At 37.9% G+C, this 72089-nt stretch overlaps 2 protein-coding genes across 3 annotated transcripts; one reads left to right on the forward strand and one right to left on the reverse strand.

Moving 5' to 3' along the window:
• Nucleotides 1-14604: 14604 nt before the first annotated feature.
• Nucleotides 14605-20636, reverse strand: ATP23 (ATP23 metallopeptidase and ATP synthase assembly factor homolog). The gene is made up of 6 exons (XM_053977303.1): nucleotides 20384-20636; nucleotides 19100-19145; nucleotides 18908-18989; nucleotides 18498-18635; nucleotides 16099-16182; nucleotides 14605-15155 (listed from the first exon to the last, which is right to left on the reverse strand). The coding sequence occupies exons 1-6, from the start codon at nucleotides 20565-20567 to the stop codon at nucleotides 14952-14954; spliced, it is 738 nt and encodes a 245-aa protein (XP_053833278.1). The 5' UTR covers nucleotides 20568-20636; the 3' UTR covers nucleotides 14605-14951.
• Nucleotides 20637-20706: 70 nt separating this feature from the next.
• RPAP3 (RNA polymerase II associated protein 3) lies at nucleotides 20707-39452 on the forward strand. 2 transcript variants are annotated; one of them, XM_053977302.1, is made up of 17 exons: nucleotides 20707-20772; nucleotides 22659-22817; nucleotides 23406-23546; nucleotides 23964-24086; nucleotides 25276-25403; nucleotides 25982-26103; nucleotides 26436-26506; nucleotides 27388-27519; nucleotides 28888-29015; nucleotides 30615-30736; nucleotides 32156-32226; nucleotides 32390-32506; nucleotides 34158-34366; nucleotides 35495-35690; nucleotides 36280-36377; nucleotides 37764-37864; nucleotides 38962-39452. In XM_053977302.1, exons 2-17 carry the CDS (start codon nucleotides 22662-22664, stop codon nucleotides 39051-39053), a joined length of 2007 nt encoding a protein of 668 aa, XP_053833277.1. In that variant the 5' UTR covers nucleotides 20707-20772; nucleotides 22659-22661; the 3' UTR covers nucleotides 39054-39452. The 2 variants fall into 2 exon arrangements, with proteins under 2 accessions (XP_053833277.1, XP_053833276.1); XM_053977301.1 differs by lacking the exon at nucleotides 20707-20772 and adding an exon at nucleotides 21085-21375.
• Nucleotides 39453-72089: the final 32637 nt, after the last annotated feature.

Genomic DNA, 72089 nt, shown 5'->3' on the forward strand with positions numbered 1-72089 from the left:
TTCTTGTTTTCACATAAATATAGCATACAAAACATTTCTTCTTCTGTTTCTGTCTCATTTATCTGAAAATGCTAAAGTGAATGTGTCCCTTTTACAGTGTTTCAAAGATATCCTAAGGCTCATATTGAAGAATTTCCTGCAGTTGTGTTAGTCTGTAGTCATTTTCTAGCTGAGAGCCACCACACACTTGAGACATTTACTCTGTAACAAAAAAGACAAAATGCTTCTTTCCTAGGAGTATGAATAACCTGAGATCATATAATAGGCCTGATTTTAAGAAACCTAAAGTCAGGCAATTTCCTTTGATTTCAGGTGTTGACATGAGTATGATTTTGAAGGAAGATATATGGTCCCAGTGAAGTTATGGTTGATTGATAGAGTATAGGTTAATGACAATATAGTGTTCCACAGCAAATCATAGAATCATGGAATGGTTTGGGTTGGAAGAGACCTTAGAGAACACCTAGTTCCAGCCCTCTGGCATAAGCAGGGACACCTTGCATTAGACTAGGTTGCTCAAAGTCTTATCCAACCTGTCATTCAGCACTTCCAGGGATGGGACATGACATCTTCAGGCAATCAGTTCCAGTGACCAGCCCACAGAAAAAAACCCTGTCCTTCCACTTGAAGCCGGTCTGTGGACTGGCTTCTGACAGTTTAGCAAGCTACAGAAATAAGGAGACAAAATCTCTTTACTTCCTTGGATTCTGCCTATGGTCTTTTTCCATTCCCAGCAATTACTCTTGCTATGTTCCAGATTTTGTCAACAAGCAAAGGGAAAATATATCTGGTATGAAAGTCATGAATTTGCTCAAAACTACAACAGTGTGATCCAAGAAAAAAATTCCAGTTTAGATCTAATTATTACTTTTTTATGGGGAAAAGTCTCTGTTCTAATAATAGTAACAAGATTAATAAATAATAACAATCTTGTCATGTGCTTGGTTTCTACCCCTTTTCCTAGTGTTACACACACCCTCTCCTCACTCATGCAGATCCTGCAGTCAGTGGCTTCAACCTGGCAGCAGTGATGGGTAATATGATTAGTGTCAGTATCTGGAGCATTTCACCGTTAGGAATATGATGTTCATATTGGTGGTATCTTCTTTCTTAATAAGTGATGTACCTGAGAACATTTTTATATGTTTGCTAACATGTTTTTACCCTTTCTTTTTTCTCCAGTGATTTGAAACTCCACATTAAAACCAAATTAACTATATACAGTGCCTTTTACCTGTATAATGTACTACTTTATCTGTTCTCTTTGTTATCCCTAAAACATGGGGATACCCCTAAAAGCAGTTCCAGATGTTGCTTCCTTTACTTGACCACTGGTGAGTTGTTTACAGCCCTGTGTCATAAGCAGCCCCAGTGTCAGCCTGTGCTGACAGGCACATCTGCCCTCCTCTGTTCTGCATTCTGCGTTTCCAATTCTTGATGCCTTTGCTATCTTACCAGGCCAGTATTTCTGTATACTACATATTCATGGTAGCCATATATGTGTAATTCTACATGGAAGAACTGCTTATTATTGCTATCTGAATAAAACTATGATTTAATACTTTACAACGTTAAAGTAGAATGAATTAGTGGCAACCATCTAGTCAATAGAAAAATTTAAAAGTGTTAAAGCCAACCCAAGTAAAACAACAACAGTTCAGAGAGGGCAAGCATGACTCACCTCTGTTCTGGGCCTTGCAAACTCATTTCAAAGTCTGTAGCCAGATACAAACAATGCCAATACTGTATTGTATAGGTCTATAAAGTCACAAAGTGTATGTTTTGTAACTATACCATATCTCATGAGAACCCCCCAGAACTTATTTTCATTTTGTGAGGTAATGGTCACTCCAGAACACTCTGCATTGCATCAAATTCCCCTACTGACTTATTGTCTGGCAAAATTTCAGAGTCTGGATTTTTACAGAGCTCTTCTGATCAGTGTGCAGAACACATCCTGACCTAACACACCCAGTTGCTTCCTGGAGTCCTCTTCTGTCTCCGATATGAGTCTGTGAGAGACCTGCCTCCCTGCTGCTACATCAACTGGGACTAGAAATTTGCACAGTAAAGGAAAGACACATAATCCAGGCAGCCTTGGGAAAGAATTAAAAAGAAACTGATGTGAGGCAGAAATAGGACAGGAAATGGAATTAAGCATGTTTTAGGAATGGGATAGTGGGAAGAACAGGAGGTGTCAAAGAGTCTGAGCCCTCAGGAGAGAAAAAGACATGATCAGCAAGAAAGCTCTGTGTGTATTCCATGTGAGGCAGAGAACTTACAAATGTAAAATTAGCAGCATGTTCACCATCGGCTTCACAAACCACATCACTGTGAGAAGTATAGAAAAACTTCAAATACCTGATAAGTAATCATCTTCATTAAATTGCTAGATAAAATGTAAGATATATCACCTAAACTAAATGCAAAAAAATCTCTACAGATACACAAACACCTAAAATGTGATACATTTCTTCTGTCTAGCACTAAACCACTCTTTATATTTCTCAGCACTGGTTAATTAAAAAAAGTATTTACTTTCAATCTTAAAACAGTTGGGCAATTAAAATTCTAATCTAAATTTACACAGATCAAGTAATTATTTATGGAAAGTGTTCTATAGGTGTTGCAAAAAACATTTATGGTTTACAAAGGTCCAACAAATGCAAAAAGAGGCTATGCTTACAGACCATGAAAAAGAAGCCAAAAACTTAAGATTGTTACTATGAATTTGAAATATTGAAATAAAGTCAATCTTTAACCTAAAATCATCTAGAAAAGTGATTGTAACATTTTTGTTAAAAGTCTAGATATAGGAAAAGGTTTGTAATCTCTGAAGTCTGATATCTAAAAATGAAACAATAATTATTTAATTTACTTTGAAAAATACTTTTTTATTTTCCATCAAAAACTGCATGAAACGTGCAAGAATTTATCTGCCTTTAAAAGTCACTTTGAGAAACAGCAGTAATCCCTTCTTAGATGGAGAACACTGAAGCTACCTGTAAACTAAATTGCATTTTCCACAGATGACAAGGCAGCTCAGTGTAATGAAACCCAGGTGTTAGACTAATTTCTAATTTAACCATAAATGAAGAAAAGAAAAATATAATCCTCAATGCAAGTTGTTGTGATATTACAGAATCCATCATAATGAAGAAATGCCCCCACTTTGCACAAAGGTTAACTGTACAAATGGTATTGCATCAACGGAAATGTTAATGAGTTTGTGTGGCAGCAGGTAAGCAAGAGCTGGCAGAAGGAAGCTGTTGTGGTAGGCAGATAATTGCAATGGAAGTCATGTCTTTGGTAATGACTGGGATTCACATCACATATCTTTTCAGTCACAAGACAATTTCACTAGCTCTCTTTATGGTAATCTATGGGATTATTTGACAGCAAGGTGACACTTTGACTTTGGAACAAATTTCTTTCATAGACAGCACAATTACTAATATTGTGACATTCAATTAGACATATCACTGATGTATAATTTTGATTTTAGAAAATAGACAAACAAGGTATATTTTTTCATTAGTACATGAAGTTCTTTTGGTTCTCAATTTGTTTTTCATCATGCTATTGCTTTGATCTTACTAATGTGTAGGAGTTGGGAGAAATTTAAAAGCTATGAGTTTTTAACCATTCAGATGCAGGATCAGTAAAGAAAAAGGAAAAATTATGCAAACATGCAATTGTCTTAATGAGAAGGAAAATAGATTTCCAGGTAATTTTTATCTGTTTATTATAAACTCTACTACATAACAACAAATCTGTAATGTGCTTTTCAGGAGGGAATTCTGACAGTAGCTACACGTTTTATCATATTGTAGGCTAAATCCTCAGCTAACATTTATCTCAATCTCACAAAACAGTTAAAAATAGGAAAATATTCAGGTGAAGAATCAAATCTCTGTGGCCCATTCTTCCCTTTATGGAAGGAATGTGAAATTACGGGGAAAGGACAACTTTGACAACAAATGTGGTGAGTACCTCCTGAAGTCCCACCCTGTCCTTGGTCTATGGCAGTAAGAGGGGTGTCACTCTGAGTATTTCATTGCAAGATCAGAGAATGCAACACCCCACCAATACTTGCTAAGTGTTCTATACTTACAAGTGATAAAATATGTACTTTGGTAAGCAGAAAGTAGTTTTCTGTTTGAGATTCTTCAATAAATGCTTTGCGCAAATGAAGTTTGGCTTCTGGGATACAATGTGTCTAGTCACCTAAAGCGCCTTTTATTGCTTCAGTTCTCTGAGTAGCTCACCTAATTTTACACAACTGCCTCATCTAAAATCTCTCTTGTTTCATAAAATTACACCTTCACAAATACAGCATTGTAAATATTAAAATTATGGGGAGAAAGAAAACAAGAAAGGAGGATACAAGGAGGAGTATGAATATATCAGAAGCAAAACTTTCATTAGAAGACAAAAGCATTTCTGCAAATACATTACCTTACTGTAAGCATGGCTGTTGCCCTACTAGTGATCTCCCTTCTGCCCTTGATATAGGTTTTACAGTTTAAAGTTACATATCTGCCTTCTTTGTAGCTTTGAATCTGTGTGAAATGTTTGTTATTATAAGTTATGGGATCTAAGTATTAATTAAAGAACAGTTATAAAGAACAATAGTCATTCTGCATCATTCTTCTATTGAACTTAGCTGCAAACTTTTATACAGAAATTGGATTAGAAAAGTTGGCTTAGGCAACTTATTTATAGTCATGATGTGGAAAAAAACATTTTGCCATCAGTATCCTATTATTTCCACTTCCATTGAGAAATTTGTGACTTGAACAGAACCTCAGGCCTTAATAGGATGTTGCTAGGATTTTTTAGACTAGTCATGTTTTTCTCTTTTCAAGGAGACAAGTCACAGTCATAATGATCTTACATTTGTAGAGTAGTTCTCATGCCAAAGAATACATAAATGCTTCAAAACTTGACTAATTACACACATGAATCTTACCATTCACCATTGAATACCAGCAGCCTCTGTTTGAAAGGTTTTTAACAATACACTGTAAAGTTCACTTTAGTACAAGATATGGCTGCTATAAAGCAGGAAGAGTCTCAGCAGGCAGACAATAACACTTTAAATGGAAATGCAAAGACACCACTGAAATTAACATACTACTTAGGAAGTGTGTCACATCAATTTAATGACCTTCCTTTTGTGTTTTGAGAGGACCATACATGCAATAGCTCACTGAGCAAGTTCAAGTGTACTTAATGCACTTGAGGCACTGTTCTCCAAGGTGCTGAGTACTGTAGTTCACAAGGCAACAAATAGTAAGTCTGTAAAAATGACAGGATTAAATGTAAGTTCTTAAGTGCTTTACTGATCAGAACTTCCAGAGCTGCGTAAAAGAGTCGGTGTCCCGAGAGTCTGACATTCACATTTTGAAAGTAGGATTCCTGAAGAAGAGAAATAGAGGCAGTGAAAAGGTTTGGGCTTTTTCACTGGCACAGTCTACAAGGCCAGAAATAAGTAATTTAGTCCCTTCTCTCACCCATTCCTTTAGAGTTTTCTTTATGAAGCTACAGCTGAAGAGGACAAGGGTTCTGTTAAAAAAAAAAAAAAAACAAAAAAAACAAAAACAAACAAATAAAACCCCACAAAAAACAGACAAAAAACCCCACAAACAAATGGAAAAAAAAAAAAAACCCAAAACAGAACAAACAAACAGAGAAAAACAGCACCAAAAACCCCACTTAAAACATATCAGAAGAAATTTAGACAAAACCTAGATCTCTAAAAGACTTCTACACAGCTGTTAACATAACTATAGAGATGCTGGTTTCCACAGACATCTCCAGTGTTGCAAAAAAGATTGCACAAGAGGGAGGTTTACTCTAAACACTACTTCAAGAATTTCTCAGGTGGAAGCAAATATGCCTGAAGATGGATAACTGCCACAGCCACTGCTGCTGAAGGGAATGGAGAGAGTGGACAGTAGTTTGATGAGACTCTCAGGAGATAAGGAGCATGTCCAAGAGTCTTGAAGAAGCAAGAAAGACGGTCATCACAGGGAAGGGTGATTTTGAATAGGAAAATCTATTATCCTAATGTTTTCCTAAAGTTCATCACAGGTTCTTCAGTCACTCTCAGACAACAAGGGACCATCTATTCTCAGATACCTCTGGGACCAGATCTGTTGCCTTTTATGTCAGCATTTGGATTGGAGTTAGATTGCTTACATTAAGCATGTCATGAATGGTGACAGTTATGTGTCTCAAAAAAGGTCTACAAAGGCCAATGTGCCAAGACAAAAAGTAACTAAACTAATACTAATATTTACTAAACATAATACTTTCTAAGATGAAATCTAAAAGAAATGTTAAAGAAAGTGTTAAAATTTACTTTTTTTTCCCTCCCTATTAAGACTGTAGCACTGCACATACAGTAGATGCCTTACTTCATGGTGATATATGCAGTGTAGAAGTTACATGCTCTGCCTTCACTGCATGGGGTTAGCAGATTTCTAGAAAATATCTTCAGAAAAGTGCATTTTCTATGAGATAGGCATTTGAAAAGGCCTGTGAACAGTAAGATTTCTAAAAGCCTAACTGCATCAAAGACTCAGCTATACAAGGTTCAGTGACTGAACTCAGGAAGACTTCCTGAGCCCGTGTATCTGAAACACAGAGCATCTCTTTATTTCTGAGCAGAAGTCTTAAAGGTTTAAACATAGACTTGTCACCTCTTGGGGAATATTATGTCAGAGTATGGGTATTGTAAAGAGAAGGAAGAGGACATCCTTGGTATCTTTTATTTGCATGGAGTAAGTAGAAATATGTAGGAACCAGAAAGAGTTGACATAATATCCAGTCCACTTCAGTTAGTGGCTGGCAGAAAAATTCACTCTACTGTAGGAATCCAAAGAGCAGGAAAGGATTGTTATATTAAAGTTGTCCTTTTAAGTCTGCTTTTACTCAGCAGTCAGAAAATGCATCAAGATGGAAATATGTACCTGTGACCTTCTTTTCTTGTATTCCCAGTCCTACAGGTAATTAGTCTCCTACTCCTCATACCAGAAGGTCTAAGGCAGAAGGCGTGAAACCTGAGGGTAATATATATTCTGTGATACCAAGGAATGCTCCAGTTCCCATGAATGAATATTCAGCCCTGACAGAAATTCAATTCAGTATCAGCATGAGGTCTGACAGGTAATCCCCATCCCCTGCCATGGTTCCTATGGTAAAGAAACATATTCCCCAATGGTTTCCCAAGTGCATTCCAGTAAAGTGTCAAATCAAGAGACTAAAATATGGTAAGACACCAGCTGGCACCAACAACAGTTCGGCATGGATGTAGGAATTGTGAGGGCAGCTGAGGAGCAGAGGAGGTCAGTAGCAGGAGCTGGGGCACAGGAGGAGTGGGAGAGATACAGTCAAGATGCCTACAGGTATCCAAGTTTATTCATGGGCATATGACCAGAGGTGAAAAAGAAGCTCTGTAAAATAGGACCTGGGGAAGGGGATTCAACTACTCACTCACAGTCTGATCCTGGGAACTCCCAGCTGGCTCCCACCAGACCACATTGAAGCTATCAGAGTAAAATCTAGTGCTGTGGCATTAGGAGGTAGAAATTAAAAGAGGACTCTTGGAAGAAATACCCCTTGTTCTCACGCATGTAACAGCAGATTCATTCCCCAGATAAAATTTAATTTATCCTCTCCCTTGTGTATGTTGGAGATAAACAGCAGAACAAGGAGGAGGTAGCTAGTAATGAAAGGAAAAGAAGAAAGGCCATCCTTTACTTGCACATGCAAAGTGTGGTGGTGCATCCCTCCAGCTCCAGGCCTCAATATGTTCTGAGAAATGCTTGTCAAGCCTTGGCCCTGACCGACAGCACCTGAGCTGAGCAACTGTTGAGCCTATCAGAAATACCATCTGCTCCCAGGAACTTGTGCTGCCTAATGAGCTCCCCTCCCTCATTTTTTAACAACCTTGGAAGCTTCTTTTGCCTGAATAACAGCTCAAGTGGAATGATATTTTTGTTCTCATACTTTCAAAGAAAGTTTCCGATCTGAAGTGCGGCCAAGATGAAACATTGCTACGACTGAAGCTGACTGTCTTGCAGCCCTATAAACAGTGGTTTAATATGAGACCCTTTGAGCTGTCCTGGACCAGCAGGCTATGACCAGCAACCTCCCTCTGAGCAGAACACCTCTCAGAGCCAGCAAACTCTCAGGTACTTGAAGGATTGCCAAATGACAGTAGATCTGATACCCTTACTCCCCAAGGCTCAACCCCTTTACCTATTGACAGGATGAAAAGGCATCTTAAATGAGTATTCCACTACCTTCACGGGTAATTTTTCATAGTTACCTTGTACAGACTTTATGCCTATGTGCATGCAAGCATGCATATTAAATGTGGGAGAAATGCTGCTCTCCTTGATTCTTAAGTACTTTAGATTTGTAGGGAAGGTAGGCCTGTAAGTAAATTACTGTTGTGATATAGTAAATCCTATATTAATTCTTTGCCAATTTGTTTAAGTTATGAAGTAAATTAGGTGAAATGTTGTTAAGTTTAAGTACTATCAAATTTAAATGCTGTTAAGTGCTATTGGGCCCTTAGGGTTTGGATTGATTGCCTCTGGATATTTTTGGTTGCTTTTCATCAGTGTGCCTTAACCATCTAGTAAGTAGTAGATTAAACCTTGTCAACAAATTTTGTCACGCTGTCACTTTTATATTAAACCTGTTCTTACTGATGCCTTTGCTGGTAATTCTTTAAGCAATCTTTAAATACTCTTTCATTATATACATGCATAGGAAGAATTTGAGTAGGAAAGAGGAACTGGTGTAATGTTCATGGAGAAGTAATTCCCTCAAACAAGGAGAAAACAGCAGGACAAAAATGGAGATGAAAGAAAATCATTCAACTGTGAAACACTCTGGGAATAGGAAAGGTGCCCCTGAGGACTTCACTTTGCACTTGGAAGGAGTGAGGGGAATTGACCAAAGTGCCTGGATACCAGAGGCTTCCCGTTGGCCCTGCTGCCAGCATGCTGCCCAGCTGCTACACAGCCTGCCTTGTTTGCAGCCGTTTCCCCAGCAGATCTCTGTGAGTGGAGAACATGGGTGTAAAACCAGCAAGTACTTCAGAATTTTATGTTTAGAACTGGGGCTCAAACCAAGATCTCTCTTCATATATTGGTTCCTTACTCAGCAGCACAGAGTGCTTAGTGTGTGCCCTTCTTCTCCTTTTCCCTACTTTCATCTTCTCCTTTTCCCTACTTTCATCTTCTCCTTTTTCCTCCTTTCATCTTTATCTTGAGAAAAGTGAAAGTAATGGTTTAATTCTCTCCTAAGCTCTAAATTATTTTCCCATGACCCATTAAAGAGCTACAACTACAACAATATCAAAAAACCTCTCAAAAAAAAAAAAAAAAAAAACAAACCCAAAAACCAAAATCAAACAAACAAAAAAACCCCATCCAAACTAATTAAACAAACAAACAAAAAAATCCCAGTAAATCTTAGTTTTCTTTTTAATCAGGCATACAGGCAGGCTAAAGGATGAATGTTTATTAGGTAATTTGGGTGGATTTCCATAGGATAATAACCTCTTGGTGCTGAATTCTTCAAATCTAGCACACAATAAGACTCCCTGACCACACCCTGAGAATTTCTGAACTTTTCCATATTTCAGAGTTGTATTTCACTGTTTACTGATGATTTTTGTTGTTTTGACTTATAATTGCTACAGTCTCTAAAACAGTTTTAAAAAACTACAATCAATATATGAAGGCTCCTGTGGTAACTGATATACATCCATGCATCTGAGAGCTAGGTGCTCCAAACTTTAAAAGAATTCTACTAAGCAGCTATTCAGTGAGGTATGTCACAGCTAGCACTTCCTCTCTAACAGAAATAAAATAACTGAAAACTCTTTATTAAACTACTCTTCTATGTAAAATTATGTATCTTTACTATATTTGGACAATGATGCTCTTTTCTTTTGGTCAAAACTTGAAAATCTTTCAGATTTAAGAGAAAAATTATAATATTCTGAAAATTCAGGCATGAAGAATAAGGAATTAAGCTAATATAATTTGCATAATTGTGATTACCAATTGGGTAACACAATGGGTCTTTACAGCTTAACGTTTTGGTCTCCCACATGCATCCCAGCATTTATCTAAGTGTCCCTGTGAACACAATCACACTCCAAAACAGCATAGATGGCAAAATACATGTTTTGTGGCATAATACATGTTTTGAAGTGTTCTTCTAAAGGAAGCAAATATTCTTCAGAAACAGAAAAAAAAAAAGTAATTGAAATATAGTTTAATTTTGAACTTCTTTTAATATTAAAGTTATGCAAGTTTGATTAAAACAGAAATTTTAACCAAGAGTGAATTGCTCACTGAAGAACAGCTGTGTATGGTCTGCAGCTAATTTTCCACAGCAGCATGCTGTTCCACAGTCCTTCAGCTCCCTCTGCTGCTTAATCGATTCACAAATTTTTCATATTTGTATGGAGTTCTTACTTGGTTTTTTTAACCTCTGTTTCAATGAGAAAAAAGGATGCAGTTTTAAATTGCACCTGAAGCAATGAAATGATTGCTCAAATTGATAAACAGTGTGTGCAAAGTTCCATGTAATTACTGTCCCTCCTTTTCTCAGGGAATGAGAAGAAGCCCATTAGACTGTCCTGAATACTTTCAGGTGACTTGCTGTGCATATATTCTGCCATTATAATTTGACTTGGTATAACTGAAAAGTATCTGTTGCTTAAACTGACTTTTTCTGGATATGCAATTTTATTTCATAGAAATTATTACATAGAATCAATCATTCAGGTTGGAAAGATCAATGAGTCTGACTGTTAACCTAATGATGCCAAGTCCACCACTAAACCTACACCTACATGTCATCTAAATACTTTCAGAGATGGTGACTCAACTGTTGTTCCAGTACATGATAATCCTTTCCATGAAGAAGTATCTCCTGATATCCAATCCAAACCTCTCCTGGCACAACTTGAGGTTATTTCCTCTTGTCCTGTCACTTGTTGTTTGGGAAAAGAGACCAAGCCCCACCTGGCCACTACCTTTCAGGTAGTCATAGAGAGAGATAAAGTTTCCCCCAGGCCCCTTTTCTTCATAATAAAGGACCCAAATTTCTTCAACTGCTTTTTATATGACTTGTGCTCTAGATGCTTCATCAGCCCTATTTCCCTTTTCTGAACATGCTCCAGCACTTGAAGTAAGGGGCTCAAAACTGAGCACAGGATTCAAGGTGTTGCCTCACCAGTGCTGAGTATAAGGGAATGATCATTGCCCTGGTCCTCCTGATGCACGCCAGGATGCCATTGACCTTCTTGGACACCTGGGCACACACTGGCTCATGTGCAGACAACTGTCAACCAACACCCCCAGGAGCACCTTTCCAGACACTCTCCCTCCAGCCTATAGTGCTGCACAGGGTTATTGTGACCCAAGAGCAGGACCTAGCTCTTTGCCTTGATGAACCTCATACCATTGACCTTGACCCATCAATCCAGCCTGACCAGATCCCTCTGCAGAGCCTTTTTACCCTCCAGTAAATCAACACTCCCACCCAGCTTGGTGTTATCTGCAAACTTGCAGAGGGTGCACTTGATCCCCTCATCCAGATCATCAATAAAGATATTACACAGGACTGGCTCCAATACTGAACCTTGGGGAACATCACGAATGACCCACAGCCAACTGGATGTAGCACCATTCACACCACTCTCCGAGTCCAGCCACCGAGCCAGTTTTTAACCCACTGAACAGTGCACCTATCCAAGCCAAGAGCAGCCAGTTTCTCCAGGAGAATGTTGTGAGACAGTGTCAGAGGCTTTACCAAAGACCAGATAGACTGCATCCACTAGGTCACCTTGTCACAGAAGCAGATCAGGGTGGTCAAGAGGGACCTGCCTTTCATAAACCATGCTGGCTGGGCCTGATCCCCTGTATGTGCCACATTATGGCACTCAAGATGATCTGCTCCATGACCTTTCCCACCCCAAAGGCAAGGTTGACAGGCCTCTAGTTCTCTGGATCCTTTCGACCCTACTGGTAACAGGGCATCGCATTTGCTAACCTCCAGTCAACTGTGACCTTCCCATTAGGCCATGACTCCTGATAAATGATGGAAGATAGTTCAGTGAGCACTTCTGCCAGCTCCCTAAGTACCCATGGTTGGCCCCATCCAGTCCCAGGGACTTGTGTCTGTTTAAGTGGTGTAGCAGGTCACTGACTGTTTCCCCTTGGATTATGAGGGCTTCATTCTGCTCCCTGCCCGTCTCCCACCCCAGTGGGCTGGGTTCTCACAGAACAACTGGTCTTACTACTAAAGACTGAGGCAAAAAAGGCATTGAGTACCTCAGCTTTTTCCTCATAGTTACTGTGTTTCCCCTGCCATCCAATAAAGCATAAAGACTCTCCTTAGCCCTCCTTTTGTCACAAAGGCATTGATTGAAACACTTTTGCTGGTTATTTTACGCAATAGCCAGATTAATTTCTAGCTGGGCTTTGGCCCTTCTAATTTGGTCACTGCAAAACCTCATGACATCCTTGTAGTCCTCCTGAGAGGCCTGGACCTTCTTCCAACTCTTCTGTTTTCCCTGAGCTCCAGCCAAAGCTCTCTGTTCTCTCGGTCTGGCCTGCTCCAGCCCCTTGACAATTTCCTTCTTGAAGCATGGCCAGCTTTCTTGACTCCTTTGCCCTTCACGACTGCCTCCTAAGGTACCCTGCCAACCAAGCTCCTAAACAGGATGAAATCTGCTCTCTGGAAGTCCAAGGCAGCAGCTCCAATGAGTCCTCTCCTTACTCCTCCAAGAATTGCAAAATCAAACATTTTGTGATTACAGTGCCCAACATGGTCTCCAACTGTTTCACAGTGGTATAAATATATATGTTAAGAATTGTGTCTTTCTATAGCCCAATGTCCTCTTTATTAGCAATATTTCTTACAGATTATCTCTGCTTTCTTTCCAAGATTTTTATCATGTTCACATATCAAAAATGTTAAAGGAAAAAAAAAGCAATTTGTATGCTTGCATTTTCTAGTTTTTATTGCTATATTTTTCATTTCTAAGCTTCATAAAGCTTATCCCAGATAGAAGAGAAATGTATATATTCAAACTATGTATTGGTCAAAATACAATATAAATGCAAACACACACACATTAAAGCAGAACTTTGGTTACTAAGGTAAAATGAAGGGAAGGTATTATCTGCCAGAATATGTCAGAACTATAAAAAACCCAGCATCATACATCATACTGACTAAAACGGTGACTTGAAGAACACTAAGGGTTAAGGGAATATTAACACATACTATTATGCAGATTTCAAGGCATCTCTAATCCTCAGAGGATTTTGGAACCTGCAGGTCTATAGAGACTACATGGAAAATGGGAAGCCTAGAATTCAACGTATAATTTTCTCATAGGTATCTAGGTTATTATACCCATTTTTTTCTGTTCAGATATTCAGCCATGAGATTATGTCAGTCACTGATGAATTACCCCAGGAAAATAAGATTATGAAATCTCCATTTGAAATTCTGTAAAACTACTGAAAGCACAGGTTTAAAGAATCTTAGTCAAGACCTAACTTCCTCCAGTACAACGGGGATGACTTTCAGTGCTACAGGGATCTACATCAATGCTTAGCCCCAGAAGCAATGGTTCCTGTAGGTATGAATATGCTACAACTGGAAATAAATGCAACCCACACATAGTCCAACACAAACAGAACTCAGGTAATTTAGGCTTGATCAGCTCTCTCAGGCACTTTGTGTGTTCTGCTTTGTCCTTTGTGAGGACTGTGCTTAGGTTTTAATCTTCTCAAAGTGTTTGCTGCTGATCAAGAAAAGGCAACACACTGTTGTCATCTTCAGGCATCTTGTTCCTGAAAGTCACCTTCAAAGCAGGACCACTGGGCTGGAGACTTATCACATGACTGAATACTTCCCAGGAGGAAATTACAGAATGATGGTCAGATCCAAAACATTGTAGGCACGTGAAATAAATAGGTGGATTGCGGGACCCAAGTCTACAGTCAAACAAGGACCCTGTCAAAGACTGCCAAATTCTGGAGGTACTTGGGATTACCTCCCCCTTTTAGCTGTAGCATGTCAGGCTCTTGAAATTGGTGCAAGTGCTGACATTTCCCTTCCTGAGCAGTTCAGTGCCTCACTGCAGCTCAAATCTCACCAGAGTCTGCTGCCCCACCAGAGTCAAATTATGTATTGCCCAAAAAAGCTTCATACGTTGACAGTTCTGTTATCACAAAACATTTTGGAACACAGAACTGGAGAAGGTAACAATGATCATCCTACACAGCCCTCCAACACCAAAGACAATGAGGACATGAGCAGCATGTTCAGGGCATAAAGGACTCAAGTCACAAAAGCTTTCCCACCACTGGAAATGTTAGACCACCCAAGAATTTCAGGAGGTGCTCAAAAGCAAACGTGGCAGTTACTAATTTTTGGGTTTAGCCATAGTTATTAAATCTAGAGCACAGAGCTGTAGTTCAGGTGCCCATCTATTAAAATAAAATGATGAAGATTATCAAGTTCATTACTGTGTATTGAAGACAGGGAAAATGATTTTATGGAAAGATTTATTCAGTGACAACAAAATTTTCAGAAACCAAGTCCTAGTCAGTCAGAGTGAAAAAATTAAAAGCACACTGAATTGTATTTGACAAGTTATTTGGCATACTAAATTATCTTTCTGGAATAACAGGTGAGGAAGCACTGTTTTTAGTCTTGTTCATTTACCCCATTTACTTCCACAGAAGTTGACTCATGAAAAATGTCGAAAAAAATCATTTATATGTGTGACAGATCTGCTGTTTCCACGAGCACTGTGGGCATAGACTATAACTCCAGATGTTACTGAACAATCAGGTATTAATTCAATTTCTCACAAGGCTTTTCGTCCCCCTCCCTTACAAATTAGCAGTATAGCGATCTCTGTTCTGAAAGTCTCTGTAAGCACGTTTTGCATCTGCCTTGCTGTGTGGGATTCTTCCAAAAGGCTCCAGATCATTGAAGCAGGCATCAAAAACTTCATCCACAGCTTTTTCTGCTGTTTCTTTGCTAACTTTTCTAACAGCCAGAATGGAACGAATTGCTCTGTCTCGTACACAAGTCTAAATTGGAAAAAAAAAAAAAAAATCTGTCATTATTAGTGTAATGTTTCCAGATTTTGTCAAGTATTAACTCCTATTATACAGGCAACAATTTTGTATGAAAGAAGAGTCAAATAGTAGCTGTAGTAAGCATTAAAGTACATTTTAGTTCCATCCTGTGTAAACTATGTCCTTTAGTTTTCCATGTACAGATAAACCATGAAATAATGAAAAGACATTCCTTACAACAGGAATTAAAATACAATTTGGCTTTTTTTTTTGTAGGCTTTTATTTGTAAAATTTGACCTGGACACAAAAAAAAAGTCAGAAAGAAACAGACACAAATATCAGTTAGGTTCTTTACAAACTGAAATGCTGTAAAACAAAGGAATGACTTTTCTACTGGCCTTCATTTTGATACTTCTCTTTATGGTAACTTTTTCTTACAGTTTGTTTACCAAAAGACCAAAAAATATGTAAGCATCATCTACAAGCTAACTGCCACTCTAACATGAGCAATTACTTGGGTCTTAATCTGTAGATTATTACTATTTCATTACTATTCACAAAAATAATTCCTGCAAGACTTAATACACATGATTATTTAGAAATCTTCTCATTTTGCTTCCTTCCATTTTCAAAGACTTTTTAAGAGTGTCACCCACTTTAAATGGATAACATATTTCCACTACATTTCCTGCAAGCCCTGCTTTTTGTTTGGTTTTATTAGCCATCCATTGTCAGTGGTAATGCTTTAAAACATGACTAAATGTTCAGGGACTTCACTCCAATAAAAATAACAAGGTGGGAAAAAAACCCTAGCATTGATCATTAAGGGTTAATTAAGAGGAAACAGCAACTCCCTGGCATCTATTTATTTTTCTAAAGTTTTCAGCTATGAAAGTTCAGAAGGCTAAGACCAAGTAGGTAACATAACAATGTGTTAACAGCCACAGTTTTTACCTGATGGTGCCCTTTCAATCCAAATTTAAACCTGGCTATTTCATTCATCAAAGTACAGTCTCCACTGAGATTAGCAGCTCGAATCTATTGAGAAAAATAAAAAAAATCAAAAGATCAGAGAAAGACATGAACATACAAAGTCAAAGAAATTGTAACAAACACTTTTCTTCAGTATATTTCCGGTAACTGTTGGTAGAGGATATTCCCAAGGCCACTTCAACTTCCTAAGTACCTGTTACTACCATACCCTTTACATCCATCTCAGCCTCAGTGAACTACAACCTTCCAAGTTTCTCCAGGAACTACCTCTCACACATCCCTAAAGTTTAAATAAATGAGAAGTAGAGATTACATGTATGTGTGTATGGAAAGTAGTATTCTCCCCAGTCTATATCAGAATCTGTTACAGCAGTCAGGAATAAAGGCAGATACCTTTCAAAGATTACAGATGCAATACCAGAAGAGCAATAACCCATCTGTTTTGCAAAAATCTACATGTAAATGAGCATGTATGTTTTAGTTTGACTGTCTTGTCCTGTACACTAGAATTTCTTTTGTCTGCTAAATATTCTATACTCTACAGAGTCTGTTAGGAAATGTAAATAAATCCTGATTTCCTATAATTAAGTACCAGAGTGAAAATAAATGCATGAAAAATACGAAAAAGTAAGAATTAAAAAAGCCGTCAACAAAAAAATGTAAGTACCATATAATTAAGTAATCAAAAGACCTGAAGTGAACAAATAATCCTGACAAGAGCAAGAACATGCACAATCATGATTTATATAAAACTTATGTTTGAGGTTTACGTGCTTTATTCTGCACTGTGGAAATGCCTGGACAAAAAAATAAAGTATATGATAGTTAAGAATTATTGTATTGGGTTTACATGGCAAAATGAGGGGCCTCCCAGGGTGGCTTCTGTGAGACTGAAGAAGTGGCTGAGCCTATGTCAGACAGAGACTGTTTCAACTGGTTTTAAAATAGACCCACCATTAGCGGTGCTGGTTGTATCTCTGTGATGACACATTCAAGAAAGGGTAAAAAACCTACAGGGCAGCTGTGAGACAGAGGAATGATGAAAATGTGAAGGAAACAGCCCCACAGACACTGAGGAAGGACAGGGAAGAGGTGCTGCTGGCATCAGAGGAGAAGACCATGGAGACAGAGGTTGTTTCCCTGCAGTCTGTTAAGGAACACAGTAGAGCAGATGTCCACACTGCAGTCCAAGGAAGACATCATGACATGAGAGACAAACATGCCTTGAAAAAAGCAGCAACCCATAGAGAGCCCATGCAGGAGTACATTTTCTGTCAGGAACTGTGGGCCTTGGGGGACCAATGCTGGAGCAGTCCATTCTTGAAAGACTGTATGCTGTGGAAAGAACTCAAGCTGGAGTAAGTCTTGAAGAACAGCAGCCCAAGAGAAAGACTCATGTGGAAGCAGCTCATGAAGGACTGTATTTCGTGGGAAGGGCCTCAAGCTGGACCAGGGAAAGAGTGCAAGGATGAAGGAGCAGCAGAGACAAAGTGTTATGAACTAACCACAGCTCACATTCCCTGGCTCCCTGTGCCACTTGGCAGGGAAGGAGATAGAAAAATCAGAAATGAAAGAGTGAAGCTGAGCATGGGATAAACTTTTCTGTGACAACATGATACGGATTACATCAGAAATCAAATAAAAGTCCGCAGATTCATACACACAACACCTGTGCCACATACACAAGAGGAATCCCTCCCAGCCTGTGCTCCATTTAATTTCACCTCCTAAAGTGGCAAGTGTTAAGGCCTTTAATACTCAAATGTCCTCTGAAACCACAGAATCATAAAATGGTTTGGGTTGTAATGGGCCTTAAAGATCATCAAGTCCTTATCTCCCTGCCATGGGCAGGGACAGCTTCCACTAGACCAGGTTGCTCAGAACCTCATCCAAAGGTGATGGATTCATAAGTACAGTGTACTAGCAGCAATTTCACAATTACTCAAAAAATGAATGTTACAGGAAAAGACAAGTTTTTTGTTAATCAAAAAAGCCTAAACAAAACAAAGGTTAATGTGATAACTATCCAACATACCATGACTTCCATGGGATAAAAAGAATTCTATAAGAATTTGATTAATGTGCAAATGTGTTTTCACTTCTAACAACTCTCTTATTTGTCAATAGCCATTTCTAACACTCACAGTGATCACATTCTATGACATTAACTTAGTAATATTTGTGACAACTCAGTATTTCTTTTCTGAACAAAACTATTTAGGTTGACCTGACAGAAATGACAAAATGAATTAACAGGATTAAAACAAATTAATTCTGTGTAACAGACCATGCAACACCAAGCAACCCTAATAATCAGCAATAATTAATAAAATTACAACATCAGAAGCATTTTAACTTACCTCTGAACATGCTAAGTGCTTAACATTTTTAAACCAGTCAACGTGTGCACGGCAGTGATCAAATGCATGAATCAATTCATGTGTGACCACCCGGTTCATATGGGATTGTTGGCGAATGTTATTCTGACAGAGAACAATCTGCAGAAGAAGAGATACAGGTATCTTTTCACAAAGTTGCAACACCTCCTTTACTTCTCAGAGACACACCACAGACAGCATTTAGGGTCCTTGGACTGGTGTTTTTCAACACTAACAGCCTTATCATACTGAAGTGTACTAGTTCCAATGCCATGGAACATCTTTCATTTGTCTTGTTTTCATGATAAACTCATGTATCAGTATGGGTAGATTTAATCCTAGCAACAAAACACTAAAAAAATTGCAGTCCTTTGAAAGGGTCCAGCACCTACCTGAGATGTGGCAGCATCAAAACCTCCACTGACACAGCCATCACAGTTTTCACAAGAAAAGTGCCGGTCATTGAAGACAGTGCTGAAAGGCCCAAACAAACAAAGTCACAGAAAAGAATTTGAAAAACTTCAGTCACTACTTATCATGGTGATGAAGTTACTACACAGAACAAGACAAATTAGTTTACATACCAACCAGATTGCTTCAGAGCCTCAAGGAGAAGTCGAGCATATGGATCTAGAAAAACATTGCTGCAATCAATTTCTCTAGACAAAAGTTTTGAAAGTCATCTATAAACAAAATATAAAGACAATCAAGGAAAAAATCAAATAAGAAAAGCTCTGTACATGCTGTATTTAATTCTACTGCAATGCAATTGGCATCTGTTACACATCAGACTATGTGATACAGAATCATAGAACAGTTTGAGTTGGAAGGGACTTTAGAGATAAACTAGTCCCAGTCCCCCTGCCTCAGACAAGGACATGTTCCACTTGACCAGGTGCCTCAGAGCCCCATCTAACTGGGCCTTGGAACACTCCCAGGCATGGTGCAACCATTGCTTCTCTGGGCAGCTGTCCCAGTGCCTCACCACCCTCACAGCAAAAACTTCTGTATATCTAGCCCAAGTTTGCCCTGTTGCAGTTTGAACTCATTATTCCTTGTCCTATCACTGCAATTCCTGATGAGGAGTCTCTGTCTGGCTTCCACATATGCCCCTTCAGACACTGGAAGGTTGCTCTGAGGTTTCCATGCAGCCTTCTCTTCTGCAAGCTGAACAGCTCCAACTTTCTCAGCCTGTCTTTCTAGGGGAGGTGCTCCAGCCCCTTTATCAACTTGACAGCCCTGTTCTGGACTCACTCCAACAGTTCTGTCTTCTTCTTTTGTTGGGGGCACTAGACCTGGCTGCAGTACTACAGGTGGGGTCCCAGGAGAGCAGAATAGAGGGGAAGAATTGCCTCCTTTGACCTGTTAGCCATGGTCTTTTTGATCTAGCTCAGGATACAGAGTAAAAGCTGACCAGGAAATCAAGTAATTCCTGACATTATTTTAATACTAATAACATAAATAGAACGGCCTATAGTGACCATCGTTTGCTGTCAACACTCACAGTCCACATCAAACAGTGCAAGGGGCACGAATGAACAGAAATTTGATAAATCATCTCAATTTCTCAGGAAAAAAAAGAGAAGTACAGGAGAACCTTCTTACAAGAAAAAAGCCTCTCTCAGCCACTTTCTAGATTGTATTTTGTCTTAACCAAAACCGGCGTGTTCCTAAATCAGCAGCCCCACCCCGCCACCGGCTGGGGCCCAGTCCGGCCGCCGCGGGGGTGCTGCGGCAGGAGGGCAGGGCCCTCCCCGGGACCCGCGTCACAAGGTCACCGCCGCAAGCGGCCGCGGACAGCCCGGGTTCCGCCTCGGCACCTCTTCTGCGCCGCGGCCGGGCCCGCGGGAGGACGGAGGAGCGCTTACTCGTTTCCAGGGTCAGCCTCAGCATCAGCTGGCACTTATTGTGGAAGGTGAAGAGGCTGCGGACCAGGAAGCTCTGCGGCTTCTTATTCCGGTCCGGGAAAAGCCGGTAGCCGAAGTCCTCCTCCTCCTCCTCCGCCCCTTTCTTCTCTGCCGGCGGCGGCGGATCAGCCTCCCCTTCCCCCATGTCCGGCCGTGCCGTCCCGCGCCTGCCGGGGGCACGCGGGGCCCGGGGCCGCGCCAATCGCCGGCTGCGCTCCCGGCACGTGGGAGGGGGGCCGCGCGCGCAGGCGCAGGCGCTGTCGCCTGCTGCCGCCTGGGGCCGCGCTGCAGCCTGGGAGCGCGCTGGGCAGCGCGGGCGGCGGCGCGGGAGGAGCTGCGGCGCGGCGCAGGTGAGGTCGCGGTGGGACGGGGCGAGCGCGGGGTGCGATGCTCTGGCGGCGCCGTCCCGCAGCCACATCCCCACCCCTGTGGTCCGCGGGCGGCTTGGCCGCACGGGGTGGCGAGGCGAGGCGTGGGGGAGCGCACCCTGATGGAGTCAAGGCCTCGCTTGCAACTTGCGGGCGGTGCAGAGGCGGGTGTTGAGGCTCAGGGGGGCTGCTCTGCCTCGGCGCCTCCTGCGGTGCGGCCCCGGGACCCGCTCCAGGGCGGGGCCGTGCTGCCGGCCGGGCCGCCGGCGTGGTGCGGCCGCTCCAAGGGAGTCGCCGGAACGAGCAGCCTTCGGGTGTTGGAAAGGCTCTGCGTTGAGAGTCGAATAAAAGTGCCCTGAAGGGTGTAAGAGCTGCGCTGTAGAGGCTGCTGTCAGTGCGTGGATTAAGGTCGTTGCTAAGTTGTGTGCGGCTAGTGGGTAACGGAACAATCTGACTTTATACACTTCAGCAGGATGCTTTAGAGTGGCAGAGAACAAACAGCCAGATTTCATGTTAGATTTTCACCTGCGTGAGAATACTGTTTTAGTCAGACATAGGAAAAAGAAAAGTTCGGCAGATTGCAAGGTATTTTTTTGCATATTTTCAAGTGTCTCGTTCTAGCTACCTAGAAATGCTAGGCTCTATGAAATACTTGATGCCCAAGTTGCACGAAATTAACAGACTGAATATTACAGTGGTAGTTCGGCATGAGACAACAGTTGAAGGTGGAAAAGAACATAGTAAGCTCCTTAACTGGAAACATGATGAAAGCTATGTACTTTTGGCTTCACTGAATGTTTCTTTTGTTTTGTTTCAAATAGACCTAATATTTGTTTCAAATACGTTGCTCAGGATAATTATGTCACCACCTGTGCATGAACTAGGGCGAAGCAAACTGCTGCAGCAGGGCATCTACTCAGCTGCTTATTCCTGAGCATGTAAAAATATTTCTACTTTGGTAGCATTAGTTCAGTCGTAATTGTGCAGTGTGTTTTTCCATATCTTTGAGATCCTTCTCTGTAATTATGGATGGCACATTGTACCACAGAAACCATTAGCTTTGTTTATCAATTTTTATATTGTTGTACTACTAGGTTATTGCACAGGTGTGAAAAATAATATTAAATAAAGCATGTCAAATAACCTAGACCTTTTTCCTCTTTAAAAGCATTATGTGTAGTATCTCTACAAATTGCTTATTTGTGTTTCCATGAGGCTTGTAACAGATCCTGAAGCTTGCCATCAAGAGGTTATAGTTAGCAACCATTTATAACTCTCTTTGTCTAAGTTTGTATTTAGCTTATCATGAGTTGCTCAATCATGGTTGTTTTCAAAACATGTTTCCTTCATCCTTTCAGATTTTTGTGCTGTGAACTGTACACATGTGGGGTTTCTTTTTTTTTTTCTGAATTGTAACCAAAATTTTTTTAAGGTTACTTTTTAATTGTGACTTGATATTTTTGTGATAATAAAGCTTCTTTCACTTAAGACAACAAAATGGAGACAACGAAATTTATTAAGACAATCAAGTATTAATAATTACTAAACAGTGTTTTAGGGACTTTCTTGCAATTTCAGGATTACCATTGACTTGTTGGGTGTTTTACCTTATATTTAGTTAGGAAAATGTTAATTGCTGTTTGTTATTATATACTTTGTTTTATCTGAATAATATGGCTTCCCTTCATTTTTTCAAAGACATTTAAACTGTGTTTCTTCTTAGTCTCTTAGTGTTTAATGCTCCTACTATATTATTGGGAAGTCTGACTGGCACATAAGTCAGACTTGTTATTTTTGAAGTAGCCAGCTTCCTTCACTGCATACTTCCAACTTCTTTTTAGAAGGCTTTTTTCCTTGAATTTTGGCAGATTATGATGAGTGCACCAAGTAAAGCAATAGAACTGCAGCTGCAAGTGAAGCAAAATGCTGAAGAGCTGCAGGATTTTGTGAGAGAATTGGAGAGCTGGGAAAAAGATATTAAAGAAGTGGATTCTGAACTCAGGAAACAGAGTGGGGTCCCAGAAGAGGTAAGAAAACACAAGACCAGTGTCAACTCAGCTATTCATACTGTGATAGTGTTTATAATAATTATGTTTTATGTTAGCAAAATTACATTTTTTAACTTAAAATATCTGAATAGAAGGCGTAAACTAATCCATGATGTGTTCTTCACCTCAAGTAATCAAGAGATTTCTCTGTGAACTGCACCACTAACAGAGCTATGGGGCAGTAGCCCTTGAAGGTGATGAGGCCAGTAAATTTTTTATCGGTTCCAGGTAGATCTATGAGAATATTTCTATTTACAGCATCAGTATTGGTAATTTACTGCTGACATTTAGTATATTGAAGTGATTCTTCAGTGATACTCTGAAATGAGTTGTCTTCTAAAATTGAGTTTTATATCATACATGTAATATATACTATTAAGTGTTGAAAAATTTATGCTTGTAGTTCTTAATGGTTTTCTAGAGCTCATGAGAACAGCTTGCTGGATGAATTTCTAAAAATAAAACTAGCCAGTAGATAGAATCTGTCTAGATACAGGTGCTGTAGATTCTTCAGTGCAAGTGATTTTCACACATCTGTTTCATAAAAAATTGCTTGATTCTATTTAGAATTTACCACCAATTCGAAACAAGGCTTTTAAGGAAAAGAAGAAAACCAAAAATAAAGTCCCTTCAAAGATAACGTCTGAGGAAAACAAGAAAAACAAGATCAAGTCTTACGATTATGAAGCGTGGGGGAAACTTGATGTGGTGAGTCTTAAGATTTGCTTTGTTGCCAGAGTCCTGTCCCCAGTTGATTCTGTGTTAAATAAAATTTTGTTACAGTGCTGAGAATTCAGTCCATTAGTCAGTATCTTATTGTGCTGGGTATTGTATGGACATAAGGTAGCTTTCTCCCAAAAAGGTTACATGTTCATTTGGAATATTGGTAAATACTTGGTTTTCTATTGACTGTGCTTTCATCCAGCAGATTGAATTTGAGTTTAAGGGGAAAAAAAACTTGTTTTAACAATAGACCTATTAAAAGGTCATAATTATAGTAGAATATAAGACTAAGCACAACTGTCAGTATTGGAGGACACATTAATAAAATCTTACTTGTATATTTTGCACTGTTAAATTATAATGAAGACAACACTTTGAGTTTTTATTTTTATAAAATTCCAGGATAAAATACTTGAAGAACTTGATAAAGAAGATAGTACTCATGACTCTGTATCTCCAGAATCAGACTCTGAAGAAGATGGAATTCATGTAGATGCTGAAAAGGCTCTTGCAGAGAAGGAAAAGGTTATAGAATTATGAATGCTTATTATTTATAAAGAAAAAAAATAAGTATAGGAGTATTTGCAATTTTCTTTTAAAAGATCATCTACTGAGACTACACATCTGGTAAAAGAATTGCCTATTTGGAAGTCTTCCTGTCTTGTTTCCCTGCTCATTATTCCAAAATAGAAAATTCTCACTGCAGTTCTATTCCTTCTCATTGTCAGTAGCAGCAAGCGTGGCAGAGTCTAATTTATGTATGCCTGTGATGACAAATGTATTGGTGATTATTTGCTTTGAGAAGTTGAATGGCTGTATAGAATTGATATATAGAGCAAACTGTTTTTTACCTGAACACAACATCTGAATGCCCCAAACTTAATCTGCAAAAACTTAAAAATACTCCTTTTGTGAGACCAGTACATCTGGGAATGATGGGTGAACTTCATTGCTTTAATAATGGCAAGTTTATACCGCTTCAGTTTTACCTAATAAGGTAGGATATAGAAAGAGATCTATCTCAGGCTTTGTTGCCATGAAAAAGAGACTAAGTTGTGTAGCAGCTTCTGTGTTTTTGATAATCTTCTCTGTTTGTAAGCAATCACCTAACCCATCTGCCAGTCAATATTAGAAATATTAGAAATAGTAGTTCTAGCTTTGGTTTGGGTTTTTGTAGGGTGAGTTGTCTGTTTGTTTTAAATTGTCTATGTGGGTGATATTTGTGTTGTATTCCTACTGCTGTGGGAATTCCTTCACTTGTAATCTGCAGTCTACACTGAGAAGCTGAGGTATCTTTGGCTATTGTTATCTTGGCTGCAGTGAGGTCGTTGAGGGTGCATGAGGTAAAAGCTGTGTCCCAGAGGAGGCAGAAATGAGAATGTTAACTTGGAAAGTGAAGATGCCAAACCTAGTTACTAAAAACTTTAAAAAGCCCCATTCGGTAATTTAAGTAGCTATGTACGTCCTTGTTGTGTGTTTCTGGAAATGACCTAGAGATACTGAAAATTAATATTTTATAGCCCTATGTTATAGAATATATCATGAAAATTACTGAATATGGTGCACTTAGAATATAATAGCGTATTTCATGAGAAATGTTGAACAAAAATATTGAAGCATTTCTAGAATACTTTGATTTTTTTAAGGGTTTTTAATAAGCAATGTGTCTGCCAATGTACAGTAACTTGCTGAAAATGCTTTTTTCTATTCACAGGGTAATAACTACTTTAAACAAGGAAACTTTGATGAAGCTATAAAATGCTATACTAGAGGGATGCATTCTGATCCATACAATCCAATATTGCCCACAAACAGAGCATCAGCTTTCTATAGAATGAAAAAGTAAGACTTGCATTGTTAAATCTCTTAATATTTGTGTATTTGAAACACTACCTTCAGATTTTTGGTCTAGTTTTAATTCTTGATTTATACGTTATGCTGTGATTCAGTCTGTGTAAGGCCATTGTTGCAACCTGCCTTCCAGTTTCATAGTAAAATAGGAATCGGCAGGAGAAGAAATCTGGTAGTCTCCTTTATCAATTCTTCCCTGGCTTGCACACTAACAGTTCACCATCTTCTGTGTTAACAGTGTAAGACTTGAAGAAAAAAGAGGAAGTTAAATTGCCTTTCACATTCAGTGAGCTCTATTTTTAAGGCTTTCATTTGTTTTGGTGAAGAAAGGATACAGGGGAATTGGTTATTCTTTCTGTGGCAGTAGAGATTCTTTATTGCTGTTTTCCTTTCTTATTTTAATGTATTTGGAATCAAGGAGTGTGTAGGTACTTGGTTTGAACCCCTTCTGAAGCATGTAAGATTCCCATGTTATCAAAAACCTGGTGAGGCTCAGAGTAGGATGAACTGCTGAAATTTTGGGGTTTGTAACCTAGATGTGTCCAACTACTTTTTTTTTTTTTTGATAGGTTTTCTGTTGCAGAATCTGACTGCAATTTAGCACTTGCTTTAGATAAAAATTACATAAAGGCTTATGCGAGAAGAGGGGCCGCTCGCTTTGCTTTGAAAAATCTTCAAGGTGCTAAAGAAGGTGGGTCTTTTTTAAATTCTTTTCTTAAAATACAAATTTATGTGATCTGCTTCTTTGATATAGGATTTTAATTTTTGTTTCCTATAAACAAAGAATTGAAATACTATGTTGCATATTCTTCTGGCGAGGTAAAATTCAAGTAGCAAGTCCCAATTATAGCGGTGGATGTTAGTAGTTCTTGAATAATTCAGCTTTAACTGTTCTAGAATGATGTATTCCTTGAAATATTTCAGGCTTCTTGGGTAATTACAAAAAAGGTTTGTCTCAAAAGAATGCTCTGCTTACTGGTCTGTGCTTTCTACCTGAAACATACTTTTCTGGTCTTCTGATAGATTATGAAAAAGTTTTGGAGCTGGATGCAAATAATTTGGAAGCAAAAAATGAACTGAAGAAAATTGATCAGGTAAAAAGATCAATAGACCCTAACATAAGTTAATACACCCTATTCAGTTTATATCTATGTCAGTTTTTATAATGAGAGCTGATTCAATAAATTCTCACATGCTTTTTCTGGCATCTGAAGTTCACCGAGGTCAAAATCTTGAATGGAGTTTCTTTTGGAGAAACTCACACACATGCAAATATCAGTGTAATATTGGATTCCAGACTAAAACTGCATGTGTGCACCATCTGGTGTCTTTTGGACTTTTTGTTTTTGGTTGGTTGGGTTTTGGTGGGTTGGTTGGCTGATTTGTTTTTTTAATTTTCCCCAATTTTCTACCTCCTGTGTTAATGCTTTCTTCAGTCATGCTTAGTATTTTGGTATAAGGAAGCACAGCACAGGAGAGAACTTCTGTGTTCTCTTAGCCGTAAAACTGCATTGCTAGCCTGCTTGTAGTCCCACTGATTGCTGTGGTCAACCAAACCAGAAAGTTGTTCTAAGAACAGAACAAAATACTCCTAGTGCAAGTTAGATCCTTTTCGTGACAGGGAGAATGTTAATTATGATGACCTTTGTAAATATAAGCTCACCTGTCACTTCTGTATGAATTTACTTACATCTCTTCAACTGTGTTTTTGACAGTGCTTCGGAAGCTACATACTTTTCATTTACCCAGCGTTATTCTGACTTGCAGACCCTCAAAGAAATATATTTTCAAGAAACAATTTGAAGTTGTTTTTAAATTGTCTCTTCAATTTATATTTCATTTACAACACAGGCACTGCTGTTAAAAAGATTGGCAGATTTTCTTATCTTAAAAGTTTAGAAATTATTGTAATTTACGTTCTGAAAATGTTTAAGTGGGGAAATACTTACTGAAGGGAAAAATTATGTTTTTACAGGCTCTATCATTAAAAGAAAATTCAGAACAGAAAGAGTTTGAAGATTCAGTCAGAACAGGATTAACAGATGAAGAGAAAAAGCGCATTGAAGACCAGCAGCTCAAGCAGAAGGCAGTTACAGAAAAAGATCTGGTAGGTCACAGGTTCTGGTGGAACAGGAAAAACCCAGCAAAGAAAAAAGTTGTGTTGTGCTGTTAGTTATGCTGCTTTTAGTTATGCAAATGTATAAATTAAACCTGATACTGCTTTGAACTTCATACTTGGAATGTCCTTGATGTTACCTTAAGTGTTTCCCATTTTGCCTTCAGGAAGGTGAGTGGGACAGTGAGTTCTGTATGGATTTGTCTGGAGGAATAATTATCAAAGGTAGCTTTTACAGCCCAAATTGTATATGCGAAATTTCAAATACACAGTAAGACAAGTAGAACTTTAACTGCACTTTACAAAGATTCCATTTCTCCATTATTATAAGCATCTTGATGCTTGCTTGTCCAAGGGGAGTTGTGGACTATTTCTTGTTTTCAAACCTCTGATTACATGATGAATAGGAGTTATAAAAAGGACTTTGGGGGTGCAAGCAACAATGACATGTATTTCTGGATGCATAGTCTTGACTCACAGTTGGCTTATTGATTTCTCCCTCTCACCATTCTTTCAGTAAATAAATAAAGTTACCAACTAAACCATAATTTTTCTGCTCACTTACTTAGGTATGTAGCTCCTGACTTGTTATAGGTATGCTATACTGGTTGTAAAAAGTAATTAGATAAGAATGAAAGTATGGATTAAGGAACAAGAGTTTGACTAGGTCTCAGAAGAGAAATCTCAGTCTAATACAATAGTTCATTGGCAGCAGAGCTGACTCACTGCAGGATTGTTCCTGGTGACATGGATCCTTGTCAAGTCTGAACTGTGGCCTTTCTGGTTTTTTGTCAGTCAGTAGAGTAGTAGCAGAGAAGATGTGCAGCTTCAAATCAGTATTGAGAAGCAAAAGGTAATTTTAGTCCCCCAGAAACAAGCAAAAAAGTAATGTAATGTTCTTGTATGGAAAACAACAACAATATTTGGACCCAAGTAATATTTAAGGATAAGTTTTATGGATCAGGATAAACATGAATTTGTGAAGTGCATAAAATCATCTTGAAACGGGAATTGTAAATGTTCAGCTTGTGTTTAAATTCATGGGGTACACGGTAGGTTACATCAAGCATAAAGTTAAATAACAAGTTGTAGACTTACAAGTCTGCATTTGAACTATGCATGTAGCAAAGTTTTTTTTATCCTTCAAGTATTAGAAAGTATTAAGATAGTTTTTGTATTCTGCCTCCAAACTTAGATAGGAAAAAATGTGCTGTAACTCTCTGCCCTGATGTGGGTGTTCTTTGCAATTCATCTTCATAATGTTGTCACCCTCTCTGCAAAAAAGGATAAGAAAAAGTTAATTGCACTGGATTTTCTCAGTGTTGTTTTTTTTTTTTTTTTGGGGCCTAAATATTCCAGGGTAATGGTTATTTCAAAGAAGGAAAGTATGAGGCTGCAATAGAATGTTACACCCGTGGTATCGCAGCAGATGGCACCAATGCACTACTGCCAGCTAACAGAGCCATGGCCTACCTAAAGATTGAGAAGTAAGTGGAATTGTACATGCTGTATTGTTTGTTGTAAATCAAGAGGAATAATGATCCAGCAGATTTTCACTCGAGTTATTGTCACTCCTCATTTTTGTTAGAATTCAGTATAGAATAAATTACATTGAAAGCAGTAAAGGAGAGGGAACAAATCTGTATGTGTGATCTCAAAATGCAATTCGTAGGGAGCAAGTGAGAGAATGAAATAGCACCACTATGAAATAATGGTTTCTGAAGTTGGATTTTCATTCTTTTATGTGTGCAAAATCCAGGTATTCACCTTTCTGAAAGGAACTGCCCAAAGCTTTGTCTTTGACTATGAAACCCAGTCTGCTACTAAATATTGCACTGTAAAAAGAAGTGGATTATAGCTTCTGACTTCGGAGGGAATGAATAAAAGCTTTTTCTGGAAATTTTTACATTTTAAAATGTTTTTTTTTAACTTCACTGATAGAGGGATGTATGTATTGCTTGTTTTTTTAATTAAGTTTTATCCAAATAACTCAGAAACTGTACAGAAATTCATGCTTTCCAGCAAATTAGATAAGTTCCGGTTTTTAGGTGTGAACTTTGACTCTGTGATGGTGTGGTAATTTAAAACTTGTAAGCTGGTAGCATGAAGAGCAGAGGGTTATGTTGGTCATCTGTTTTAATGTTACATGGCTGAGTATCTCTAGAGATAGTAGATTGATCTCAAATTACGATAAGATGGGTTGCATGGATAGTATTTCTGACATAACACTTGTAATTTAAAGGACATCAAAATGCAAATCTTCTGTGAAATTCAGAGGAAGCGATACTTTAATTGAATGACCAAGCAAGAAAATTGATTCCTTATGATTGTATCATGGGTCTTTACATTTGAAAGAGGACCAAACATAAAATGCAACAAAAGCCCATTGGTATTCTTACAAACTACTAGTGTTGGTGAGAACAGCAAATAAATATTAATTTGCATAAATTTAATGATAGTTTGAACATGGAGAAGAGGAATGAATGCAAATACTTCATTAAGTACATAGTGGAATCATGATCTAATGTAACTGTATAAATGGGATGAGGAAATTTAATCTTAAAATGAAGCAAATGACATTATTGCAAGGATATTCTGAGTTCTCATTTTGAAATAGTTAAGGACAAGTCACAGAATTCCAAATGCAGAGAAATTTATTCTCATGAATACTTGCTTCTCCTCTCTGGTACCTTTTCTTTGTTTGCAGTGGTATTTCTGGTTTTCAGAAGTACAAAGCCATGGTACTAACTTTGATTTTAAGGCTGTTGTTGAATTTTTAAAGTGGTCTCTGCTCTGACAAGCTTTAATGTGTTTTTTTTTCTTTACAGAGTATGTGAATTTTTGTAATCCTAAAAAGAGTCAGCACTTTGTTATGAGATACCAAAAGATACAGCTTAAATTTCAAGGTGCTGAGAAACCATATTTTATGGGAATTTTTAAATTCACATTTTAGCTCAGTGATACATTTATGTATGTAGGTAATGAAGATTTACCTTTATATTTTAATTGGTTTGGGTAGCTCTATTGTTTCAGTTGAAATTGCCTCTTGAAACTGATTATTAATTTTGTACTATGCTTTTGCTGAGGTACAAAGATGCAGAAGATGACTGCACACAAGCTCTGCTCTTAGATGCTTCCTATTCTAAAGCTTTTGCCAGAAGAGGAGCTGCCAGAGTTGCTCTTGGGAAGTTAAAGGAAGCTATTCAAGGTATGATTTTGAAGTAGCCTAAATGTGGTAGGTAATAGATCAGTATAAGGACATCCTGATCTTTTTTTGTTCTGACTTACTGAGATTATCAGTGCAGAAGTTAAGAATTAAGTGGTTTCTCTTGGATTTCACTGAATATGTATAAAAACTCTTGTGTTGGTGCCCACATAATGGGAAGACAGTTTTGTGTGAACAGCTGTTGCTGTTTATAAGTGGTAAGAAATAGTTTGGAAAGCTCATTTAAAAGTAGGTAATGATATAGGCATTAGGATGACTTATAAGGGGACAGTGAGGTAGATTGAGAACTGGCTGAACAACAGGTCCCAGGGGGTCTTAATCAGTGACACAGGGTCTAGCTGGAGGCCTGTCACAAGTGGTGTGCCTCAAAGTTCAATACTGAGCCCATTGTGGTTTAATTTGTTCATCATTGACTTGATGAAGGGGCAGATGCCTCCTCAGCAAGTGATGATAGAAAACTTGGAGGAGCAGCCGATACCCCAGAGTGCTGTGAGCCTTCCAGAAAGACCTTGACAGATTAGAGAGGTGGGCAGAGAGGTACCTTCAGAAATCCAAAAGGCAAATGCAAGGGCCTACACCTGTGGAAGAACAACCCCTGTACCAGCACAGACTCAGGCTGACCTGCTGGGAGAAGGACCTGGTGCACAACAAGCTGTCCATGGGCCAGCAATGCTCTTGCGGCCAGGAAGGCCAATGGAATCCTGGGCTGCATTAGGAAGAGCACTGCCAGCAGGTCCAGGGAGGTGATCCTGTCCCTCCACTCAGCCCTGCTGAGGCACATCTGGAGTGCTGTATCCAGTTCTGGGCTCCTCAGTGCAAGAGACATGGAGCTCCTGGGGTGGGTCCTGCAGAGGGCGACAAAGATGTTCAGAGGAATGGAACATCTCTCTCATGAGGAAAGACTGAGGGAGCTGTGCCTGTTCAGTCTTGAGAAGAGATGACTGAGGGGTGACCTCACCAATGTCTATCGGTATCTGAAGGGAAGGTGTCAAAAGGATGGAGCCAGGCTCTTCTCAGTGGTTCTAAGCAATAGGACAAGAGGCAGCAGGTGGAAACTGATGCACAGGGAGTTCCACCTGAATATGAGGAAGAACTTCTTTATTGTGCAGGTGATCAAGCACTGAAACTGATTTCCCAGAGAGGTTGTGGAGTGTCCCTCAGTGGAGATATTCAAAAACTGTCTGGATGCCATCCTGTGCATTGTACTCTAGGATGACCCTCCCTGAGTAGGGAGGTTGGACCAGATGACCCACTGGTGGTCCCTTCCAGCCTTGGCCATTCTGTCACTTACCTGCCTTTAATTATTTTTAGAGCTATGAAAGGAAAATAGAAGGTTTAAAATCTGCCACATGTACATTGTAACTTGAAATATCTACAGTTTGTGTGTTGTTTTTCACTCAGATTTTGAAGCGGTTCTGAAGCTGGAACCTGGAAATAAACAAGCAATAAATGAACTCACGAAAATAAGGAATGTATGTATGCTTATTTGGGTATAGTGGGGTTTTGTTTGTTCAGAAGTTTTTTGTAAGACTATAGTACTAGAAGGTTTTTATTCTTTATTACATTATTTTTAACATACCTTGTATTTGTTCATGAAACACCTGATCTTTTGTACAACTTGGCATTTTTTTTCAGGAATTAGCTGAGAAAGAGCAGCAGACTCACAAAGAATATCCTGCAGTATTGATAAAAGATGCAGAAATCAAAAATATAGTGAAAATGATTGATAATCCATTGCAGATTAAATCAACAGTAAGTTGTTACATGAATTGCTTTCTATAAAGGTGGGAAAAGTAGAGTTTGGAGTTAAAATCTGCTTTCTGTATTGCAGACTAACCCCTGATAGATAGCCTTGCCTGTGGAAAGCCAAAAATACATAAATTTACTCTTTTGATATTTTTCAAGAACATATGCACGCATGGAAATGCTAATGTTCACAGCAGTGGTGGGGTAAGCATTCAGCCTGCAGTACCACCCTCAGCAAACATGGTGTATGCATACATTTATAATGTGGAATAGGCAGGCAGCCCCAAAACCCTGTCTTGTGCCCATAGGTAACATTGCAGTTGAGACTAAATGAGAGAGAGTTGAGAACCTCTGGGTAAACTTTCCTTAATTTCTACTGCTGTTTACAGTTTTTACAGCAGCCATAGTGGTTATAAGACAAGTTGCCTACTTGTGCCATATGCTGCTTTCACATAGGGCTGCTTTCCAAAGAGTTTTGAGCGTGCATTTTCATCCATGTAAACTGCAGGACAGCTGGATATTGGTTTTCAATATGCAATGTATTTGGACTATGAATTATCAGTGGTTATAGTCAGATGAATGAGTTATAGATGAAAAAAATGTAATACCAGGTTTCTTTATGTATTAGGCTTCCTCTTTGAGTATATTTAATCTTTATACATTCAGCAATGAGTTGTGTAAATACAAAGAGTGCTCGTACTTTGTATGTGTATGCACTCATGCTATTTGAAAACCTTTGTTTACCCTCATAAGTAATGTAATTCAGATGGATAGTTCTAATAGAAAATGTTTTGGTCCTTTGGGAGAGAGGAGTATTATGTCCTCTCTGTAACTAGAAACATTATTTCTTTAAACCTAGAATAATTTATTTTGAAAAGCTGAAATACTATAGACAGTTATATTTATTAAGTGTTCACTTTGGCTGCTAAATTAAGTGAAGATGCTAGGTTGGTTGTATTCCTCTTGTTATTTTGTTAAGGTTTTCTAGATCTCAGTATTTCTAGAGCCATACATACTATGTTCATGTTCAGCAAATGAAGTTCTAAAGTAAGAAGCAATGAGAGCTTTTTTTTAAGACCTGTGATGGTGGTACTAGGCGATGGTCAAAAATAATGGGGATCACACAGAGATTAAATAATCTGAAGCATTTTAGTATATGGTGGAATTAATTACCTTAGGATGTATGTAATATGGTCAGTCAGCAGGGCTGAGTTACAGGTATTTATTATATCAAAATTTTAAGTTGTGGGCCAAGGCCTGTGTTGTTGGATATTTTTTTGTTTTGCTAAATTACAAAGTTTTACCACATTATGGGACAAAGTATATGATAGATCATGCCTATTCAACCTTAGTTGAAAAGTATACATTTTTAATTATTACTTGGAAAACAGACTGCATACGGAGATCCTCTAGGGTAAGGATATACTGGTTTATGAGGGTAAAGCAATAAAATTATCATAACAGGCTTTATGTAGATTTTTATGGTTTCCTGGTTTTGCCATTTCCCTTTATGCCAAGTGTCTTCTCTGTGCACCACTGCAGAGGTAACTTAACTGGTTATCATATGCTTATTTTAAGTTACACACAGCTGTGTCTGGAGTCTGTTTACACACTTAGGTTGAGTCCACATGTGACGTGAGGTTTGTGCTCTATTTAGAAGCCATTGCAAAGAATAGATATTGAAGAAGTTGATGATGATACATCAGATGGTGACTTTCCCAGCACTACTTTAATCAATAACTGGAGGAATTTGGTGAGTGTTGAAGCAACAGAAGCTCTAGATCAGGATGATCGGTTGACTACAGTTGATACTCCAAAAGCAAAGCACTTGAAAATAGAAGAAATCAGTGATACATCACTATTACAGTAAGTATAATAATTCTGATCCTCTTTTTAAAAGGTAAATGTAGTTGAAATATAATCTTAATTTCCAGATGTCTACATGTGGTGAGGTATTGAAGATACTTTGGAGAATCTGAATTGAAAAAGAAATGTTGAAAGAAACTGCAGTCCTTGCACATCTGCCTTTTTACCACTCAGTGGTTGAAACAAATATGGCCTATTTAGTTTCAGGTGCAAATACATTGCAAATATAAAGGAATTTGTATTTTTCTGCATGCTGTACTCTTTCTTGCTTGGGCACTCAGTCTTCCCTAGCTGTTTTTACAACTTTTATTTGTTGTTTTTTAGAAGATATTTTGAACAGAGTTCAAGCATTCTTTGTACCCCAGTTGTGTGAGAGAAGAGGAGCAGAGGAGTGTCACCACCCTTTCCTCTGCTGAGGCAGGTGGTAGCTTCAGATGTGCTCAGTTTCTAAGTCACACTGTGTTAGTTAGGCAAACTGAAGTCTGTCTTGCTGAAACTAGACTGAAGTACAGAAGCTTTATCCTTGCTCAGTCTTAGAACTTTTTGTCTGCTGCATCAGCACTGCTTCGTTCTGTTGATATAAAGAATTCTTATTAAAGAACCTGTATGAGAAACACTGGCCTCACACACCTTTTCTAGCTCAGTTAGATGGATTTACTGTGAAGCATTGAAGAAAAAAGTATATTCTTAGCTATTTCTTATTTTCTAAAAAATCAATGGACTTAAATGACAAGTTATAGGACAGAAAATAGATCTGCTGCTATCAATGCTGAAACTAGTTTATCCATTTGACATTGTTACTGCTTTGTATTATGAAATTGCAGAAAATATGTTTTTGTTGTTAGGTATATATGGGAGAAACCTGCTATAAAATGCAGTTATTTCCAGAAATAAAGTAGAGAGAGGCTGAGTATTTGCAGATGTGTTTTTTTTAAGAAAAAGTGAATCAAATATAAAGCTTGTATAATTTGATGGAATTTTAAAATATCTGCTTAAACTAAAACACATTCTTTTCTAAAACGTTTTCAGTATTTTAGCTTTTAATGAATAGAGAAATCTCCAATTAGGTCTCACTGTAGAATTTCCTTAAAAGTTGATTTGATTTTGTGTTTCAAAATACCTTTGTAGGCAACCTGTAAATGTGAAAGGAATTTCATCAATATTGCATCCATCTTTTCCTGCAAGCAAACAGAGAGAAAAAGAAATTAGAAGGTCATTTATGTCTGCTTCTTCAGTTCCTCCCATTCCTGCAAATTCTTTCCAGCTTGAGTCTGACTTCAGAAAGTTGAAAGACTGCCCTGAAAGCATGTACTTATACCTGAAGGTAGGAAACATAGAGTATCAACAGTGTTTGGACAGTTTCTTCAACATAGTTGAAGAAACAGTACCCTTAGGTGGAAGGGATACGTATGTTTAGAGTGTCTCAAGTGTGCAAGAATGCCTTTACTTAATTGTCTTCACATACTTTTGCACCTTTTTATTTGCTTTAAATACAGTCTCTGCATTTTTTTTCAAATATAGACCCTTCTTTAAAGACTTTACATTTGTAATTCTATTAAATTCTTAATTTTTCAAATGAGTACTTCTAGGGCAATTAGATATAGTGGCATTTTTAAACTGAGCAAGTACTTGAAACACAGCAATCTACTTTAATGTGTGCTTTTACTTACATATATTTTTGAAAAAAAATCACTTAAAAAATTTTAAGAGAAGTTAGAAATTACCATTAATAAAAAAACCCAAACAAACAAGCAAAAATAGTTGTTTGATGTTAAATTGTGTGATTTGATTTTTTTGCTTTCATGCACTTCAGCATTGTTCATGACCTTCTGAAAATGCACATGTAATTCTCATGATTCAGTTGTGGGTTTTTTTTTTTTTTCCTAAAATTAACTTTTAAAATTTTTCCATAGCAAATAGAGCCCTCACTTTATGCAAAGCTGTTTCAGAAGTCCTTAGATCCAGACTTGTTTAACCAGATCCTGAAAATTCTACATGACTTCTACATTGAGTAAGTTTAACTCCTCCTTTGTTTTACATTGAAAGGTTTGGGGGTTTTGTGGTGGGAGGAGGTTGTTTTTTTGTTTTGTGTTTGGGGGTTTTTTATGTTCTCTCTAGTCCCAACCTCAGGCTTACAAAATTGTTTCCAGCACACAGTATTACATGAGCATAATGAAATAATTGGAATTACTCAATAGTTGCTTCTTAAGAAGTGAAACTCATCATGAAAAAAACAGGTAGAAAAGAAGTGAAAAAATACTTCTACTGAGTATTGTTGAATTGTGCTTTGCTAAAGAGCACCAGAAACTTGCTTTAATTTATATGAAATAACTTTTGTTCGTATAATTGTGTGTGTATTCTGAGAGCACATAAAATTGCACAGTCTTCTATTTTAACTTTCTAAAGCTGAGAAATTCAGAGGGTTTTGGTTTTATGCCACACTTACTGTGATGCATTCAGACTTAATTATCTGCTAGCATTTTACAGTTGCCTGTAGCAAATGTGTATTGGAGACTGAGGTTCTGATAAGACAGGACCTGACAAGTTATTTTTGAAATTTCTATCTATGCTACTGTTTGAGTCCTAAAGTTAATTTTGTCTGTCAGAGGCACTGTACTGCTTTCCTGAATTACACTGTCTGAGGAGCACACACTCAGTGTTTTTCGGTGTTGTTTTATGAAGATAAGCAAGCATAAATCAATGTCTCCTTTCCGTTGGTTTCCTTAAAAAGTAAAATGTCCATCAGATGGGTGAAAAATAGTGTCTTAGAGATACAGTCCTGCATTTGGTGATATAACATAAAAAGGCTAGGAAGCTGAAATTGTTTGCTGTAAGGTAAAAGTCCTGTCTCCCTCCGAAAGAAATGTGAAATTATGAAAGAAAAATACAGTTTGCTAGTATTTGTAACAAAGGCAGTGCCTGTTTACTGTTGACCAGAAAAATGTAAAATGAACACAATCTAGGAATTTTCTGTATGGATGAAAATTAAGGCAGCTGTAATTGGCTCAGCTTTTCAATGAGCTTCCTATGGCCACAGGTGCTGCTTACTTTCACACTACCTGATACATTTAAAATAGTGATGTTACAGCCAGGTGTAAGCTTTAAATCATGTAGTAGGTATTCTGTACATGACCAGCAGCCAATTTGCATCAATCTAGGTTTTTGTATTTCTTCACTCTTGCTCAGTAGAACAATAATACCTACATAAATGTTTCTGGATATTGACTTTTTGCTTTGTGAATGGACAAGTGGAAAGACAAAGATAGGGAATATGAAGGAGAGGGGAATTTTATTGGTCCTTTAATTTCTTGTTCCTGAATACTTCAATATTGCTTGCAGCTACTTAATATTTCTAGTCAACAGTGGTTATTTTTATATTTGTAATAATCTTTTTCAGGAAAGAGGAGCCGTCACTCATCCTTGAAATCCTCCAGAGGCTCTCTGAATTAAAAAGATTTGATATGGCAGTAATGTTTATGTCAGGTTCAGAAAAAAAAAGTAAGTAATTTGGTAGTGTCTTTGTAACCTTACTTTGTGATACTGCAGAATCTGGCAAAAATATGTAAAACTTAGCATTATTCTTGTTTATTCTTTGTAATAATCATTTTAGTTGTCTAGCTTTTTATTGTTTTAGAAATTAATATGAATGTCATGTAATTTTTCTTAATACTTTGACTCCTTATTTATTGTTTAGACTAGAAAACTACAGCTAAATCCTCTTATTTTAATCGGAAATACTACTGCATTTTATTCTGATAAAAGAAGCTTTGCTAGCTTGTCAGTTTGTAGTTGGTAATGTTACAAATGTATGAATTTGTATGAAATCCTACATCTGAGATACAAGGTATCCAGATTATAGTCTCCACAATTTACAACAATTTCTTGACAAATCCTGACTTTTCTGTTGGCAAAAGAATGAAAACAGAATCTCTAAAGCACTCAGCCTAGTTGTCTGTCCTGTTCTGGAGGTATCAGTCATGTTAGTTTGCAATTTGTCTTAACATAGGCTTGAATTCATGGTTTATAAAAGTGGGTTTTGTCTCAAATTTTTTCTTTATTTAGCACACCAGACAGACTATGTAATAGTGAGACTCTTAAAAGAAAATAATTTCTCCGGGACCATGTAAATTTAAATCCATTATCTACAGTTGAGTTTTACTACTTACCATTATACTTAAAACATTTTGAAATGTGAATCTCCTTAAAATAAAGTAACTTGGCTTACTGAAGTGCAATGCCTCTTACAAATGTCATTCATGCCTTTACCTGATGTAAGCTTTATCTGCCATTGGCATAGTTTGTCTTCTGCATGCCGTGGCATAGTGTCAAGATTCTAAAGAAACTAAAAGCTGCCTGTTGCCTGGATTATACACCTGTTTTAAGGAAGTGTTGTTAGGCAGCTCCTGGGCATCAAAACAAAGTGAGAGTTTTGATTTGCTACTTGTGTTCATCCTCCCAATAGTTCAAAAATGTATTCGTATTTCAACTGCATAATCCATATGCCCCTTACTCTCACCAAGGAAAGAATTGGACTAATTTACTTTAAGGATGTGAATTACAAAAGTAAGAATTCATGTTGGGATTTTCTTTTTCAGTCACACAGGTATTATTCAATCATGTGAACCACATGGGATTAAAAGATGCTTCTGTTGAAGAATTGAAGAAGAAATTCGGCATTTTCTCTTAGCAAGATGGCTGATGTAAATGCCTAGATTTGCACCTTTTTTCATGTGGAAATTAGTTAAGAAGGCTGTAAAGACTGCAGTTTTGTTGCCTTTTATAAATAATGAAACTCTTAAGCTTGGGTTAGCCAAATGGCAAGTGCCTGAAGAGATCATTATTTAGTTATGAAGTACATTTGTTTTCCAGTACCTGAAACAATATGGATCTACATTTTCTTCAGTGGAATCTGTTTGCCTGAAAAACAGTTGGGCAGATTGGCATTCAGGATCTGGACTGTAGATAGAGATCTTTATTAAAAGGAAAATAATATTTATAAACATGTGTTTGGTAAGAATCAAATGCTGTATATTAGAATTATGCATGGGTTTTTTCTTTTAGAAAATAAACTGAATGTTGAATTGAAGATATTATATTTTTAAGGATTTTTTTAAATTAAGATGCCTAAATCACTCTTCTGTAAGGATCCATCACATCAGAACTTCTACTCTGCAAAGTGAACCTAAAGTATGATGGCAAGAAAATTCCAGAATTTTTACTTGTGTTTATCTAAAAGTGAAGTTTTAACATTGGTAGCTGAGAACCTCTGAAGCTATTCCTGTGAACCTCAACTCTAATTGCAGAATAGAAGGAAGACAAATATTGTAGCATTAAACTAAAAGTTTAAAGAAAAACACTTTCTGTCTTCTTTCAAGAGTACTTTTAAAACAATCTGGTGAAACTTAATCCTTGTGGATCAGTTGTTCTGACTGGGTAAACCCCTTAAGATGACTCAGGAGGCTAAGCAAAATACCTCAACAGTAGAAGAAGGCAAAGGCATGAAATTAACTGAAATTCTTAAATAAGATTGAGCATGAGGCATAAGTTTCTTGCACTGCTCACATGACCAGGAGGAAATAACAGCATTTTCTCAAGTATACTCTAACTGTAGTATCCAGGTGGTGGTGTAAGTTTATCTGCTGCCTCTTCCATCCTGGACATGCTAATATCCTGCCAGTTTGCTTTCATCCTGATTCAGCCCTTGTGCTGTGCTCATGCTTTTCTGAAAGTTTTGGTTTGATAGTTGTGCTTTTTTTCAGAGAAATTATTAAATAGCTATAGCATTCAAAAAGACTTCGAATTCCCAACATGGATTAGTAGGAAAAGGTGTAAATGTTGTCTTCTATGCAGTCAGTATTAGAAAAATAATTTTAAAACATTTGCAGCTACATTTGCATTATGTCCTAGTTCAGATATAATCCAGTTTAAAAAAAAAAAATAACAACCAAACAAACTGAGCTGCATCCTCAGGCCTGGTAGCAATTGACAGGGATGACATTAGCACTGGACCCCTAAGGTAGCTTCAAATTAGCCATGGACCTGAGCACCAGAGCAGGCAGTGCTACTGGGGAATGGAAGAGCCTTTATATAGCACTGCTTACAGGCTGCCTACAGTAAGAATTGTTACTGCTGGGTGTGTCCCAAGTTACTGATACCGGGCTATTTATTCCCCTTATTGTAAAGCACTTTGGATAAGGTACTGGGGATACTGCTGTAACTAGTAAATGGTAGGGGATGGAGTAGTTACCTGATAATTTTATGGACTGTTACAAGTTCAGTGTCGAGCAAAGGTGTTTGCTTGACTACATTATACTAATAAACCATTTTGTGCATTCTCAAAGGCTGTTTTTTGAAAGATGTATGAAAACAGGTGATTAGAATAAGGACCTTCAAAAGTAAAAGCAAGATCATGGCAGAAGGATTTGAAACTATAAGACAAGAATCACCTATAACCCCATTGTGCTGTGCTCTTAATGAAAATAAGCTGTCATTGTTGGGTTTTGACCAAACTGCTACTTTTACAGATTTCTGTTCAGGATTTGTGCATGTTGAAGAGGGCTGATGAAGTTTTCCAATCATGTAGAACTTGGTGAAGTGGATGAGTAGACCTGATTTTATGTTGCTACTGAACTTAGGCGGTCAAGATTAATCTTGCAGATGATATGCTACTATAGACTTTTGCTTTCATTTCTAAATGCAAAATCTGAAGTTACTTTTCAGTACATAGAAAACAATGCAAGATGGAGAGCAGAATGCAGGTATTCGGGGAACTGTCAGCTCCACCTGCTCCAGGAGATGGCAGTGTTTTTCCCTTTTAAATTGTTAAAGAGCGCCAAATTTCTGAACAGTAGGATTTGATAAAACATGGAGAAGATTCACAGATGTGAAGCAAGTAAAAATTCCTTTTTGGGGAGAGAAGTGGATTTTTTCTCTTTTTTTTTTTTTAATGCAACACACTCTACACTGGTTATAATCCTATTGTGTTAGAGAAAATAAAGTTTACATAAATAGTGTGAAGCAGATAAACTGTGAAATACTTCATAGCCTTTTGCTGTGTTACAGCATTCAAGGTGTCAAAAATATGAGATCATGCTTGCTGCAGTGATGGATTCAGACTTGAGTTTTAAATGATTCTTTTACTTACCAGTATTAAATTATTTTTTTTCTAGATAACTTTTTAATTCATCAAGATAATTTTTTAAATTTGAATGTTGTCCTCTGGTAGATCTCCAAGACAGTCAAACTCCATATTGTCTTTTGATTCCATAACCCAAGTTGTTAGAGTATTGAGGGAACTTATCCTAGGACTTACTTCTGTAGAACATCCTTACAGCTTTCCCTATTGACAGTAGACTGTGACTTTTCTTTTTAATAATAATTTTAATAATAAGTAGACTTATTTTCTTTTTATGCTTTCCAGCAACTCTGATTAGTTCTGCATTCATAAAGTAATTGTTTAATCTGAGCTGTGTTTGTCTTGCTTATAAGGATGTCTGGTGACAATCACACATCAAGGTAAAGACACTTGACTTACTGCTTTTTCATTACACTGCTGTCAAAAAAAAAAGGTTTTAACATAACTTGTACTTGGCAGTACTTGTGTCAGTTACTGTGGAAAGCATAAATGAATATAGTTTGAGTACTTGTTCCAAAAGATTTTTTAGGATTTTTTTCTAGGATTGAAAATTAATGATTGTGACACTGCTCAAGAAGTTCTTGCTGCTTTTCTTCTTCCTTTTTGTTTTATTTAAAAAGAGACATTTCAGTTTGCCAATTCTCACATCCAACAACTGCTGTTACTTTTGAAGCTATTTTTAAAATAATTTTATTTATATAAATTTATATATCATTTTAATAACTTTAATATTAGTATAAGGTTAACATACCAGTTTTTGATATTTAGACTATAAGTCTTCAGGGTCCAGAGAACCTGGATTTAGGAAACTTAGGTTCTAGCTCATTCTTCTCCTTTACTAAGCAGAGATCTTTCTTTGTCAGTGATGTGAATGCAATTGCTTGTAGGTGCCATCACTAGGGAATACTGAAATGGAAACAGATACTGAACAGCTCATTACTAGTGTCATCAGCTGTCACTTGTTTTCTTCCATCTTCCATGACTAACATGTCCATTGTTCAGGGTGGTTTTTTTGTTTTAATGCTGGTACACTTGACAGTGCAGTCTCTTCTTACTCCTGTCAACTACCACTTATTTTTTCTCTCATGGTTCTATGTTTTCTTGCTACTGCTACTTAATAATTATTAAACATGCTACTTAATAATTATTGAAGAGCTCTTTGTTGTTCAGGTTGGTCCCTTTTCACACTTCCTATCCTTTCTTTCCATTGCCATAATTTGAGCTTGTTATCTTGATATTATTTGGTAGCTGCCAACTCTGGTGTACCCTGTTCAGCCCTTTTATTTTCCTCCCATGAAACCTTAATGAGCGATGTTACAACAGAGGAAGTAGAGAGAAGATGAAGGAAATGAAGTTAAGTTGTGTTTAGGTGCTGTGGTGTCTAGGCAGCTTGGGACTGCTCTGCTGTCAGTGTTAGAATCCAAGATTGTGGAGCGTTAAATATACATCCTCTTTTCTCTCCTTCACCTGTGTCCCATGTAGGGGCAACTGTGAGGCAAGGAGTCTGTACCAGTCTCTTCTGCCACTAGGTTTTGTTTGCTTGTTTTCAGTAAATCCATGCTTTTCTAGGAATAGCAAAAAGGACCTTACTAATAGCATAGTATTGCACATTTATTGACTCTTACTTCTCCCCAGGTAAGAATAGCAAAAAGGACCTTACTAATAGCATAGTATTGCACATTTATTGACTCTTACTTCTCCCCAGGTAAGAGTCACCCTGTAGCTTTTCTTTTGGAGCAGCTGTCAAGCCACTCTTTCTCATGTCTTAGAGAGCAATTAGTGTTTTGAATTGCATTCTGTCTTTGCTATTTTTTCATGATGCTTTTTTGATTTCCTTAAGGTGTATTTCTGAGGGCTGTGTCATTCAGAGGACACTCTTGCCCTGCAAAATCCTTTGTTAGTGATTATCCTTGAGAGAGCAGGAAACTAGCTTGACCTCTAAGGAATGTATTCCAAGCTGAAATCTAGTCTTCATGCAAGTCTGTCAAGTGACCTGGAATTGCATTAGTGATTGATCTGACTTTATTTTCTTTGCTGGTTAGGCTTAGGGAAGGTACAGCTTTTATGATAAAAGGTGGAAGTGTATTTTTCACTGTTGTGTCTTCTCTTAAGCATGCAGTTCAGACTGATTGAAATAGTAACGTTTTGTGGGTTTCACGCGTCTATCACTTTTTCTTTGTACCATTTCACATAAACCATTTGTATCAGATCTTTCTTGTTACATCTGTCACTATGTGCTGATTCCCTCTGACTGTCTTCATTTTCACTGTGCCCTTTCTTTTTGAAACATTGTAGTCTTCAGTACTTTCCCTCTCCTGTCATTAGTTGCAAGCAACTCAGCTTCTGAAAGTGTCGTTAGAAGGCCCCTTCTAGCTTTTAAATATTTCTGCTCAAAGCTCTTTGTTTCTGAAGGCTCCTTCTAATAACCTTGCTTCTTCAGGCTCCATTTTGTAGAAATATTCCACTCTTGACTTTATAAACTGAAGCAAATACAGTATAAAACCCAAACAAATTCCTTTTTTCTTTTGCTTTCTATTCAAGTGATTGCTGAGTTCAGTTGTGGTTGAATACTTCAGAGTCTCTTGCTTTCTTAATAAAAGCAGAAAGTAGTGCTTTCTTCAAGCTTCAGACCTTCTAGTCTCTCTTCTGGCAGTTGTTGCATTAATGAAGTTTAAAATGACAGCATGAAAGATAGACTTGGTTCCTTGTCCCAAGTGAATCTTCCTGGATTTTAAAGCAAGAAATGTACCATGAAGCATAAATAGTGTTACATTAACCAACAATTGAATACACAAAAGTCTTAATGCTCTGTAAAAACTATTTAAGTCCTGTTTTGTGGCCCCTTATTTAGACAGGTCTTCCATAATGAGCTGAGCATCAGATCAGTCTAAGTGAGGAGATCCAGAGAAACCCCTGTGAGAGACTGAAATGTTACTGGTTAATAGCTCAAACAATTGGCCAGTTGCAAGGGTGCTTTGCTGAGGCCTGGTTTGCATCTCCCAACCAAAGGGGAGGAGGAGATGGTTTTGTGTGTGGTGGGGAAACCTCTGACCTACAACACACTGAGCCACCAAAGAATGGTGACCAGGACAAACCAACTTCTGTTTAGCAACAATCTGGATTTTGAGCCAAATAAGGGAAGGACTTATGAGAAACAGTGATGTGAGAGGCAGCTGTCATGTCTTAAAAAGTGTCATAAAACCATCATAGACCCTTGAAGGGCCTCCAGACACATTTCTGGGGCCTTCTACTAAAGGATGATCTACAGTGTTGAAACAGAGAGTGGTTTAAAATGAATTGCTATCACTTTTGGAAGAATCAGTAAACACCTTGCTGACTTGAGAAAAATGTACTCCAGAGCCTTCCCTGGAAAGTGAAAAAGCTGCTAACTCTTTCGAAAATAGCCTGAAGTTCAGATGTTTAAAACAAAAAGTAATGAGCTACTGCTGTACACCGGAGCCTGTGTGTAACACCATGTAGCATGTGAGGCTTGAGGAGTCCAATTCTGTCCTTAATGTTCAGATTTCTTTCTTTTTGTGATTGGATTCTGGTGGCTGTGAAAATGAGCCAGGCTATTACAGGTTACATCATACTAAATGCAGTATTTAAGTGAAAGTGTGTGTGTTTTTTTCAAAAGATGGGTAAAAACATTATACAGGACACCCCCTGAGCTGAGAGGGGAAAGATGATGGACATCTCTCTGAGCTCTCGTGTAGACAGATCCATCATCTCACACATCACATCATCTGGGACGCAGATGTAGAATCTCCCAGGTAATCCAAGAACTCAGTGACTGGCAGCTGAAGGAGAAGTGAATTTCCCTTTCACAAGACTCAAGATCAGCATATTTTTTCAAGCTTTCAGAATTTCAGTCTTAACATTTCTCTCTACTTCAGTAAAATCTAAAAATTGATGAATGTTTTTAACATAGGATTTGCAGAAGCTATGAACAGGAGAACAAACTCCACTAACTCTTTTTTAGTAACTTCCACTAGCTTTCCTCTCAGAATTACATTGTGTCCTAGTCTTTGTCCTTTCATGCTTGTGCCTTTCACATACTGGGTTTATGTGAAGCCAGCTGTACTGAGGACAGATTCCTGCAGTCAGTGCTCCCATTACTGGACTTTATCAGGACAGCTCTGCTGCTTCAGATGCAAAGAAATTTGGCTTAATAAGAATGCCCACATGCTGCATATAAAACAGCCAGGCTTTGACTGTACTCCTACCTGATTTGTGCTGGTAGAGACATGGTACCACACAGCCAGAGCTCCTATCTCAGCTCCTTCCTTCCAAGCTCTTCCAAGGCTCCTTCCTCCAACTGCAGTAATGCCAATGCAAAATATCACGGGGATCAGCTGCTGTGCTCAGAGGCTGATGAGGGGGATTGTTTGTTCCTGTTCAGCTACCTGTGGTTACAATATATGGCTCTTCATCTTCAGACATCAAGTTTAAAAAGGTTGATAAAGGATGCTTGTTTATCATTCCCAGTTGCCTAATGCATAAAACAGAGTTTGTTCTAGTTTCATTACTTTCCCTTGCTAATTCCCTGTGCTGATAATTTTCCATCCTTCAGCCTACCTGTGCTCTCTGTCACTGCCAGTTCCTGACTGAACACAATATGTATTTGTCAGAGCAAGGAGGATGTTTTCAATGGGTGGAATTAAATCAGAATAATAGACCAAAGAGTATTTTCAGGCATCTCAATGAATTCAATATCCTTGTGTACAAGATTCCCCCATGAACAGTAATGCACACTGACAAATTTCAAAACTTAACAAGATAGGTATTTCCAAACTGATGAGCATCTGCTGGGACATTGCCAAAGAAATGTGGCAATTAAATGTCCATGTGCCTCTAAAACTCAGGAAAAAACAGCTGCATTATGGAGCCTATGGGAGCAGTGCTGCATCCAGTTTTACAGTTTTATTACAGGCCACAGGCACACTTGGATTAATCAGTCCTTGGGAAAAGAAGGGAAACTGGGCAATGAAGTGAGTGATGAGACCAAGCCACCCATCATTATATTCTGTGAATTTAGGGAATTGCCTCATTTTGAGAATTGTCCCAATTTTGTGCATAGCCTCATATCTCAGGCAAGTTCCTCCCTGGAAATCATTTGTCTTGTGAGTTCAAGACCCAGATTTGATTTTTTTTTTTTTCACCATAGCTGTACTTGTGTGCTATCACTGCTGCATTAGAAACAGATTGTCACCTGTGAAATTTATCACAGAATCACAGTCTGAGTTGGAAGAGACCAGAAGGATCATGAAGTCAGCTCTTAAGCAAATGGCCAATATGGGGATTGAGCCCAAGACCCTGGTGTTATTAGCATCATGCTCTGACCAGCTCAGGTGGAACATCTGAGGCTTTCAGAGATAATTAGGAGACTGTTGTCCAAGTGTAGAGATTAAATTCTCCTCACTGGCAGGAGAAGGTAAAAATGTTTTCTTCTGATGGGGAAGGCAGCTCTGGGTCTGTAGGAGGCTCAGGGCAAAGGGAGGTACACTGAACTTCTCAGTAAGGGAGGCTTCTGGTCTCTGAGAATTAGAAGAAGAAACCTTAGAGCAACTTTTGGGCTCATGTTACAGCTAGGAGGGCTACTCACTGAAGATTATATTTGATGAAATTTACATGAAATACCCTTTTTCCTTCCTAATTATACAACTGGCACAATGATTCAAGAAAATCCGTGGACTATTTGTGAAGTGAATTTTGTGAAGGGAAAACTATGAACTATATTTGATTTGTTTAATTTATTTGACAAGCTCTGAATCTGACCCAGCTTGGCAAAAAGGAAATGCTATGAGGGAAAGAGAGCACAATGCCTTTATCTTCACTGAATTATTTCTGTCAGCGAAGAAAACCTTTGGCTCTTCAATTATTTCAGTCCCATCCAGCAGTTTGTTTCCTATCACCCAGTCCTGGATCATCTGACTTGTCATATAGGATCATGGCTCCTTTTTCCTCTTCTATCTATTGCTAAAAATGAGACTCTTGAGTCCCCTCCTTACTTAACAGCCTAACAGCAAGACATATTGTGACAGTAAATTTTGAAACTTCACAGAATTGCCTAGAATCCAGTATCAGGGAAACTGATACCAGAGTGCTAGAGTACAAACTGGAAATTGTTTTTCCAGGGGCAACATGTCTTGGGACATGGCTGTTGGTATTAAAGAGCAGCACAAGAGAGTTAGGTATTTAGGGAGGGTGTGAATGCCAGGATAAACAGATAGAAAAAGACAGGAGTGTCCAACTGTTGGCTCAAGGGAAGATTTTCTTCCCTGAAATAACTCACTGTGAAATAACTCAGACTGTGATTCTGTGATAAATTTCACAGGTGACAATCTGTTTCTAATGCAGCAGTGATAGCATTTCACTGGCGCTATTCAAAGGCAATAAAAAAGTCAGAAGAGAGCCACAGCTTTCTGCTCTGACAGAAAGAGGCAAAGTTTGCCACAGCACCTTGTTCTTTCTGCCCTGATTTATCCCAGAATCCTTAAGATGCCACACTAGCTGATGCAGATTTCTTCTGGTCACCAATTCATTCTCTCAACATAAAGTGTTGATTTATGGATACATGTTTGAACACAGCCATGGAAACAATACTTCTTAATAGAATAGAAGTAGAATGGCAAAGTCAAGCACTCAAAAGGCTCAAATTGCCAGTAATGCCCAAAGTGATACTTAGCTTTATACAGTCTGTTTGTGTATTTTTCATATGATGGTATAATCTTTAATTATATGCTTCACCAAATTTCTTACCTTCTAGCAGCCACGCTTGGAATGTATTTATCTTGCAAACATGGATGGTTTGTTTGAAACACTAGCTTTTTTCCAGGAAGATTTTTTGGTGCCTGCATTTAACCATCAAGAGGCCAGCCTCTCTGCAGCACAGTTCATGCTTTTAAGCATTTCATAATACAGTTGTTAAAAAACATCTAGCTGAGTTGCAGCCACCAGGAGCAAAGTAAAATTAAACTAGTCCTTCCTGAGCTGAGTTTTATAAGTTTCTTGATAGCATCGGTGACAGCCATGCTCCTCTGTTTCCTGGCTGTTTGGCACCAGAGAATCACCTGTCTGACAGAAGGACATGCACACATGTGTTTGTGCCAGTTCAGCTGAACCACATGCCAATATGAAATTTGCTTTATGTTAGACTGGAAATGAAAAATCACTGTAAAATCTACAACATCAATATATTGTTTTATTAATTTTTGAGTGCCTTGCTCCAATAGACTTTCATTGTTTTTTGTTTTTTTTTTTTTAATTTAATTTTTGTTGTTCTTACTGGTCTAATTTTCCTTCCTACTTTTCTTTTATTCATAAGTGCTACTTAACTCTGCCTATGAGCCCTAACGCTTTTCTAATGAACAAGCCATGAGCTTCTGAAAGTACCTTAAAAGACATGGAAAAAATCCACTTCCAGCTGAGCCAAATGCAGCATGTCTCCTTGTGTCAATCAGGTTGAGAGCAGCTCCATTGAGTAGCCCTTTGGAGAGCTGCCGGAGCTGTGCAATTAAAATCAAGCCTGGAAGCAGCCAGAGCAGCAGTGCTCAGACACAACAGCCACAGGTGAGTACCTTGCTAGGAGAAACACAGGGGAGATTGTGCCAGGAGGAGAGGGGCTACCTGGGGGCCCCTGAAGCTGTGCCTACTCTGACTCCCCTAAAAATTCACCACATTTAAGAAAAAGGAAAAATGTCTGAGGACAGAGTAAAGGGAAAATGTTTCAGGGAAGAGCCAGCTCAGCAGGAAGCAGGAAGATGTGGAGCTGGTGTAATTGGAGGTGCATGGGAGGTTCATGCAGCTTCACAGGAAAGGCACTGTAAATGGAGAGGAAGGATCAGTCCTTTCTGGAAAAAGGCAAAATGGGAGAAATTAGTTGATTTGGTGCTTCTACAATAACAGAAAATGAGATGGATCTGTATCTCCATCCCTTCTTTTTCAGGCAGATACAAAAACAAAATAGCTGTTCAGTGCTTTTATGTTCTTCAACATAATGAGCAAAAGAGAGCACTGTAAAGAAATAATCTAATTCACACTATTTCCTTATTTTTTTATACGTTTTCAGTGAAAGATCCCACGTTGAAGTCTTTACAGTGTTAACATTAAAAAAATGGGAAAGAAAGAATAGAAATGGACCTCCATTTGGAGAAATAAAAATCTTTTCATATAATACCAAATGAAATTGTTGTTGTGAGTCATCGTGTAGCAGAGACAAAAAAAAAAAAAAAGGATGTTTGATTTGCACAAGTCCCTGCTTGATTTGCAAAAGTCCCTGCTTTTCATTCAAGGCAAATGAAGTAAATGTAGTTCTATTGCATGAAGGAGTTTCCTTCAACTGGCTTTGGTTATTATGCACTTCATTTAGACCAGACATGCCACAAGAATGAATGTTATGTAAAATAGGCAAAGGCTGATGGAAAGCTGCAAGAATGAAGCTGCATGGGGCTGAATGCCTTTCCTAAATTTCTGTACTTCTTGCACATTGTCCATGGAACAGAGCCTGGAAGAAAGCCGTAAACAGCATTTCTCAGGCTGTGCTTGCTCTTCTGTATGAAGAATGTCTCATGCAGCAGTGAGAACAGAAGGCAAGGGATGGTGGGGGATAAAAAAAAGATCAGGACCCTTTCTTTGGCAGCCACTGTCCAACCTTTTCTACACCCCACAGCTTGTTGAAATCATAGCAATTCTTCCTCTGCAAAGGTGAGTTTGTGAAACACTGAATGAAAACCCTGCTTTCAGGTATAGAGCTGTGTCAGCCATTTTCCCCACTAGCTGAGAGTTTCCAATAGCATATGCAGCACACATATTTTCCTTCTGGCTTTAACATCACTTTTCCTCAGTTAAAGACACCACGTGAAAACATGACAAATATGAATATTTCATGACTCTTTGGTGCTTCTTTGGACTTCACACTGCAGTCTTATTCATAACACAAAGAAAAACAAGGTTAGAACAACACTGATTTTTTTCTTATAATGCTCTTTTATGTGTGAACATTAATGGAAGAAAAGCAAAGCTATGAATAGCTTTATAGAAAAGCTTCCACCAAAGGGAAATTAAAAGAGGAAGATGAGATTAAGTGTGTGTAATCACACAAAGTGCACTATGACTTTCAATTTGGTTGTTACACTGTTTTGGAAAAGCCAACATTAAACCTGGTGTAGAAAATAAACACACAGAGAGGAATGTCCAGTCAGAACAACTTGACTGCCAGCCTCATAATTACATTTGTAGCCTATAACTTTTTTCTAAATCTTCTTCAAGAAATAGATAAAAAGATAAACATAAATAAAAATTTCAAATAAAAACTGATTTTGAAATGAAAGAAAAAAGCACCAGCAGAAAAACTGGCATAATGAAAACAGCAATAAAACAAATAAAACAGGCTGAGCACAGTACAGTGTGCCCAAAAGCCCAAAATTTGAATGCAAATTAAGGTAGAAATAAAGTCTGGCATTTTCCTTTTCAAACTGTTCTACACTCTTGACTTGTACAACTTGCATTCATGAGTGCAACTCTTGTTATTTCACATTCTTATTTAAGAGGGCTTTTTATCCTGAGGCATTAAAATTCCTGCTGGAGTCTCTCAAGTTGTTTAATAATTCTGTGGTTTAATTATTGAAATGATTGCATTTACGACCAGCAAGTCCTGCACCATGTTGGAGATTTGAAGGGTATGATATATGTATATTTCCAGCCGTAGAAGAAATATAAACAGTTTCCAGTCTTGTTGGGTTTTCCACATAAAATAATGATGGGAAGAGAGGCTTTTTGGAGATTCAACAACACAAAGAGGATTTGGGACTCAAATTACTGTGGCAGACCTTCGCTTCCAACCTATCAGGTAAAATGTCTTCAGCACATCAATTTCACTACTGAATTTTCACAGTCACCTGACGTTCCTCACAGTGGGTACATGTTGACCACCAAAACCCAGAGAGGATAGAGTTGCACAACCCCTAGTGTACATTGAAATCAGTTTGGGGTACATCTTACCAACCAACAGGGCTTAATCCTTTAGTTTAACCATACCTCATGAGAAAACTTGGTGCCCCTACACACTCCCTAAGATCACAGTGGATGAACATCAGAGGGAAAAATCCTGGCTCAAATATCTTTCTCATCCTTACAGCACAAGCCAGTGCCCTAGAATATCCTAGATAGTGGGTCCTAAATGCCTCTGAAAATTTAACTTTGAATGACCTGATTAGATCATTGGAAAACTGTCTGCTTTGAAAAAAAAAATGTGGAAGAATACTGTAGAATATAAAGATACAAAACTTGACCTATCTTCAGCTGCTGGGAACAAGTTTCATAACTAGTTTATAACTGCATAAATACTGGATTAATTGCTACAGGAACAATATCCAGTAGGTGAGCCACATATCTTGTGTAAAGTCCCACGCTAAAACTGAGGAAACAAAACATGGTGTTATTTGCAGAACATTCCCTTGCCTTAATATTTGTTGTACTTGTAGCAGTCAATCTTGGTGTGCATATTGGCCTTTTGACTTGGGTGTGTATCACAGTCTTTCCCTCTCACCTCACTCCCTACTATGAAAATAAAACCCAGATTCAGGGGAAAATGAACATGCAATAGGTTCCAGGCAGACTTCCAACACGGATGGTCAAATCCAAGATTGCTAGGTGTGGTGGTCCTCTGCTGGGAAACGTGCTAAATAATTTTCTTACAGAAATCACTGAGGTCTCCATTTGCATTGTAGCACAAAGTCCACATTCCCAGGGTAGATTCCCCCATCTATCTGAAAAAAGTGAAGGAAGAGGGTTGATGAAAAACTAAAAGATGCCGGAGAGAAGGAATATGGATTGTCCAATGTGTTTGTAGGCGCAGTAGGAATCCATGCGTAGACATAAATTATCAGAGAGAGAAAATACCTCAGCATCAAAGCCATGTTCAGTGCGTGGGAAAGCCTCAATATAGCTCAAATATAGCACAGTGAGCAGATGTCTTTACTACTGTAAGTGTATTTAGACCTCCCTGGATTTACAGCACCAGCAGAGAATCACAGTCTCTTTCATTCAAAAATTATAGCAAAAATCTATGTTGCCAGTCACCTTTTATATCAGACTGCGAGGCTACAACACTCACTTACAGTAAGAGATCTGCACTAAAGACAAAAAGAAATGGGAAATTAATGGAGGGAAGACGAAATTTCCATTTTTCCTCTTGCAGCCAGACTTCCTTATGTGGAGAATGCAAAATTCCTGGTAGCCAAACTCAGGAGGTGTAGTCTGAATGGTTAGGCCACAAAAGTGGGATGTGCCTCAAAAGTAAATATAACTCACTTGAACTCATCAGAACAATTTTTTTTCACTGAAAGGGTGATTAAGCATTGGAAAAGGATGCGCAAAGAAATGGTGAAGTGACCATCCTGGAGGTATTCAAGAAATGACTGGATGTGGCATTTAGTGCTATGGTTTAGCTTACATAGTGGTGTTCTGTCTAAGGTTGGTCTTTGAGTTCTTTTTCAACCATAATAATTCTATGATTGTATGATTCTATGTCAAGTTTCTGGAAAGTATCGCTCCACATCTACCCCTCTGGCTTTGAAAAACTCTCCAGAGTCAGAGATGATAAATACATAGCAGCAACAAAACAAGGTAGCAGGAGAAGCAGCTATCCCTCCAAGCACCTTTCCTCTCAAACATCGTAGGAGAAGTTGTTTACAATGAATGGTTTACTTCAAGTTTTGTTGAAAATATTATCTAAAACCTCACTGAGTATGGCTACTGTGGACACATTGGGCTTTTTCACTTTGCTTCAATTCATTGGGCTCTTGGATAGAGAAACTTAATGGAAAAAGTTTCAAATAAAACCCATGCGTGATTTAGTATACAAAACGACTATTAATGAACTCTTAAGAACAGGACTAACATGAATTCTTTACAATGATGTCCTCTAAAACTATTTTAGTTCCTATTTTAAAGCTGAATTTCTGGAAAACAATATTGAGGTTTGAAATGTTCCCATTTATGACTATTCTAGAGTTATACAATAAGATTTTTCTGGCAGATTTACTGTTTTTAATTAGAATCAAAAGTGAAGACAAAAGTCATAGTTATAAGAAAATGTTCTATTTTCATTAATATTTTAATACAGACATCTGAAGCAGTCATTTTGCAGAAGAATAGGTCAAGTCTTCAAATATTTGATTTCAAATGTAAGTGGAACAAAAATATTGATTTAAATACAAAGTATTAAGTATATGAACCAGGTACTGCCTTAAGGAAATAAACTGGCATTGAACAACAGCAAAAATAAAGAACCAATTTTGATCTTTTTATTAAGCTGTTGACAACAAATATATGAAATTCTGATTGCCTGAAGTCAGGTCTCAGACAATTTCTTTTTGTAATGTAAATAAAGATATGTGATTAATATACCATTTCCTGAACGGATGCTAAAATTACTTCATCTTTTTTATTAATCTCTTAGGCATACACTGCAGTTCACATTGAAAAAAAAATCACATACAAATGTATTGAGGCAAGAATACATCCCTCCTAGTTAAAATGCATGCTCTGTTCTGTGTGCATCCATTGTAACCCATTGTGAAAAGAGGAGAATGGTTCTAGCACTGGTAGCAAAAACATCCAGCCTCTTTCTCCCCTTGCCCACCATTACTTGTCACCCCACTAAAACTGCATATAGGATTGTGGGTGAAATTTAGTCATCAACTGAGCATGAAAAACAAGCAGAGAACTTTCACTTACTGCTACATAAATTAGTTTTCTAATCTCTATTTACATGTGATAAACAATATAAATTCCAGATTAGTTTTATCTATTTTTTTGCACTATAAGGGAGATGTTAAGACCTTTTTAAAGAAGCCAGTCACCAGGCACATGTGTACTTTCCAAAAGTGCTACCTTGACTCCTGAAGCTGTGTAAGAACAGCACTTTGACCCAGGGAGTAGGAGGCAGATGCCAAATTTCTTTCAGCAAGTCTGACTGTAGTCTTGAGTGTCTGTCTCTGTGTTGTGCACCATTACATAACCATGTCCATCATCACATCTGGCTGGAGTTGCTTCTCAGTTTCCTCCTATGGTTGCACCTCCTTCCAGTAAATCTCAACCACTGAGGCTGCAGCTGTGTGCCTCAGAATTGCTCTTGTTTTTCCTATCACCCCATGAGACAGCCCATACACAGGAAACTTGATTTATCTTTCTTGTCTCTGTATCAAGACCAACAATTACATTCAGACAGAGCAGATGACTGCATCTGGATGTGATCTGGAGATGGCAGGAGAAGGAGAACTGCCTGCTCTTTGGTTGTGATTTCTAAATTCTACTTCATTACTAAAATGACTTCCTAAGTTCTAGCAGTACTTAAGCTCTAGCTGGAGTACAACTTAACTGCCAGATATTTGTTTTTATTAGGGTAGGTTCATGAACTCTAAAGTGCCTGCAATTTTCATCTCCCCAAAGTGTTTATTGGTGATTTTTAGACTATCTTGGCAAGTTTGGAGGACTTCACAGCACTCTACAGTGTTTCCATACAACGCTTTTTTCACCTCAACATTTTGATATTCAACGTATAGATTGACTTGTCAGGGAGCATAGAATCACAGAATCATTTAGGTTGAAAAAAACCATTGAGATAATTGAGTTTATTGGATGAGAATATAAGAGGAGAAATTAAGTAAGTTATAAAGTTTAAAACCATATTTGATTGCATTCAATCTTAAAAGCCTCGGGATTAGTGTGAGGCCTGTCTTTTAAACACCTCTCTTAGTTCACAACATGCACAGCTGACATATATCGTGGGACTGTGTGTCTTTAATCTAAATTGTGTCGAGCTTGTCTCCACACGAAGAGCCTCTTCAGGTGGGGTTAGCTCCCAGCACCACACCAAGCTGCAGGGTAGGACAGCAGACCGTGTGTTAGCAGAGACCAGGCAAACACCAAAAATGTATAGTACTGGCTCTGCATCATCTTCACTGGCAAGGACAGCCAACTGGCATGGGCAGTCTTGTGGCTGAAATCTATCTGACTGCACAGTGCTACAGAGATGTGGGTGTGGATGTGGATGTGGGTGTGGATGTGGATATGGATGTGGATGTGGATGTGGATGTGGATGTGGATGTGGATGTGGATGTGGATGTGGATGTGGATGTGGATGTGGATGTGTTTGTGTTGAGCTGGGCTGGGGCTGGCTGGGAGGTTTCTGAATAGCTGCTCCTGGATTCAGGAGATGGTCCATAGCAGCAGCTATGCTCAGGCAAGCGTTCAGTTTGGAGTGCTCTTGGCAACCGGAAGTATAAGTTGTTACAAGCAATCCTATTATCACCCTTGACTTGTTTGGCTCTTTTCTGTATCTTTCTTGGGGGCACTGCAAAAGCCAGAATTGTGTTTACATAGCTCTGTTCCTCCTTGGCAGTCTCCTTAATCTTTTGGAAACTGAGTGTGGCACAAAAATAACACGCTGCAGGCACAGGTCCAGTAACCCTAACTCTGCCTATCCATAAAACAAGTAGTATAACAAAAAATTTTGTTTTCAGTCTCTCTTTTTGAAGATAGTACTGGAAAGACACATGCATTTTGTTTCAATTAAACTACATGCCACGAATCAACCCAGAAAAAGACAGTACTTTACTGGGGTTCTCTGCTAGCATCAGAAAAACTACAGGTTTTTTCCAATCAGAATTTGTTGTTCAATGCCTTGCAAAGGGTGGGTAGGATCCTCAGGAGACCACAGAAAAGACCAAGAAAACTTTTCTGTTCTCACGCCTTCTCGTCCCATTTGAAGGTTTGGTTTCCTCACCATAAGCCTCATTCAGACTTGGGTGCCTACAGCAGTTTTCCCACAGGCATGCCAAAGATAAACACACAATCTTCTATGGATGCAGTGTAGAGCAGAAGCTAGAATCTTTCCTCTGGCCTGGAAGGTAGGGATTGAAAATAATTTCTCGTAATTTCTAGGTCAATATCCTACTTGTTGTCTAACTGTTCTCTCCTCCTTTCATTTAATAAAGCTTCAATTACTCTGAAATGAGATGTGGTTAACAAAAGAGATGAGGAACCTCCTTCTCTGCCCTGTTTGTCAGGGTGGTTCATAGTTCAGTGATCAGATGAGATATGGAAACTGAATTTCCTCAGAGGAAACAGGGAGTAGTCTAGAGATTTCATGTGATGTGTGACCCTCTCACTTCAGAAAAATCAAGTAAAGAAAAAAAAAAGGAGAAAAAAAAAATAAAGTCATCTTTGCATACTTCCCACCCTGGCTGGAGCTTTTCTGCAGTCAGATGATTCATTTCCCCCCAACCAGACCTGAAAATGAATATATTTGTTCAAGTCTTCATCACAAGAGCAAATTTCTCACTAAGATATCTCCATATGCTTAGTGCTGTAATATAGTAATTATTGTAAAATCTCACTAAAGAAAAGTCATTCATAAGAGTATTTTTAGAAGAGCATCCTAATGTCCTCATGGTATCCTCAGTTATTTTGGGTCTGAGGACTTTGAGACAGGCTAAGAACCCTCTGCTATCCGACAGAACAGTTCTGCTTAATTAAAGTAACATAATTTGGAAGCACAGACACAGATAAAATGATATAAAAAGAAACCAGATCACAAAACAAGCGAATAGGCTCATATTTGTCACCAGATCTGATTTGTACCTCTTACCCTTCACCAACACATAGTTTACCCATTTGAAGTGTTTTTGCATTTCTGTTATATGTGATGCTATCACATCACTTCATGAGCAATTTTCATATAACAGAGTAAAATAAACAGCTCCCAAAACATATCAGAGACACCTTCACTGTATATTATTTTCATGTCAAAATCCTTGCAAAAATAAATTGTGAAGGGAGCCTTACAGAAATTATTCTGAAATATTATGCTGTTAAAACTGAAACCTTATTTCCTTAAACTATCTGCAAGATTAGTATTTTTTCTAGATGGAGAATCTGCAAAATTGACCAAAAAACCTAAGCAATTCCATAGCCATTTCTTTGACTTTCTGAAAGTTATTTTCAGTCCTCATATTGCAAATATTGCAACTTCTTTAGCATACTATTGAAGGAGTAAATGTCATTCCTGAGTTATTCCCTACAACTCAGACTTTTTAATGGTCTCAGTGGGAGCAGGTTTGCTCTCAAGTAATGTATTGCTGTGCCAACACAAAATATATTTGGATGTCAGTCTTGTAAAATGTGAGAAATGAAGCCAGAAAACTTATATGTGCTACCAAACTTCTTCCAGTCAGATCACCAGACCTAATAAACTGTTAAACAAATGTCGCCAGCATTTGTGATACCCCTGTGAGTATCAATAGGATGGAGAGCTTATTTCTAAAGAACTTCAGATAATGCTGGGACGCTTCAAGCTGTGCAGGAGCTATTAGACGAAGTTCTCTTTCAGCAGGAGCATCTCATCATATGCAGAGCAGGTCCTGAAGCTCTTCAGCCTACAGAATAGCATGTTCACACAGCCCATGAGAAGCTTTGCTTTGGCTGTGTGGGCTGACAGTCGGGAGCTATACACATGGTTCACTTGTTGCCATAGAGGTGGCATGGCCACGAGAGGGGCTGGTGAGTAAATAGGCACAGTACACAGCCATGTCATTTTAACCTGCTTGAGTACATGCAAATCACCACCCACACTCACGGAGTGAATAGAAAAAGAAACAAAAATAGCAGTGAGATCCCTAGTTATTTCCCACCTGGTAGGAAATGCCTGGCACCATGGTAGACCTGGTGGCAGCAGAGGAGGAGGAAACCCTCCATCACTCCAGTGCAACTTGCTGGTAGCTCTTACAGTGAGTTAAATCAGCATGCAGGTTGGACTGAATTTATTCTGGTATATCATGACATAAACTGCTGAAAAAAATCAATCAAGACTATTACATAATAGAGGGATTAATCTAAGATTGTCTAAAATTGTGCTTATTAATTCTTGTACTCCCAGGATGTGTATCAGATATGTAAGATAGGCTCATTCAAAATCCCAGTCCTATCCAGCCGAAGATTTGCTCATCTCCTGTGATTTATTTTAGCTGCTTTGTCTCAGTATTAAACAAGCTTCTTGTTTAAAACTGTTGGAGCAAGTGAAGATAAAGAGAATGCCAGTTTTTCCCCTAATAAGCTGTCATTACCTAAAAAATCGTAAATGTTGGGCTATTGCTTTCATGCAATATGAGATACTGTAACATAGACATTATTTCATTAGGTGGTATTTAAATCTTCCTCTACCTTCTATAAGTGGATTTGTCAGGTTGCAATTTACAAACTCTATTTATTGTGAAGTCAGTTCATTGCACTTCACTGAACTCTTTAAAATAATGGAGTCACTATTCTGAAACTTTCCTACTTTACAAGGTATTTGTCTTTATTCATGAAGCCTGTGGATACCCAGGTAATTTTATTTTAAAATTTCAAACTCTGAAAATGAGTCATTTCATACACCCTCTTCTGTCTCATGTAACACATATTAGCTTCTTAAGGGAATAATCCTGAAAATATCTCCTTAAATCACCCAGAATACATTTCCCACACTTGTTTATGCCAATGTAGTGAGAATCAAATTTTTAATGTGGGATATATGCCTAGCCTAAACATGACTAAGAAGTAGCACACATTTCCATAGCCACAAGATACATAAGGTATTTCCTCTTTGCCATAAAAAAGCATGCCTGAGAAATTAATGCCATGGAATACGAAATGCAAACTTCACAGGCCCAAAAATTAGATGGCTACTATTTTTTTGAAAGAGTAAGTTACATTAGCTAGTAATGAGAAGTTATCCTTGAGCTGACAGCTGCTAGTCAGTACAAAACTAATATTATTTTCCCTTTTTTTATCTTTTTAAGAAAAGAGACAAGGCTTTATCTTGTGGACCTTTAAAAATAGCAGCTGTTACATGAGCTGATTTCACAATAATACTTCTGTTGTTAGAACTCCCAATAGGGACTTCTAGCACTGAAAGGGAAAGAAATGTACTTTCCATCTACTTTTTTTCATAGCTGGGGAGTGTAATCAAGTACACAATTTCTAAAGTGGGTTGGTTTTGGGTTTTTTGTTTTTTTTCTTTTTTTTTGGTTGTTTGTTTGTTTGTTTGTTTGTTTGTTTGTTTTTGGGGGGGGATTTTTGTTTATTTGGGGTTTTGGGGAGGTTTTTGGATTTATTTGTTTTTGTTTTTTTTTTTTTTGTGGTGGTCATGGTGGTATTTTTGTTGTTGTTGCTGTTGTTGGTTGTTTGTTTGTTTTTTCCCTTTATGGGTGTTGTTTTGTCCTTTGAGAACTGTATACTTCTTCAGGTGAAAATAAAACAAGATTCACTTTGCTGTGTTTGAGTGATGGTGAAGGATAAGAAATGTGCATTTATGTTGAGTTGAATAGGAGCTGGGCAGAACCTATCACTTTAAAACTCCAGGTGCATATTGGGGATGGAAGTTATGGTTATGCTGCTACAGTATAGTCTGGAGCAAACTGTTGTTTGCTATGCAGCCAGATGACATTGCAATGTGACCACTAAATTCGCTTCCTCCCCAGTAGCTGGGCTACTGGCAGGCTGCCATTGCCACCTGCATTTGATGGTGTCCTGGGACAATATATGTCACCATGTCTACTCCAAAACCATGCCAGGAGCACTGTCCAACAGCATTTCCTCCTTGCTGGCATTTTACTAAAGCAGATTTTTAGGTGTAGTCTTACAGACCCAAGCTACAGGACTGGCCCTAAACTCTTCCCATGGTAGTTCAAGCCCTACTGTCCGAAACCAGCATAGCATCTTACTGGGAATTTACTAAGTGATAGGGTGGGAAAAAATCAAGTAACAAGACTTGTTGTCAGACCTCTTTGTTTTCTATTCTAATTTCTTTTTGCAAATGAGTCTTATCTCTTGACAAAATATCACCTATCTTATCCACCATGCATAAGAATCACACAACAGAAGAACGATGGGGTGTGTCTGGAAAAGTTATTTCTACCACAGAGACAGTAGGATTTGTAGAGACATGACTTGTTCAGAAACTATTTCTTTCCACTTTTTAAATTTCCTATCTCAGTCCACAATTCCAATTGCTAGCAAAAGAGGCATCAAGGATATTTCACAGAAAAAAAGAAGATTGACTTTGAATTTCTATTTCTTTTGTGGTCTATAAACAATATGTTTCTTTTAAAAGAAGCTTATTTTTACTTGAGCTCCTTGAATTGCATAAACTGCTTTCTTACAAAGGGAACCACAACACTTTTGATCATGAAAGGTAGTTATTTGTGTGAAGATCAATATAAACAGAAAACTTACATTTTGAGAGGCCCAGGTTACAGGCATTGTTGGACATCTGCTGTAAGCAATTTGGCCAAGTGCAGAAAATGTTTTTACAGCCTTACTGAAGAGGTGATGCCATGTGCTGCTGAGGGAGCGCTTCTAGAAGAATAATAGTTGTGAGAATTAGCTATTTTGGAAAGTGTTGCAGATTATGAACTGGCAATATGCACTGGACAAACAGTTTGCTTGGTACAATACAATAGACATCAAAATTTGAGTTCTCTTAATCCATAGGAAAAAATTAGAGTAAAAACATTTTATTCAATGCTTTTGATACTGCATTTAAAAATCATGTTTAATTAAATATAATTAGATACAACCATTAAAAATTCAAAAGATATTTTGATTAATCTACCATGGACAACTAATTTTCAAAGTGATCATTATTTTTCAAGGAGTAGGGAGAAAAGATATATATATAAGCAAGAGAAGAAACCTCTTTATGTTAAAGGATTGTTCTTCTGTTTTGCCATTGATTAAAATGAAAATAAAATTTTACAATACTGGGATTGATAATGAGTCTAAGTCTGTCACCCATAGTCATGCTATTTCCCAGAATAAAGAAGGAGAGCAACACATGGTACTTAATCAAGACCTACCTTGTTTTGGTCATGTAAATCTGCATTTACTCAGATCTGTGGCAAAAATAATCAAAAATTACATCCTGGGATATATTTGTAATATCACGTACTTTAAAGTAAGTGTAAAGAAACATATAATTTTTATTTATGTATATTTTTAATATATCCATGCACTTATTTAAATCATACAGTCTTAATTAGAGTTCCTTAAAAATGAAAGAATTAGGATCTTTTGCCCATGAATGCAAGTCGCAAAATAAAGCAAGAGGGTAAATAAATTAGTATCTAGATAAATTTCTTGATTAAATGAATCTTGCTAAAAACACCAGATGCAAAAAAGACAAAAGACTAATTGTCAGCTTCGGTGATGCTAATTGAGTGATTGACTTGCTGATTACAATGAACCACTGCTGTTAGACTTCTGTGAGAATTGTTTGCTCTTTAATTATTCTCACATGTTGAAAATGCTGTTTGGTGGGGTATTTTATATGCAATTATTTTGTCATTTATATAGAACACATTTGCCCCAGGAAAACATCTTTTATTGTAAGTTGGGATTTTTGTAGTATGCAAGTATTTTTTCTATAAACACTACTGACTAGACTAATATTGGTGGGTTTTATTTTTAAAACTCTACACAATGTCTAATTTGTCTACATTTGTCATCATTTTTTTATCCATGAACTTCTTCTAATTGCCACTGAATATCATTTGCAATCTCATAGAAATTTATAAATAATAAGTGAAAAATCAGAAGCTCTTCAGCTAGTGAAAGTTGAGAAATGTTCAAGACATAGCAGAGGTTCACCAAATGACATATGACTGAATACCCATAACAGAAAAACCCTCTAATTAGACCCTGCTGAGCTGTGGGAATATAATCAACAACCTCCCATTGCTAACAATACTTAATTTGAAAGACCTTCCAAATATATGACTTTGTCATGTCATGTGTTTAATTTATGTAATTGGAACAGCAAAAAACATGAATAATTATCAAGAGACTTTCTGGATGCGGCTGTCATATTCTTAATGGTACTAAAAAAATGAAAAGCCATGAATATTTTCAATAATTGGAAAACAGCATGTCTTTGCTTGCAGATTTTGCCTTGTCTTCTGTGTTGGTGCTGTGCAAATACCTAGGAGTCTCCTGAAGAGAAAGAGAGGGAAGATAGCTGCTTTACTGCCTCTGTGTTTCTGAAATCCATTTTGTCTCATCTTTGTATATAAGGATTTTTGTGCTCCATTAATCTCATACTGGCAGTTGTAAGAACTAGATGGATGATCAGGAGGAGACTGAAGTCTCTAAGACCCAGTCAAAACAGTAGCAAACTCTGACTTGACATTTTGTCCTGCAGCATTTTTGCACCTACATTCACAAGAGTTCCTAGTTCTCCAACCTAAATTACCAGCCATTACCAGGTCTCATAGCTTAATTCCATTTTATGCACATCTGGGGGGAGAAAAATGTTTGAACCAAGGAGCAGTCAGTCATAATAAAGAAAACGCAAGGAGTAATGGCAGAAACCTGAAGCAACCTATTATCCCAAAAATGTTTGTCTTCTCTTTGTATACATCCTTTCAAGTGATGAGCTAGATTTGATGGACTTAGCTCAAGGTTTCACTTTGTACCTCTGCAGCTCTCTCTTGGATAGCATTGCTCAGGCTCAAAGGATCCTGAAGAAGCCGGCTAAAGAGCTGTGTTCAAAGAGACCCAGCAAGCAAGATGTGCAAAAATTCAAAGTGCATTTTCTCACTGGAAAAAGCTGCAGTTACTTCTTTTATAAGGACAAAAGTGAATTTTCTTATTCAGGCTAATCACAGGACTTTGTGTCAGTCATGGAAGACTGCTTGAAGTGGATTCAAAATAACGCCTTCCCACCTACTCAGCATTTAAGTTTACTGTGTGCTGTGCATAGGAGTAGAGAATAAACATGTATTAAGTTAGCATTTTAATGACTCTGGGATCTCTAACAGACAGAAAGCAAAGGAATCCATCACTGTCTTTGCATGTGGTGTCACGTATGTGCCAAAGAGAAACACTCTGGAGTCATCAAAATGTTCTTTCCTTTTTATGTAACTGAATGAACTGAGGCAATTTCCTCAAAAGTAATTTTTAGAAGGAGGTGTTAATTGTTATGTCGACATGTGAAATTTTCAATATTATGCAAAAAAGGTGATTGAATAGCCACACTATTCATCACTCGCAAAAGAGTCTGATGAGTTTACTGACATGCAAAGAAAGTTTTCCATTTTCTTCCAAGAGCTAAGCATTATTATTGCTAAGCTAATGACTAGTTTGAGGAAATGGCTACCAATGACAACTGGAGAATTTCTGAAGCTGACGTCTGTTCTTAACAGAAATCAATTAGTTGTAAGGAAATTATGGAAAATAAAAAATCCTGAATTCAGAAAATGGAGGTATTGTTAGCCTGACGTGGCCCACACAACTGGAACATTTGATTGAAGGAAGTAATAAAAGAAATTACCCTTCTGTGAAGCCATTGTTACTATGTGTACAATTTCTACAATTCTAATCAATTGCTAAGGAATTAAGTGAAAAATACTGTGCTTCTTACAAAGAGATACCTTTATCGGTATTCCAGCAAAGACTTTCTGGAAATAACTAGGTGGGTCTGAATCAAAGCCTAACTATAAATATCACCAGATTTTGGCTGAAGATATTGTGAATTTTCTCTCTTCTCCTCTGGGAACAACCACGTCTGTCTTTGCACTTTGGAGCTGTCCTCTCTGTCTTCAAGTTAGTTTAATAAGCTTCCATAAACTGAAGATAGTACGAGTTGCAGAGCTGTCTCATCAAGAAGCAACCTTGGTCAATTTAGTTCATTAAGACCCTAACAAACTTTCATTATTGCTGTTCTCAGACTCTAGATATTAGAGGAACAGGAGGAATTGTTTAAACATTAACTTTGAGATTAAAAAATAATGCTATAAATCAATGAAATAAATCCACATGAGCAGAAATATAACATCTTTCATCATCTGGAGCCTGAAGTGAGGTTTCTAGATTCCTTGAGCTATCACCCAGATAAAATCAGGGTGCTAAGAATGGTTGTCAATATATTCTTTACAAAGCATTGCAAGACTCCTATCTAGTTTGTATGTGAGATTTTTCAATTGATTTTTTGATGCAAGCTTGATCCTTCCCTGCAGAGCATTTTTATTCCAGATTGTACAGGACCTGACCAGAGAGAAATAACAACCAGAAAAACATAGAATAATTTAGATCTAGATGTAGCAGAGCTGTAGCCAAGCAGTTGAACTGCATTACACAGTGTGTGCCATGCATGAAGAACTGGGCCTAGTAAAAGTGAGTCTTAAGAAACATTAGACTAGATAGTTAACTTTTAGATGGCTAAAGTTAAGGTAGAATTTATCACAACTTGGATATCAACTCCAAAATTGCAATCCTATCTCAGACACTAGGTTGAAAACAACAGTCCTCAGTGTCCTGCCTAAAGACACTGGGAACCTCTCCTTGCACCCAGAAGCTCACTGGGCATTTTGAGGGTATGACAGCTCCCACCAAGCAAATGAGGCACCCAGTTTCCATCCAGTTTTACATGTCACCTAAAACTGATTCCCATGGAAGGTCCACTTCAGTGCAAAAGAGTAAGTGCCAGGCACACCAAATTACAGTGTCTGTCTTTCCAAAATACTGCAGTTCCACTAATAATCAAAACAAAATGTCACGGATTCCAGGTCTGCTTGTTATTATGCAAGTGTGTTTTTTATGGGAAATAAATGTCAGGTTTTGTCAAGTGAAGGCTGAAAAGCACTTGTCAGTGACAGAGTATGCTCTGTATTATTTTATGTTCTCAGTGTAATAAAGAAATAGCAAAAGTTGATGCAGGAAGCAGGTGGTGGCTGCTAGATGTATTAATGGGAAAGAGAATAGATGCAGATGCAGCCTCTTTCTAGAAGCACCTATCTGGCAGTGCTATATCAGTGAATCATGAGTAGGTCTAAAAATTTGAAACCCCAATATGGAGAATACTTGGACTTTACCACAGTGTTTCAGAACATGGCCTACATTTTCCTTCACAAGCTAATGAACACACTGTATCACTACAATTTCCCTTCCTCTGTCCACAGTGTAGCTGCATCCAACTCCTGCTTCAAAGGGATTTTGCCATCAGCCAATTCTCTGATCCTTGCAGGGGATGGAATAAAGATCTTTTCACTGTTTGGATTTAATTTTGGAGCAGAGGGGATCTTGCTGAACATGTCTTGTCACTAAATAAGAGAGGTAATGCGAATTGTCTGGGGAGAATTTGCTCTGGACATTGTGAAAGCCTGGGATTAGCCTTGCAGGCTTTTGGGACTCTGCTTAATTTGAATTTTGATTGTGTTTCATGTTCAGGCAAAACACTGGAACAAAAACAACCCATCTGTAAGAGCTCAAGGCTTATCTGACTGGTTTGATCTCAGGTTACACCATTGGGCTCACTTGGTTTTCCCTCACAACACAAATCAGCCAAATCTGCTCACTCACAACCCTTGGTCAGAATGAAAGTCGTGAAGCTTGAAAGATCCCCACTAGACCTGTCCTGAGTTTCCCTTTCTCTCTATCCTACATTTTTTGATAGCTTTGGCAGCCTTGTCTTCCTAATGACCTAATCTCTTCTTTCATCTTGATTAAGAGTGCATTTTCTTTCTCTCTCTCCCACTGGGGCACACCGTCGCCCACCCACCTTGTTTGCTGCTGTAGGAGCCTCCTGTGCTTCCTCCTGTCCTGGTTGCTCAGCCATAGGGCAGCCCCTGCCCATCCAGCCCCTCCAGACCTTCTCCTCAGTCCACTGTCCCTGCATATCCCTCAATTTTTCAGTCTCACTTAGAGCCCAACCATCCTGGGCTCCATAACCATCTGTTCATGTCTGTCCTCAGTCCCTCCATTTTCTCACCACAGGTATTTCTACCTGTCGTCAACAAAAAAGGCTATCCCAGGGAATTCAGAAAAAACATGAGAAAGAATCTAATCTTGGAGTTAAAATAGGTAACTGCAATAATAGACACTACTAAAATAAGGCAAAACCCTCCACAAACAGGTATGCAGGAAACTTCTTTGTCTGTGCATGACAGTTCCTGACAGTTCCTGGTTTGAACAGGAACATGCACTTTTGTGGTTTTGATGAATGTTTCTTTTAATTTAATTTCATAAAGAAACATAACTGCCTTTAATATAACACAGTGTTGAATAAATGATATTAAATGTAGTGAGTTCACTGAAGTTGCCTTAATCTGTATTTTTAATTAGCACCAAAAATCCTCTATCATATTTTTATTATAATTAATATTTTAAAATGGAAGTTTCACACAGTTCAGATGAAATAAATCATTCCCATTTCTCCCCTTCTTTTTTCTTCCTTTTTCCAGTTTAATAGTCAAATATTTGAATTATGAAGTAGACTAGCTAACATTTATAAAAAAATTTAGGAATCTATTATGAAATAAAAGAAAATAATTACACATATTACATTACCTTTTAAAAATATTATCCTATATTTCATATTCAGTAAGTTCTTGAGTCTACAGTACCTTATCAACACTTCAAAGTTAATCAAATTAGATTAGATTCTTGTTTTGTACTTTTATAATGCTTCATGTCCAAAAGTTCTAGAAATTTCTAAAGTACTACACCTCAACAGCTAGGAAGGTCAGAAAGCAAACTCCATGAATTTCTGATCTTTTGGCCTATTCTTTTTTGAATTGCAATTTACATTTTGATGAATTAGAATCACATTTGAATTGCATCTTTTTCTTCTTTAAAATCTCATCTGTTCTGAGTTCCCACATCTTGTAGTTCTGCCATCTCTGACTTTTGAACTTCCCTTCACGACGTTTTGCTTTTAAGGAATTCTGAAAGTAAAGATGCAAAAACATGTGTGTGATTTGAATGCTAACACTGACTTGATTTCTACTTTTTAGTTACATTTTGCATTAATTTAGCATGAGATAAGAATTTGATGCATATTATATAGAGCAGCTTATCATAAGTATGGAAAACTATAGGTTTACCAAATGGTTCTGTCCTATTGGTAAGCTCTTCTGTATTCCTGAAAGGTACTTCATTAAAAATAGCAGCTCACCCACCTAGAAGGCAGATGCCAAAAGCAGACAGCAGATCACTGCAGTAAAAGAATAGGAACCAAAATATGAAAAAAAAAAAAATTATCTGTGTGAGAGAGTACATGGATTTGTAAATTTGAGGAGAGGAAAATTTGAAGAGTAGAAACACCAAGTAGCTTTTCACAAAGCCAGACACTAAAGGCCACAATCCCTAAGCTGATGAGCCAGATGCTCCAGAGGAAGGGGAAGGCAGACCTCAGGCAGGACAATCATTAATGTTTTAATACAAAAGGAAGTTCATGTGATGAAATTATATTGATAAGAATAGTTTAACCACAGTTAGATTACATCCTTAGTCTTACCTTTCTTCCATTTTTCCAACAACCTTTTATTAAAATCAAACACTGAAAAGCTGATTTGTCTGTGATTCATGCAGATCTTTTATTCTTTGCCTCTCATTTTTATTCCCACACAGACAGGCACAATACTGCTCACAGTGATATAATTGAAAACACTGCCACTGAATTTGGTAGGAGCAGCATAACACAGGTTGGTTACTCAGTTTCCATGGGATATCCATTGTCTCTATTCACTGCCAATATCATGCAGGCCTGCTACAGGAGCACAAAGTGCCATATTACAATTATACCGTTAAAGACCCATACACTGTAATCACATCCAAATTGTCAGCCCTAGAGTACAGCAGTGCTTAAAGCAAAAAGTGCTCTGCTGCAGATTAATGCTCAAAGAATAGAAATAACTGTTGTACAAGAATGTATGCAACGTCCAATTTTCTATAGGAGAGCATCATCAGGAATTATCTGAATCATCATGTTCATTCCCGTTAGGGCTTCATGCTGTTCAAATTCATATAATTCTTTGCAGCTACCATGTGAATTCCATAAATTCACAAGGCAATAATTCTTGGCTTTCAAAACATTTTCGTAAAAAACTGTATATAGTCCATTTCAAGCCACAGAAATGATTATTTTGACAGCCAAGGCACCGATGCTGAGATACTGAGAGCTACTTTCCACATCATTAAACATAGCCTTTACCCCTTGCTAGAGTAGCTGGTAGAAAAAGGGCAGGCTGCTTTTTGTCATGACGGCTTTTCAATGGTTCATTTTGTAGGGTATTAATCATGAATGGTTTTTCACCTTTCAAAAAAATTAGTTTTATTTTCATAATGGACCAGGCATAATTTTTGCCAAATTGGAATATTATGATAGACACCTGAATTACTGAAGTTTTTTGAATTTGAGAGTGGCTATTCTGACCTTCCAAAAACTTTAGCCAGTCCAAAATGTACTCACTTTCTCAGACAGAATCTCACTATAACACTACTCAGCAACCAGTGGAGACTCCCCAGCATACCTCTTCTTTATAAGAAAGGTCAGTTTAACAGTCCTCATGAATGATTTACCTTCAGTAGCATCACTAAAATTAGCATGAGAGCTCATGAGAGCTTTCCAAGCAGATGATTCAAATCTAGAGCTCTTTAAAAAGAATGAAAATCATTCTCTGAATCTAAGACCTTGACATGCAAAATTCCCTTGTCTTGTCTTGTCATGATAGAGGGAGGAGTGCTGAATATCAAGACCTTTATATTCAATCATGTTTTGAAGCACTGATGGCACTCACAAGTTGGGCTTGTCTGCACAAAATTAAAAACAGTCATGAGAGTGAAACACTATCTCCCAGTCATTTTCCATTTTCCATCTCTATTACTACCTGTTTGCTGGAATTGATTTTCAGTGTATTTGGCTTTGGAAAACCCCAGGACAGGATAGGTGCTCCAGGATAAATCTGTGCATGCTTGGCTCCACTGGTAAGTGACCTGATCAGAGTGACCTGCTCCCTGAACAGGCATTTGGACCTACACTAGGACTCCAGAGGCAATCAGAACTAAGACTGAATCTTCACCATGTACATCTAAAATGGAGATGGAGTATGAAGAAATAATTGGACAGCAAAATTTGGCTTACCATTTCAGTCCTTAGAGCTCTTTTTCTTTGGAGGAAACAGCATGTTTGCCTGTAGAGTTCAGCACCGGATAACAATGAAGACAGACAAGGCCCAGTCAGCATGCAAGCTGCACTATGTGCTCAGAAGAACAAATGTATTACGGAAGCAATGGCATGAAACAAATGAATTTTGCTGTATTTATTAATACAGGAACTTGGTTGCTAAAAAGAAATCTCAGAGGATGATAAATAGGTTGTCTTTTTTGTATTATCATTGAGTATGGTACAGTTAGTATTGTAGGCTTAGAAGATGAACATAGGAGATCTGAATTCCATTAATTTCCTGGCTATTGTAATGGTATAAATAAACAGAATTTTCTACACCAGGGAACACACTTGGCAGAAGGGTCAAATCTACCAGGATATGTAGGTACTGATAAGGAAGATATTGTAAAACCTGTTGTTTATCTACATCCAGGCTGAAAAAAACATCCAAAGAAAAGAAAATTTAGTACCATTTTAAATATTAACTTTAAAAGGTGCCAGAAAGTCCTGATGCTCTCGAGGAATATAAAATAAAGGCTTACTGTTATAAAGAGTTTAGGATTTATTTCACATCTGCAGAAATCCAAAATTTTCTCATGGGGAAGATTTTTTTCTTTTTAAAAAAAATGAGTAAAATTTAAACTGACAATATTTCATCAGGAACTTTATATGGAGAATTACATGATATAAGATTGTAGGAGCATAACCCTAATTATCACAAATATACAGGCTAGAACTGTTATTCATGCAGCTACACTCCTGGCAGAACTCCTAAATGCCTCAACTCCAACATTCAATTCTATTAAAGGGAAGTCACTTATTCACAGTATTTTTAAGGATGATAAGTATGCACTAAGTGGAAACAAAACAAAAATACTGAAATTCTTATGTACAAAATAAGTATTCAGATATCCAGGACAGAAACATCATCCAGCCATGTGCTGATCCTCTGAATTCTGAAGCATAAGCTTCTATTGTCTTCTGGTACAACTACTCTGTCATAATCTGACTCAGTAACACTTACTGACGGGTTCATCACCAGAATCAGTGCCTCAAGTGGTGTCCTGTGTCCATGTGCACTCTTGGCCTCCTGGTAGAAAACAGTAGCTGGTGATCTTTGCAAGAATGCTTGGCTGCAGGGGTGCTGGAGCTGGTGACTTCACACTGTCAGCACAAAATTCACATTGGCAGAGTGCGACAGGAAATATTTGATAACAAATCACTTAGATTGTTTAGAATTTTCATGCAAATGAAATTCCAGTAAGATTCATGGAACCATCTAGATGTAAAAAAAAAAAAACAACAATATTTTCAATCTGGAGCTGCAAGCCTCAGCACGTTGTGACCACTTTTGAGAGCTGTGAACCATTCCTCTGTCAGTAAAACGTGAAGTGTGGGAATGCTAACATTTTTCTACTCCCTGCCACCATAATCCATTCACAAGCACAATGGTAGCAAGGTCATAGCTCCCTCAGCCCAGTCCCAAGTCTGTCCTGCCTTTTTCTACAATATAACTAAACAAATAATAGTTCTGCTCCATCTATCTGTTGAAAAGTGGGCTGAGAAGAGCAGGAAAACACAGGGAGATGCTCAAAATATTTCTTTCCTTTTATTTCCTGGCTACAAGACAGATGAAATATTTGATGCAAATGAAAACCCTCTTGACTGGCAACTTCTAAAACTGCTGATGATATGCACAGCAGGATAAACAGTTGCCTGATTATGCATAGTATACATTGCAAGGCTTCTTACTCAAAGAAAGTAGATTAATATCATAAAACATTTCCCATACCAATGTTGATAATTCATGCTGTATATGCATTATGCATTTTAGTGGCATATCAGTGAAATACAGAAATCTGAATATAAGTGTTTATTCATTGAAATCTAAAAAAATAAGAACTATTTTGTTAGTAATTACAAAGATGGCACATGACAAAACAAAACTGCATGCATGCCATTCACTTAAATATAAGTGATAGAGGAGCTCAGTCTAAGTATATATTCAGCATCTTTGAATACACAACTTATCCAGACAAGCAATAATAAAGGATAATATATTCTGGCTTTTACACAGTATTATGTCTGATTGACCTGGAAGATGTATTTCATTTGTCACAGAAGATTATGAAAACATCCTATACAGCTTTACATTAGCAAATAATTTTTGAGCTATGCATTTGAATCCACTAAAAATTATGTCTTTTTCTGAAATTCCATAAGGAAGCAAAATATCCCATATCTTTGTAATTGACCCATCATTTTAAAGCAATTTTGATGTACATCAACTATAGTTTTACAAATTGCATAAGATTAAACTTGATTAATTTGTCCATCTAATTCCACAGCCTTATATAGAACCAGTGCCAATAATTATATACTGGTTGTTTTCAGTCAGAGAAAGTAGCTGCGGCACAGAAAATGTTGTGCCATGGTCAATCAGAGACTTTCTGGAAGGTCTTTCCTGTATTAATTAAAAAAAGAGAAGTGTATCACCTTTCAGCACATGGGGAATGATTCTGTTTCCTTAACACAGATTGACAAAAATTGTGGAAAAGGGACAAATCTAGAAATGAAATTTCAACTGTCCCCAAAAAAATTTA

The sequence above is a fragment of the Vidua macroura genome, chromosome 5, assembly GCF_024509145.1.
Source record: "Vidua macroura isolate BioBank_ID:100142 chromosome 5, ASM2450914v1, whole genome shotgun sequence".
NCBI classification, from domain to species: domain Eukaryota; kingdom Metazoa; phylum Chordata; class Aves; order Passeriformes; family Viduidae; genus Vidua; species Vidua macroura.

Excerpts from the sequence above, each read along its gene's own strand:
- ATP23 (XM_053977303.1), bottom strand. The coding sequence starts at position 20,567 with ATGGGGGAAGGGGAGGCTGATCCGCCGCCGCCGGCAGAGAAGAAAGGG. Across the intron at positions 19,146-20,383 it reads GAGGCTGACCCTGGAAACGA|ATCCATATGCTCGACTTCTC; the intron begins GTAAGCGCTCCT and ends ATGTTTTTCTAG. Across the intron at positions 15,156-16,098 it reads GATTGAAAGGGCACCATCAG|ACTTGTGTACGAGACAGAGC; the intron begins GTAAAAACTGTG and ends TTTCCAATTTAG.
- RPAP3 (XM_053977301.1), top strand. The coding sequence starts at position 21,301 with ATGTTAGATTTTCACCTGCGTGAGAATACTGTTTTAGTCAGACATAGG. Across the intron at positions 23,547-23,963 it reads CGTGGGGGAAACTTGATGTG|GATAAAATACTTGAAGAACT; the intron begins GTGAGTCTTAAG and ends ATAAAATTCCAG. Across the intron at positions 34,367-35,494 it reads AGTGATACATCACTATTACA|GCAACCTGTAAATGTGAAAG; the intron begins GTAAGTATAATA and ends ATACCTTTGTAG.